Source organism: Arctopsyche grandis, chromosome 8 (assembly GCF_051622035.1).
Source record: "Arctopsyche grandis isolate Sample6627 chromosome 8, ASM5162203v2, whole genome shotgun sequence".
Lineage (NCBI taxonomy): Eukaryota > Metazoa > Arthropoda > Insecta > Trichoptera > Hydropsychidae > Arctopsyche > Arctopsyche grandis.
Genome location: NC_135362.1, coordinates 21,944,249 through 22,016,337, shown reverse-complemented (window position 1 = coordinate 22,016,337; position 72,089 = coordinate 21,944,249). Strand labels below are relative to the sequence as shown.

The 72,089-nt window shown below is 34.5% G+C and overlaps 1 protein-coding gene across 1 annotated transcript; it reads right to left on the bottom strand.

The window, feature by feature from the left end:
• Window positions 1-39,611: 39,611 nt before the first annotated feature.
• On the bottom strand, window positions 39,612-41,072 carry LOC143915877 (deoxycytidylate deaminase-like). The gene is made up of 5 exons (XM_077436697.1): window positions 41,038-41,072; window positions 40,854-40,961; window positions 40,705-40,790; window positions 40,405-40,615; window positions 39,612-39,741 (listed from the first exon to the last, which is right to left on the bottom strand). The coding sequence occupies exons 1-5, from the start codon at window positions 41,070-41,072 to the stop codon at window positions 39,612-39,614; spliced, it is 570 nt and encodes a 189-aa protein (XP_077292823.1).
• Window positions 41,073-72,089: the final 31,017 nt, after the last annotated feature.

Below are 72,089 nucleotides of genomic sequence, written 5' to 3'. Positions count from 1 at the left end.
ATACATACATATATAGAGGTCAGATGGGCTGCTGGCCTGGCAAACACAATTACGAGCCGCCGATACACTCAGGGATTGGAGGAAGTGTCCCCGTTGTCGACAATCCTGTTATGAAGCGATCGCCACCGATAACAAGCCAATATGACGAACAGAATGGGGACTACAGACACGAAAGTGCGATCCAAGTTTTCATTAAATATCGCCCTTATAGCGGCGGCGACCTTAGGAGTCCCTCGTAAGTCCCTCTTGTCATTTCAACCTCCTATTCAATAAGAATATGTTGTTATTGGTACTTGTCGGGACGAATATTTTTTCAACGTCTAAAATAAATAATGAGCCCTAAAGTCTACGTAGCGTCTGAGTTAAACCCAACTTACTTGTACTACATCATACTAGTGAAGTACCCGTTGATTGATACACGAATTAAAATAATGTTATATATATAAATATAATGCCATTATGTCGCACTCTTTTCACTTAATCCTTTCAAATCCAATTCCCTAAAATATGCCAATCTCCAGCGTGTTTATCGTATGTTTAACGGGGAGCTAAATGACGTTGATCTATTCGGTATTTCCTTGCATCAATTCAGGACTGCCGTCAGGAGAGTCTTGATTGATTGATCCCTTTTTTATTTCTATTATATAATCTTTATCCAATATTATATCACTTTATGTTTAGTTATGTACTGTTCTATTTAGTCATGTTTTAGTTTTTATTCATTTCTTTTTCACCTGTTTTTCTCTATGTAGCATTTTATGTATATTTTTCTTTTATGTACATACATATATCCTATTATATAATCTTTATCCAATATTATATCACATTATGTAAAGTTATGTACTGTTCTATTTAGTCATGTTTTAGTTTTTATTCTATTATTTTTTATTTGTTTGTTTTATGTAGCATTATGTAGCGTTTTATGTGATTTGTAAAAATTTATAATTGGGCTCGGATGTTATTTTATTTTGTTACCTTTATTCTTTATTTTTATGCATTTCTACATCTGTTGTCTGTTGACTTTTCAATAAATAAATAAATAATAATGTAAGGTAATTTATAGGCACGCCCACGTGTTAATAGTAAAAAGTAGAGTGCGCGCATTACACGCTCACCGATCCAACCCTTTCACCGTAAGAAATGATGAATGATTGTGTTTGTCTTCGTGGATGTGTTTATGTGTGTTCTCTCCCGCGCAGCGCATCTGAGAGCTGACGTCACTCACTCGGTACTCAATATCAGGAGCACGCGTCAGACGCTCAGGTCCTCACTTCCCCACTACTCCGCTTCCCCGCGTCTCATCGACACAATCGGTCGTCACGCCAGATTGCCATAGCGTATACTCCTGGTATTCTAAAATTTGCTATTTTGAAATCTCCATACTTGTCGACGCATCCGCCACATATGTACATACCCACAAACATACATCGCGTCCGTTTTTATACACATATATTATAGATTTATACCGATTTAAAACTTTAGGACTTGTTCATTGCAAATATTATTTTTGCGGAAGAATTTAAATTATAGAGAAAATTAATTTAAATTTAACATATTTTCAATATAAATAAATTTATACATACAAATATGTGTATGTATGTATATCTATCGATGAAAATCCAAAATTTCGAGTTTTTTACTCCGGCCTAGTACATGAAATGGTGATTTTGATGTACTATTACTTCTGAAAGACTTGTATTCTATTACCGTTACTATCAATGTTTTTTTACTTTATCTATGTACGTAGTAAAAATAGATGAAGTTTTGTGATCATGCGAAAATTCGAACTCGAGATTATTTTTGGTTTGGTCAATGTATTTGATCAGATTATTATTTATTACTTTTTCGAAGAATATGAAGGTCAATTTGTATCTGATTGAAAGCTGAAAGGTTGAGTCTTATTATATTAAAATTAGTTGAGTGTTATTATAAAAGTATCGCAATACAATACAATACATAAAACCGCAAATATATGTAATATGTACAACTATTGTCCATCCGGTGTAAGATGACATTGAAGAATTAAGATTCACTGTAGGATTGTGTTAAAATTTAGAAAGCATATCCACCAAATTGTACGACCTTTAAGGTTTTCCAAGCTAAAAGCTGATTACCATCCTTAATCATTTCGCAGAATCATAATATCGGATTTAAATTCTCGGCATGTTCTCTCGTAAAGAATCACTTCACGCCCTAATGGATTGAAAGCGTTCCCGTCTATTTTCTTTTTGTAATGAAAAAATCTTTGGATTTAAGTAGTCAGCCTATTCATGGTATCTGAAATGAAAAGGAATGGATTCACGAGTTTGGAATTTATTAATATGCAACCGAAACCAAACGAAATGTGACTGGTTGATATTTCGGCAGCCGGTGGCGTGATCAGCTTACGAATGTTTTCGATCCTTTGCAGCCTTTAGTTTCAGCTTCGGAATTTTTTTTTCAAACCCTCCCCTTGTAAACTTTGGGCCCGCAGAAGTCGAACGTAAGGAACCGTGAACGCCGAAAAGGGAGAAACCCGTTAATTATTCAGGATAAGCAATCTCACTATGGAAATTAAGTGAGGATAAGTGGCACGGCACCCCGACATTGGCCCACACTGAAAGCAAAATGAAACATCCGCAAGATCACCCCTCTGGCCCTCTCGCCGAATTACAATATAAAGTCGCGTTACTTACTTCAACCCCTTCTCAACCCTCCTAGCCCAAGAGAAGGAGAAGAAAAAGCGAGTCGAAACAGTTAAAATTTTAAGTCGAACAAGGCACGCCAGGTGAGCCGACTTATTATTTAGGCGACCCGGTATAATTTTTAGTAATTAACCGGACCATGAATAAATTATCTCAATGGAATAGACCTCATCCCAAATTTTTGTTTCGAAACGATTACGCACAAATGTACATACATATGTATCCAATATAAAAAAAATCATAACAACCATTAACAGTGTAATTTGAGAAATACATAAACTCTGATTATACTCTATAAACAAAATTTTATTTATGAGAATTATTGATTCAGAGGAGTTAACGCATAAGTGGAATTCACTTCTTATATTCCTATAAATATGTACATACATATGCATAAGCGAAAATAAGAAATCTTTATATTTCTTTTTGGCTCTATATTTTTGATTTTTGTATTATAATTTTATGTATTAACAAATTTCTTGGGTTCATCGGCTCTGTCGCCTTTCCCAAGTATTCTTAAATAAAAATAAATACTCATAATTACACATCGGATTAACGGCTTACGAAATTTAAAAATCAGTTTTCGAATTTTGAAATTTTTGTGGTTTCTAAAACCTACAAACCCTAGTAAAAGTCTATTGATCAGCAGCCCTACGAAATCGAATAAAATAAAAAAAAAGTTCTGTTTAAAATTTTATTTGATTCTGTTGTTTTGTTTTGCGCGGAATTGTCGTGCGCGGCTTTGTCGGATCACCATATAATACACACATATTCATATGTACATACATATGTATATAATTAACACAAATATATCGAGAAAAAGCAGATATGTTACATACATATTAAGGATATTTAATTTTCCTAAAAAATAATATAAGATATACATTACCTCTCACAATGTGCTTATAAGTTTTCAATTTTAATAGAGAAATTTATTCGAAAACTCTTTAAAAATAAAATTGTAAGGAGCGGCAAAGATTTTATTCACATATTCTAAACGTTATAAAGTGACAATGATTCGATATGTTAAATATCTCGTTAATTTATTATTTATATTAAACTAATACTGCTATAATATCGCTATAATATTTTAACATGATAAACCGATTAAATTAGTTACATCTTTCAAAAAATCAGTTTTGAACCAGTAGCTTGAACAAGTGGTTAGAATATTATGCTTTCGAGCAGAGTGGTCACGGTTCGATTCCCACTAGTGGTTGCTGGCCAGACTATGTTTTGTGACTCCAACTCGATCGTTTCCTATAAGAGTTTGCCAATTTTTTTTGATTTTCATTGAAACGGTTCCTGTAAAATTGGCATCTCCTTTCCTATTTATCTTACAAATCTCAAGTTATTCAGCATCTTGAGGTTCGAAGAAAATTTCTTCGATCGAAAGATTCGAATTGTATAAATGCTTGTATTGATTGTATTGATCGTATTGTATGCTTGAATGCTACTTTGCAATCTTTGACCATAAATGTCTCTGTGGACGATGTTTGTATGAATTCGCACTCTAAAAATGCTTGAATTGATATAATTTTGTATTATATAAAATACTAGTGTTTTTACCCGGCTTCGCCCGGTATTTGTTTGAAATATAAACCGCTTAAACATGGCCAATCTAATAGTAAAAAATTGTTTTAATTTATTTGAATAGTTTTATTTTATTTAAATTTATTTGAATATTCATTTGTTTTTTTATTAAATTGAAAGTCACGGATTCTACGAACCAAACAAACAAACATATGTACATACAAAGTCTCTTTCGAAATTATACATGTATTAGATAATGTTTCTTGATCTGCATATATTAGTACAGTCGTCGTTTTGGAGCGATCTGTAAAGGCGATTGTTCGATTGAATAAAATAAATTTTAATAGTATTAGTACTCAAAACTGAATAAACTCTATATACATGTACATACATATGCATGTAAGTGTGTACATAGCTTTTAATGGCAACAACTTTGAAGAGCTTTTTGATAAACTACAATTTTCGTTTAAACAAACTTACATACATACATACATATGTATATTCTTGAAACACATTCTTAGTTAAGTCTTCACACAATGTATTTGTTTCTTGGATAGCTGCTCATCAACGTGGAAAACGGGGACAATGGCCGTAATCCGTTCATTGCGTAATTTGCTCACAAAGAGCGCGTCTGAGGAACGGGGGACAATTTCCCAAAATCAAGTCAAAAAGGAAGAATCGGGAGGGGCGGAGAGGATGGGAGGGGCGTGTTATTGGAGCGACTCCTGCATAATTCTTGTAATTAGCCGGCCCCATGAATAAATTACGCCTCTTTAATTCTGTCGATGGGCGAAATAGGAGGGAGAGCCGGTTTGAAACGCTAATTAGACAAATAGCACCAAACAAAAGCGACTCTGCTGGTGCAATACGCCCCCGCATCCACTGTGATTAAACAATAACCATCCGCAACAACAAGGACGCCGATACGCTCAATTTTGGATACACGGCGGCGCCTGGTACTTCGAACCACTCGTCGGCTGAATATTCGTGCTAGTAAATACGCATACCCATATACATATCTACAGGTAAGCGTAATTCTTAGTAATAATTCTAACTTTGGTACTGCAGATATGTATGTATATACATTCAAGTCCAATTTTTAGTTCCAAAAGCACTATTCAGTTACTTAATTTAGAAATTGTTATCACTACTTCTAGTGATTTGATATGTCCAGAACCTCGGAAAGGAAATATGTATAAATTTATTATGGGCCAACGGTATTTTTAAATGTTGTTTAACGTTATATTCAATGTTTTGCGAAATATTTCTCGAATTGATGAAAAGTGGACTTATCCCACTTTCAAATATGACAGCTCACATATCATTTGCTTAATCACCTTACTTTATTGTGACAATAGATGAAGTTTTGTGATTTATATATATAAATATATATATATATATTTTTTTTAAATTTTTTTTTTTAACATGAAAATCGACCAAATATCATTCACGATCGACCGGTTGGGTACCCTTGATGTAGTATGTATGTAGATAGTATTTTTGAATATCATATAAGATCGTATAATAATATATATAAAAATGGACGCGATGTATGTTTGTGGGTATGTGCCAGACGCATCGACCAGTATGGAGATTTCAAAAAAACAAATTTTAGAATGCCAGTATATGTTCTGCCTAGAGATATTTAATAAAATAAATACACGCTAACGAGGCGCACAACCAATCAACGTGAAGTGGTCCACTTGGAGTAAAGCGTTTGACTAATTAGAGCAACGACGATACATTTTGACCAATGGGTGCATTTTAAGCATCCGCTATAGGAATTTGGGGTGTGGTGGGAAGCGGTGTAGTGGGGAAGTGAGGAGTGTGGAGAGTCTGAAATGTGCTCCTGATATTGGGCAACTGACTTGAAACGGGTGACGTCAGCGTCAGATTCGCTGCGCGGGAGCGTACACACATACACACATCCTAGAAGATTCGAACGGTTTATTCATTCATCATTTCAAACGGGTGAACGGGTTGAATCGGCGAGCGTGTAATGCGCTCGCTCAACATTTTACTACATATTAATACGTGCGCCTGCCTATAAATTACCTTAAATTATATTTATAAATTTATTTATTTATTTATTTATATATATTTTAGCTATCAAGCTAATTTAAAAATACATCTTAATTATTATACTTAACTCTAAAATTTATAATTAACTTATATGTACTGTCCCTCACAGAGGTGTCTCTTCGCACCTCGCAGGAATGCATCCATGTTTTTAGCAGACCTGACGCACTCAGGGAGGGCATTATACATGAGCACACCCCTGTGAAAAACACCCCCAGCCGTCTTATTCTTTCTTACTCTACTTACAACTAGTTTGTCCTTATTTCTAGTATAAAAACTATGTTTATCTCTATTCCTTATTATATAATCATCAAAATACTTAGGTAATAACTTATGATCTAACTTATAAACAAAAGACAATGTACTAATATTTAGACTAGTTCTAATACTCATCCATCCTAATTCATCTAACATACTTCCAATACTCTTAAATCTACTCACATTCAAAATAGCTCTCATAGCTTTATTCTGTATTTTTTGCATTTTTTCTAAATCTTGGCCACTAAACAAATTAAGCACAGTGGCACAATAAACCACATGTGGCAAGACAATTGAATTAAACACTAAAATTTTACTTTTTTTACTTAAAATATTTCTTAATCTACATAATACACCAACTTTTCTAGCCATTTTTTTTATTATATAGTCAGCGTGCATTTTAAAATTTAGTCCTTAATCTACATATGTATACACCTAAGTATTTTATATTTTCAACTTTTTCAATTAACTTATCATCAATTCTAATTTCATTCAATATATTTTTATTTTTACCATTCAACCACATCATTTTTGTTTTATTCACATTCAACTTTAATTTATTTTCACACAACCAGTCATTCACATAATTTAATTCTATATTTAAAATCTCAGACATTACATCAACATTCTTTCCAATTATATATATCAATGTATCATCTGCAAACAAATGTATTTTACACATCTTAATTACCTTAACAATATCGTTTATATATAATATAAATAATAAGGGTCCCAATTTGGACCCTTGCGGCACTCCATGAGGTGTTATAAATTCAGAGGATAACACCTTATCAATTTTTACTATTTGCCTTCTATTATTTAAGTATGATTGAAGCCACTTTAATACTATATAACAAATAACTTTATTTTAATTCATATATCAATTCCTTTCCGAAACCACCCGTTGAAATCAACGGACACGACACTAGTGTATAATATAAATGAAAGTGTGAAACTAAACAATAAACAATGTCGATAAATTTTGGAAGCAACATTTTCGTCGCCATTAGGTGGAAATATTTTTTCGTTAAAGGCGATCGTAAAAATAATAGAAAAGGGGGTGGTTATTTTTCTTCCCGAATCTCATTGGTATTCTGGTGGTTAATTGCATCTACCCACCCTCCGCTAATGCGGTGCACAATTACCGACTCCCACTCGACGACAAATGACTGCTTTCTTATTGTCACCCAGCCACTAGAGAGCTCCAAATTATCATATCACTTACACCTCACGCATTGTAGTACACTATTCAAGTTAATTAAAAATAAATAAAGAACGAGTACCAAAATTACCACGACCAAAATGGATTCGTCCTCTTTTTAAACAGTTGACTTAATAAAAAGATTCATTTCTTTCAACGCCTTCAACACATTTCTTTTTTTTAAATTTCTATTAGGCAGACTTTAAATGTAAGTAAAAAGTAAAAAAAAAGCCACGTGTCCATTGAAACTGCATTAGTTGATATTACTTGTGAAAAGGTCCATTTATATTATCTAAAACTGTACGTTAACAGCTCGGCACAACACTGTACGGAAAATACTACTTTTATTGGTACTATTATAGCTTAACCAGCAGCAAAGATCAATGTGTAATGCTTTAAATGTAGTGATCACGGGTTCTATCCCTGACTTTGCTGCTGGTCAGATCTGTCACAATACAACGTTACCAAAAATATTAAATTGCGCATGACAGCACTTTCGTTAGTACGGGCGAACTCGCCACTATGATCACATAATGCGTGAATATTCGTCACTCTTCACATCATTCGTGAATATTTCCACAGTGACCAAATAAAACCGGTTATATGTTTCAATGAGATGTACGCTGTATAGTATGAATTGATTGTGTTGGTTACTGCTCTTAAGGTACGCTACATGCGTCTTACGGAACATATGAATGTGTCCATATACATACATAGAATATACTAAATAATATTTTTCGTACTGCTGTTTCCTTGCAGTTGTCGGCTTAAGAGGGCTGGACACCAGCGTCTTGTCCATACAAACGTATTAGACTTCTCCCTTCCTCAATTATAGCACCAGAGAAATTATTTTTTAATATGCTATGGATATCCACCATTGGGTTGTATCTATCGTTTTATTTTTTTGATTAGTTATTTTTTATAGGAGCTAGGAGCCGCCAAACATCTATAAAATCGCATCTTTTTTTACATCCACGAAAAGAGTCCAGTGTGCGTATTTAACGATCGATTTTAATAAAAATACGCGCATAGTTGCACATAAAATATCTTTCTCATACCGATGATGAGAGTTTCGGAGGAGAAAATAGGAGAATACGAAACCTCGATGTTGTCAATTTAAAATACGTTTTATCTGGTCGAAGCGCAACTGTCTCATTCACTCAATATACATATATATTGATATATATTGTCGCATTCACTCAATATATACATATATCGAAGAAAGGAACGGCAACAAAATTAAGGTTTCGGGTGTACAGCCCTCTTAAGCTGTACTGGTATAAACGAACTTTAAACCGACACTCTTTAATTACAGCTTTATATTTCTTCAGTGGCCAAAGAAAACAGATTCTGCTTGATATGTTTCAGTGACAAGTACTACGGTGTAATATGAATAGATCGTGTCAGTTACTACTCTTAAGTTACGCCATAGAATTATAATTACGTCATAGAATAGTTTCGTTATAGAATAATTACGTTATAGAATAATTATGTTATAGAATAATCACGTTACAAATAATTAATTATTACGTTATAGAATTAACTAAATAATGTCTTTCGTACTGCTGTTTATGTGCAGTTGTCGTTATGTGCTGTGCTAGCATAAATTAACCTTTACATTATATGTATATACATATGTATGTTATATATTGAGTAAAATTATGGACACTTCTTTATGGTAGAAATTGTTGTTGCTTTTACTATTTATTGAAAAACGTTAAATATAACGTAAAATTTTGAAAACTTAATGTTTTTTTGTATATAAACTATCTTAAACGGGTTGATTTAGTATAATCACTTAAGGCTTATTAATTTCACATAAAAGGTGCTATTTTTGTTCATTGTGTACAGGTATACATAGGTATGTATAGGTAGGTATACATGTGCGAAAGACATCACCTCACGGTAAAATGAATCGGAAAAGCCGGAAGCGGCCGAACACGGAACACCTACTTGATTTATGTATATGGAGCTATGCGCTGCGGGATCAAGAGTAGGCGAGGAGGGTCTGGATGGGACGGAACACATATTTACATGCTCCCGACCAGAAATAAAAACGTATTCAAATTTCTCATAAGTCGAGCCGTGTGGCTTTCGAAAAATGTGTCGCGAATGAACCTTGAATTCCAAATTGGCGCTATCCATCCGCAGGGGTGTGTCGTTTGGGGTAGTCGGGTGGGCGCAGAGACGGTACGGGGGTGTCCCCTAGCCACCCCCCATCCGACAACCACAATATTTTGCGGCGCTATTATTCGAAAGAGACGAGATGAAAGAGCGTGATCGGTGTGACAAGCAGGGGTGCCATTCCTCACCGCTACACACCACCGTGAGCCTTGAAACTTCTTAATATTATTATCATAATTTCCGTGGGCGAGGATATCTCGCCGATAAGCTGTCGGCTTCACCGCATTCGACGGCTATTAATAATTTTGAAATGGCTTGACTGAAGGAAAATTGCAAATTGCAAAAATAAATTCAGTATGTACAAAAGTAAATATGTAGCAAAAACCTTTGAACTTGGTTTTTCTAATGAAACTAATCTAAATATATGTTTGTGAGTTCATATTTACACATTTAAGGAAAACTCATAATTAACCAGCAGCGTGGACTAGTGATTAGCATATATGCTTTTCATATAATGGTCACGGGTTCGAGCCCCACTGGTTGCTGCTGGCCAAACCTTGGTCTGTGACTCCAGGTCGATCGTTTTCTATCAGAGCTTTCCAATTTATCTAATTTTCATTGAAACGGTTCATAGACATTCATTCATTTGGATGTTGGCAAACGTACCAGATCGGCGAGCGTATAATGAACGCATTCCATCGACTTTTTACTATCAAAGTGAACCACTTTCCATACTTCCTGCTAACGTGGAGTTGCCCGTACGTGCTGTGCTAATATGAATTGGTATTAAACCACTTCATCGCCGCATTTTTTGTAGACATTATCGACATTTTTTTAAATATCATGGAAAAAATAAATTTATTAGTTTTTAAAACTATTCATAGATGTAGTTGTGAAAAAACCAAAATTAATTCATCTTCATTTAAGGTGTAGCGACTATGTGTCCAAGGGCGGTGCATGGCGATTTTAAACCTGTCTCAAGCGCCCACCGGTGGGCGAACGGCGACAAAGTGGTTATTAAGAGACTTGTTTTTTGCTTTTAAGATATTATTTAGAATTATTTTAGCACTGAATGCAGTTCAATTACTATGTGCTATTGGTTACTTATTTTAAAGTTTATTATAATGTACAAAAAATATATTTAGTTTAATTTTATTTGAAAAGCCATCAACAAAAATGCTGTAAATAATTTGATTTTTAATTCAAAAATCTTTATTTTCTTTCAGTGCCCATATTTTTAAATGAGATCTTAAGTAATGAATTTTATTTTTCTGATTAAAAGTTACACGAGACTTTGTAATAATTCAAATTGGAACAGCTCGGACACGTCTGGAGCGAAGAATGCGATGATCCGGGGGTCGGAAAGTCGGAAGGCCTCGGAATCCGGCGACTTCACGAGAATACGATTGGAGGCCCGCGAGGGGTGAGTATCTCCCGCCCCGCTTCGAGGTCGGTGGGTGGTTGGGGGTGGGTGCGAGGAGTGGGCGGTGCGATGGAAAAAAGTTTCTAATTAACGGAAGACGGCGGTCATCAAATTGTCATCAAGATCATATTTCTTTCTTTGCTTATCTAAATGGTAATGGATCCGAGGTTGCCATTTTCCACCCCGCTCTCCAATGAGATAATTTGTAATCAACGAGTGTATTTGCGAAAGGTTGGTGCCGCCCCGGTGTCGGTTTCGATTAACTCCGATACAAATGCTCGGTTTTTTCTCCTTCACCCGACCAACCTTCGTTCGGCTTTTTTTTATCTTTCTTGTTCCCCCTCGCCGTTTTCCAATTTCGCGAATAAATTATCGTTCATTTTTGAATTTGGGATCGTAAAATGTGGTGAAAAATGACGCTCGTTTGACGCCTAACTTGGTTGTTAACGGCGATACGCTCACTTTTCATTACAGTTATTCTAATATGAATTTAATTACACCCATAAACTACCAGGTTTAAGTGCTAGGTTCCACCCAATAAACAGTTTTAAGCCTTTCGGAAATTTGAGCAACACTGTTCAATCGCATAAAGTTACCACACTATCAACCAAAAAAAAAAATACTGTTTCTTTTATCGATCGGGAAATATTTTGATACTATTTTTATTGTTTGACATTGTAATATTAACCCCAACCCTATATAGGTGCCACTACAGGTTGCCCAAGGTGACACCTATGATTAAAATTTTGTACATGTACCAAATACCATCATTAAACATAATGATTATGCAAAAAACATGAGTTGAAAACACTGTGTGACAATCCTTGCCACTCAATTCTTCCACTATGGAAGCAGCTATAGCATCCCATTTGCAGACGTTCCTCTTCCCAATTCATCAAGCAAAACTAAATATTGAATTGCAATGCGCCTCAATATTACTACTGCTTCACTCAATTTAACCAGAAGGCAACTGTTTCGATATTACATATATCGTCATCGACATCTCCAGCCAAATTCCGTCGATGACAGCCAAACTGCACTCACCCTTCTTGCAAAAATGTTGAGATTATTGATGCGAACTAAAATTTTGCTGTTTTATTAAAATAAATATAATTTCTACCAAATAGACTTTTTTACTTTCATAATAATCGGTACATATGTAGGCTCAGGGTGCAAGGGGTTGCAAATGATACACGTGAATTTGGTCAAACGGTGTTTATTTGTACGTCTGAACGTCGGACAAGCCTTACGCAAGTGCTCTCATACACGCTTCGCTCGTTCCTAGACATGCACCCCACACACGCTTCGCACTATGCACATTCGCCAACCACACATTCAGTACGTTCGAAAATCTTTCCTACATGTAAGTACTTCGAAAATAATTTTGAACCTCTATTGGTGAATAAGATGACATAATTATATGTACATTAAAATTCATAAGTCGATTGAGTAATCTATATGTAGGTACATATTGTAGTGTAGAAAATTGTCTATACTTATTAAATTATGCATATTGTCTATACATATTAAAATCAATTAAGTACTATATACATATTGTACTGTAGATTCCCCACAAAAGCATTTTCATTATTATAATTTGTTTACTTGAAACGATAATTCCGGACTATGCATTTGCAAACGCGCAGATATTGTATGTCGTGCGCGGAAATTCTTTCTGAAAACTGTTTGTGCGCCGTTCTTCGTTGTTTGCAAATTCAGACCACCATCCGCAAATTATTCAAAGCATACTAAGCAACAACTATTTCATATGCTTATCATATCTGCTCATCAGACGAGATCCTCGTCCGTGCAGAAGTTTATTGCTTCCCACAGACAACACCGGGCGCCCGCCATTTGCATACAAATGGCATCCGAAGCAACCCCCACTCACTACACGTGGGCAATCGTTCTTATGAAATTTTTAAGTGGAACACTAAGGAAAATTTTGCAAAATTGGAAAGCGGGTTGATGACACGACGCAGGCGCATTTTGACGCTTTAAATTTGTTTGATTTGACAAGTTGAAGGGTTAATTCGAGACCAGTTGAGTATCACGTGTCTGGTGGGTGGAACGGAAAGACTAATTTTCATTTCAAATATTGCGGCAATAGTATATTACTTTGTTGAAGTCAAATACGATATCAAGTTAAACGTGTATGAATTTGCATATATGAATGCCATTAAGCCAATACGAACAAATCAACAAAATCCTTTCAAAGTTCCTTTCTTTTTGAATCCTTTAGTTAAAATTCAAATTAGAAAAATATCAATTTTGAAATATATTTTTATTTAATCATATTAACAACGTTGATTTTATATTTGCAATTTATAAGGTATTTTGGATTTAACGTCATTTAATCGCCACATCTACAGCTATGCATGCTAACATGCAATTTATCCGCATAGCGACAAATCTACAATATGTACATATGTACATATGTACGTTCTTTTGTTCCATTTTTTTTTTAAATTTTTTACATATTAGCCACAGGAATATTACAGAATCCTCTAACGCGTCACTTTGACCAGACACATAAGCATAATAATACACTTTAGAGAGACATCTATGTTATAGATAATACATATTTGAAATCATATTCAAATAGTGGTGACATTGTGAGTAAGGTTCTTGTCAATTTGATGGAGGAACCACTTCAACAATGAATCCTGATAAATTGGCAAATTTTGTTAGGAATCGATCGACTTGGATCACAAATATCCAAGTTTGACCAGCAGCATTAAAGATTATACTCAAAATAAATTATGTATGTACATTACATCTACATTTCTAAAGGTTTTTATCATCACGAAAATAGTACACAAAGTATGTAGATAGTAAATATTAGGAATTGAAATATTTTCATATTTAATCAACGAAATTAGAGTTTTTGAATCATTCTCATTAAAAATGTATTTAGACATCATCTAAAAATATCTGAAATATTTACTTTTCTCATAAAAATGAGCAGCTATGATAATAGTAAACGATGTAGCTTTGAAATAAAATTGACAAATAGCTATTTCATATCACTCCTATTAGAAAGCAAGTCAATTTAATTAATAAAATGGTACACTCTTCATAGGAATACTCTATATTATGATTGCAGTTAATATGCATATAAATCGATCATTTAAACTAATTTTTAATAAACTTTTGACCTTTACATTGCCATATAATATACATACATACATACATACATATGTACATACTACCCACGTGAGTGGAAGCGTGCTCGAGAGGCCTTCACCCGACGGTGGATAGCCAACGATTGCAAATGATGATAATTGACAAACATTTTTTTCCACCAATTACGTTAATTAATCGCTGTTTTTCACATTTTTGACGCAATCTTGCAAACATTTTCTAGAGTTTGGAAATAGATTTAAGATTTTATATTTAATACAATAAAAAATATCTACACATACATACATATTATATTAAATACATACATATTATATTATGTACATATATAATACATACATAATGTATTAGATTTCATCGTGTGTTTTATCAGCCATAGTTTACATATATACGCATCCATAGGACCTTTTTCACAGTTTCTCATACTTCAACTGTATTGTAAATAATTTTCTGGGAATAGATTAGTAATTTTTTAAATCATATTAAATTGGTCCGAGTGAGTAAACAACGTTGCAGTCGACTTTTCATTGGATGAGCGTCAGTTTGCAGGCGGGCAATGCACGTGAGGTGCAGCGCATACTGCACTGCGCCAACAACGACTCGTCAATATGCAATATTGACACGACCCAACTACGAAAAATACAAACCCGGTTCAGATCCGAAAGATTCGAGAATACATCTTGTTAGATATAGTAAGTTCGCGTTTACAATAATTGCTGTAATACGCGATGAAATCGGACGCCGTATCACTAATGAGATTACACTACAGAGCGTCATATCCAAACTGACGCGGTCATCATTAGACTCGGGAGATACAATTTAACGTTTATATCCCGTTTCAGCGGGATTATAAAGGTCACAAAAATGCGCTAGCATATTCATTAAATGTCACTTTTTAAGTTTTAAGTGCGGTTGCGCGGGTTTCGAGCGTTGGCGAATAATAATAATAAAAAAAAATTGCGACGTGGAAAGCAAGAAGCCAATGAGAGGTGAGCAAGAACTTCAATCTCCCTTGTCAGAGGCTTAAATATTTAAAGGTAACTTCACACCTCTCCCGCAGGTTGTAAGTACAAGGATCTCGAGTTTGAAACTCTAGACGGGAAAACTGCCAAAAGTTTTAGCAGTAATTCCTTACACCTTAAAGTTCGATGAAATGGCGAACGAGTACGAAGGAGGAGTGGGAAGAGAAGAGAAAAAAATTAAAACGCTTTTTGTTCTGCCGTTCAGATTTTCTCACTTCGCTCACCGCACAAAAGCGCTGCTTTCGATAAGTAACTAAACTAAAGGCCAACCGTTTAAATATCTATGTAGTATACATGTACACATATACCTATGTACATATTATAACGGTGAACGATAAGATCGGCGATACATACAGAGTCATCACAACACTCCTATTCATAGCTATTATATACATAGTACATAGTATGATACTACAATCATGAACAGATAAGACATGTTAACATGATGATTAGTGTAATACCTGCACATATATAAATTATATTTAATGCATATGTATGTGGTAAGCAATATATTTAAATTTTATTAATGCACATTAGGCTACATTGAAAACAGGGATTATTGGAATATATATTGGCCGGCAGTGCAAATAATTTTTTAAGAATTTTTATAATATTTTTTTTATGGATTCTCCATGATACAGAATATCTTTTCCAACTAGAGGTGTTTCCAAAGTCCGAAATTAGCTGTTTTCGTAGTACTCTAATGTACATACATGCATACATATATATGTACATTCAAAACGGACTTACATACATATACACAAGAACAATTACAGGTATCAATTTAATCAAATTTCCAAAAACAATTTTAGAGATTTAGATTACGAAATACATACATAGTAAAGATTTTTGAATTTTGAACTGAAATAATTCCTGCAGTTAAAAATCGCTATAGATTCCAGAAAAATTGTTAAAACCCTCAGAAATTGTCATTCGATTCAAACGGTAGTTCATGAACGGCGAAAGCCATTTGCTTACTTCATTAATTGGTTGGCCAGTGTACTGTCATTTCGACGTTCCTGTTAATGAATGTTAAATACAAAGATTAAAAATCATTATTAAAATATTTTTATGGTCACATGTAGAGCATGTCATCATATTGTTATTTCAGACATTTTTAGCGACGTAAGTTGAAATAAATATTACTATGTATAGTAAATTTTATTTTTATGTGGTGAAGTGTTATAAAAAAGTTTAGTTTAAAAAAGTCATAGGAGGCGTCTACTTTTCTCATTTTATGAAAAAAAACTAAAAATCCTAGCATGTTTCATGAAATCGATAGATACTTTTGATAGTTTCACAATATTTTAACATTTTCACGAATTATGTACATATAATACGGGTCTACGTGACGAGACAGAATGTTAAATTACAGAAAACGCAAATATCGGAAGGCAAAGATCGAAAATCGAAAGATCTTAAGTCAAAAGATCAAAAAAAATGGTGCATGGTAAACGCTACATACTCACGTACATACGACTTAAGATCTTTCGATTTTCGATCTTTGCCTTCCGATATTTGCGTTTTATGTCATTTAACATTCTGTCTCGTCACGGAGACCGATATAGTACATATGATGTGTATTTACAACACGTATTCTGGGCGAGGATATGGCGTGCGGCGCGGGCTCGTGACGACATTGCGTTTGGATCGGAGGGTCCGAGGTTCGATTCCCGGCGCCCGCGGTGAATGAAATCAATTTTTTTCTCGAATATCGTCAAAATATAAATAATTTAAATTACAATTTTAATTAAATTGAAAATAAATATATAAAAAATGGTTCAAAACCTCGCTAAATGAAGTCATTAAAATTACGTATTTTTATATGGCGAGAAGGAATATTTCAATTAATGTTTAAAAAAAAAAAGGCGAAATGAAGAATTGGATTTGGCGTGATGTCCGTGACCATTAGCTCATTTTAGACCTATAATCAGGCTATTGGGGTGATCGGTTCGAGTCGCGACAAAGTCGTCTCGTCGAAAAATGAATTTATCGATTTTTATCGATTCATTCATTATGTTCGGCGAGAGTTAGGACACACACACACACACACACACACACACACACCCACACACAGATTACCGTCTTTATATATATGATAGGTAGATGTATTTATATGTACATAATACATAATCTGTGAATTTTCACTTTATATATTTTTTAATGATTATCGCACATTAGCTCTTATTCAGACATTTTTAATCGGTTAATGTGATTGATCGGTATGCAATTTCACAAAAAACCATTTGTATGTCATATCAGATCGCGCAGTGACTTATGCTTTTTATATAATAATTAGTTCACTCAGAAGCCTATTATCGGCATCGATCGAAATTCAAAGGACGACACCTGAATTTGGAATGCAATATAAAAACCCATTAGTGGCCATGACACTCGAAAAAAAAAGGGAACTTGGATGGCGATGGGGGGAGGGGGTGAGATGGAGGGAGAGGTGGTCCGAAACAGGATCGTTACCTGCTTTTCCGAAGGAGACGACTATCCGGTGTTGGTGGCGTCGCTTTGCAACGCGGCTCGCCGTACTCCCAATCAGATATTGAATTAACTGTGTGGCGCGTGGACAGCATCCCGATCAGCACGAGGGGGATGTGCAGGCCTCCCGACCGACCCACCCCAGCCAATTCAACCCCCCCCCCTCCGCCCAACGAATGACTAATTTTCGAGACGACTTACTCGAGCTCTGTGAGCCACGTACGTGTGAAGCGTCACGGGAAAACACGTACCGCGTGGTGGGTGGGGAATGATACGCTTTCCCGGAAAATTCTCACTGTCCATTAACGTGTCTTTGGCGCTGCATTTGAGTGGGTGACTTACCGGATGTTTCAACGGCAAAATACATACATACAATGTTGCTGACGACATTGATGTCATCGATTACTCATTTGAAAACATAGGTATTGCGATAACTCTCTTATCTACAAATATGCAAGTATAAACATTGACAATGGCCTTCATTATTATATAGATTTTTATAATTTGCCTATTTTGTTGGTGGAGCTATTTTTTTTTTTAATTTTCATTCATACAGGTTTTAAAGAATCCAATTGCCAAATAATGCAAAATCAACAATTGCAGTACCACGATTCTGCTTTTATAACCAAAGATTCTGCTTTTATGATCAAAGTTAACCACAAATATGTGTATTGTTTAGTGTTTGTTTAAATTGAATACATTTTACAGGTTTGCTTTAATAACGTATAAAAAGCAAATTTTATAAAATATAGAGTGAAAAAAAAAAGTTATAGGCGTTTAAATAATTGAAATTTGACAGCGAGATGGCAGGGCGAAAAGTAATGAAACTACCGATGTGAATGATGAATGTGACAGATAAACGTCACCGTGTAATACGATGCAGTATTTTCAAACGTGTCTAATGCGATATTTTTTCACAATCGTAATTGCGGATGATACCTTAACTTGTATTGATGACCAAAATTACCAAAATGAGCAATATGGCAAAGTATGAAAACGATCGGATAAGAGATAAAGGATATAAAAAATGACCGCTTACACGAAAACCATGTGAAACGTATAAGAGGTTAGTAAAAAGTTGCAAATGTCAAAAAATATGTATGTATGATACATTTACGTACGTCTATAAGTATGTACACACACACACACATTTTTTTACACGTGCAACACTTGTGCCGATTGCTTGATATTTATAATATTTTATTTTGAAAAAAATCTAAATTTTACACAATTTCCAGGTCTGTATGTTACTTTTTATAACTTTCATGACTTTCTTTTTTCAACCAAAAGCATGGACTAGTGGTAAGCATATCTTGCTATGGTCAGTGTGGTTATGATTTCGAGTCACACTGGTTGCTGCTGGCTAGACCTTGGATTGCTACCAGGTCGATCGTTTCCTATCAGAGTGTGCCAATATTTCTGACTTTCATTGAAACGATTCCTGCAAAATTGGCTTTCCCTCCAAATTTCTCTCGCAAAATCTTGAGTTATTATGAGGGTTTCTCTCCATAAATGTCTCTGTGGATGATTGTTGTATAAAAATTCATATTTTTGTATAAATGTTTCTTACGTACACAATGTTTGCAATGCGCTTTGCTATGTTTGACCATACATATATATATATATATATATATATATATATATATATATATATATATATATATATATATATATATATATCATGTATATGTATAATTTCGAATTATATAATAATTTGTATAAATATATAATTTGGTGTGTTTCTTGATCTGTATGTGTAGTACACTCGTCGCATTGGAGCGATATGTAATGACGACTGTACATAGATTGATTGATTGAATAAAAATAAATTTCTTTCTTATTTTGCCAAAACCGCCAATTAAACGTCAACGGTCATACATGGCTACGAATATATTCATAGGTACATATGTAGGTATACCTACATATATACAAACATATATAATATAATATATAGTTAACAAAGAAAACCTTGTACATATGTACAATCTCACGATCCCCCAACGCAGTGGCTGCCTTACTCCATCTAAAAATAAAAGGTCCATATATGTATGTACATATGTACAGGATGCGACGCAAGTGTCGTCGGCTCGATTTGATTTGGCGACGTGCGTCCCGTTCGGAAAATCATCAATCTTGGGCGCGCACGCTGCCGTGAAATACGGACGCCATTTTAATGGTCCGGGCGTCTGTATTACAATAAATTATTATTCAGAGTCATGAATCGGTGGAGGCGAATTGGAATAGGGGCGGCGGGGGCGGCTGGCACACGGATGCGGCCCTGGATATAATTTACATGTCATTCACTTCGGCGACGTTATGAATAGTAATTTGTCATGGTGTCAGCTTTTTGTTTTTCTTATTTCGTCTCACCTCCCCTTACTTCCCTACCTCCTGTCCCTTCGCGCTCGTCCTGGCGGGCCTGTCCCTCTCCTGCCTTTTTCCCTTCCCTGCCACCCGCCCATCTGTCGCACGCCCCTGCGCTTAAAGCTTCACCTTTTTTCGGGTCTCGTTCTCGGCGTGATTTTTGGGACACGCTCTGAGGTGACGCTTACACCCCCCGCGGGACTGGAAATAATGAAATCACGGAATATAATCAAACTTTACTTGCCATGTATGTACGTATGTATGTATGTGTGTGCTAGGGTGATAATATAATATACAGCCATAGCATTGCTCAGTCACTAGAGCATTCTGCTCCTGATCGATAGGTCTAAGATTCCAATTTTGGCCGTAATCGAAAAAAAAACTTAAACATTTCTGATGGTTTCAAAAATTCTATAGCTGTTGACGACACATGGAAGTGCCGTTCAAGTTTTACCCATCAAAGTTTCATCATCATCATCAAATTAAAAAAAAATCCTATAACTTTCATTCACATTGCTCTACGCGTTTTTCTTAGTGTAATGGACAAGAATGGCTAATAACGAGTAAGTAATTAGTCACCTTACATTTGGTTACAATGTAAACGATAATACGGAAAGATAATGTGTTATTTTGAATAGATGTAGCTGTAGCTATATTCAAAATAACACATTATCGTAGCTGTTATTCAAAACAACACTTCTATTGTCAAACTTTCAATGTTTCATTATATCACAACCACAATTTAACCAGTCATAACTGAACATTAATCTTATCTTAAAACCATAGCAATATAATAATGGTAGAAAATATATGTATTATAGCATGTTAACGAGTAAACCACTAGTAATTTATTTATTTATTTATTTATTTATTTAATAGTTTTGGACCATTGTGGCATTACAGGAAGAACCTAATGCGCCACAATGGCCTACATTTGAAAAATATATAAAAACATGATATAAAAACAAGTAAACTGTAAATAAAGGAAAAAAGCAAAAGCAGAAAACATGGTAAAATAATAGTAATAATTGTAATAATTGTCTCATTGGTATTCCGTATTGTAATATTAATAATAATTGTAATATTAATCGTAATAGTAATAATTGTCTCATTGGTATTCCGTATTGAATTTCAATCATTCGAGGGGAGGCTTTGTACACCGACGACGGCGGACTGTTTTCATTGAAATGAATCGGAAAGTTTTCCGTAGAAAAGAGAAAAGGGAAAAAGTTTTTCGAAATAGAATTAATTTCCATTGTGAAAAAACTTATCGCGCGTTGATGAATAAGATAATTTTCCAAACACCTGTTTTGATGTTTAGCGAAAGGGTAATTTTAAAATAAGCTTAAGCGGTTAATATATGTACATACACATGTATCTATGTGAATAGTTATTTGGATTTACATACATATACATATAAAATCAACATTTCAAAGTTTTTTTTTAAATTAAAACTATCATTGCGATCTGTTCGTTAAAAAGAGACGACGCACGTCCGTCCGCATTGCTGGATAGACGCAAGGAAAAGACAGATAGAGAGAGGGAGAAAAAGAAGGATTTAGAGATGAGGCGGGAGGAGAATCGGTGTCAACGAGACGATATTATTAATCATAATTTGAAAAGTGAGCTGAGATGGATTTTCGGTTTGGTATTCGCGTGTGCCGCTGAATACCAAGTAGCCAAATAGCTCGCACATTCTCGTTAGGGTCGGGAAAAACTTGTTATCTTCGCGCCGAGCGGGATTTCGCAATGCGTTACGCGAAACACTAAATAAAAAGAAGGGACTTTAGGATGAAATAAGGTTTTTGCGTCCCATCAGATTCTCACAATTTCGGGATATTCCCGTAGAGGTCGCTCCGATACACCAAAATAAATATACCTACCCCGAACCCCGCCATTGACAGAATATTATATTACGTACGACCAAATTCAATTTTTTACATTATCTATGTTTTAAATTCTGCTGCGGCATATTTTTTGCTTATTTTTGTGATAAAATTCCGAAGATTAATTAATTAAATTCGACAGACATTTGCGATGAAGATGGAGCGATCGCGGCTCGTCTCCGCGTCTCTATCTCTATATAAGCTCACTTGTTGCTCGGTAATCGCAGACTGTTGTTTGCTGAATAGATTAAACTCGAAGGTAGAGAATGGCAGATTTCACTTCTTCCTTCCGCTCTGGATCGTCCATGTTGTAAGCTTTTAAGGAAGACAATTACTCATTCAACCTATCGCAGAGACTCCCGTCATTCATTATTACAAACTCAAACACCGATATGCGAATATAATTGAATTTCAACTTAATAGAATGGAAATATTGAAAAGAAAAACAAACGGGAACCAACTTCTAGTATACGTGAGATTAGACTTTAATTCCCTAGATGCTATTGTGCATATATTCTTAGTAAAAGCAGCTATCATATTCATCAATATCTATATATGTACATATATAGGTAAAAAATTCTAGGTAAACAGATATTGATATTAAACTTTTAGAATTCTTGCGATTGAAATTATGATTTATTGAAAATATCTTTGGTATATGAATTCAGGCATGAGTAAAGTAATATAATAAAACTCAGTCTTAATTAGAGACCATAGAAAATTAATTGCACATGCTTAAAAAGTGATTGGTTTTCTTCCAATAAAAACGAAAAGCAGTGAATAAATCATATTCGAAGATATAGCGTGACAGTCCCCAGACATTGCAGACACAAAATAAATTGTGACACCATCAAATATAACTTTATCAGCCGGAAACGGATGAAAACGCGCACCGATAAATACAATATCAATCCGACGGCTACATATGTATATATATATATATATATATATATATATATATATATATATATATATATATATATATATATATATATATATATATATATATATATATATATAATATTTAGCGAGTCTTCATAGAAGTAAGTAGATACTAGAAATAAAAGAAAAATGGAATTAACAGGCCGATAACATAAAATATTGTTTACTTTTTTACGCAACGTTTCTTATATCCCAACATATGTATGTACATACATCTATATATACATATATGTGTAAGTCTTCATATTTTTTTAGAATGTACTTAGTTCTTGATATCTCCTAGAGAATTATCGGCCGACCCTTCGGAGGTTGTCACGATCCTTTTCAGGATAAAGCGAGTGAAATACCGGACGAAAGCGGATCGCAATATATCTTTCCACCCTTTTCTCAATTTAATTTTATAAATTTATACATGTACGCCGTTGGAAACTCGGTGTAAACGTGTAGATATCGACACGGTTAACGAACACGATATCTGCAGATACATACAATATTATCAAATCGCACACGTATGTATGAATGTACATACATATATATGTAAAGTGTACGAGTAAACGTAGGACACTAGACGACGAAAGTGAAGGAAGGAAAAAAAACTAGAAAAAGTTACTCACTATGAATGTGGAGGGCATCCGTGTGCGCTATTGCCTCGAGTGTTGAGGGTTGTTCGGAGGAAAAACTTGAAAAACGATCTGAACTGCTATCGAATGTACAATTATCGGTTGGAAGGAGTTTGTATGGTACAGTGTGGTACCAACAAGGACTCCATGCCGAAGTGTGCGCCAGACAACGCTCCCGGTATTTCCTTCATTTCGGACGAGTCTCGCACTTCACCAGTGCAGTCTGAAAAAATAATGCAAAACACTATTTAAAACGCCTGAAAATGAGATTAAAATATTTAAATCGGCAGTACTGTGCGTTCTACAATTAAATCATTTAAATCATGCAGCTTGTACGCTATTAAAAAAAATGTTTTCTAACCTATGTATGTATACTAACTAGCACACATGTAATTCATACATGAATTGAAATAAAATTTGAAAATAAAAGAATTAATATATATGTTTATGCCTTTGGGTTATTTATATAAACGAACCTCGGTCTTACAGATGTTATTTATTTATTTAAAATACTTCTGAGAATACTTCGGAACTACGGACTTGTTTCTAGATGATGTACATACAATACATATATATTTTTCATGTAGTAATTCATAATAAAATGAACTTCATAAGTGAATAAATGCAATATTAAACCGCAATATAATATTATATTTATGTTTCCAGAAACTCGACCATACGTACTGATATTTATGTTTATAATATTTACGTTGCAATGCCACAATAACAAATGCAATTCCCGTTCCTGTTCCTATGATTCTTTTCCCGTTCCTGTTCCTGTTCCCATTTGTCGGAAAAACGCAGGCGGTGAACACATTCGAGTTTATTCAATTTTTTGTTTATTTTACCCTAACAATCCAGGTAGCGACGCGAAAACATTTGAAATTATTGCGTTGCAATGCCACTCATTCCCGTTTTTCCCGTTCTCGTTCCCGCTTTTGGGCGATTTTTTTTACAGAAACCATTGCGGACATACATACAATAACTTCTGTAAGTTTATACACACAATAACTCCATCGCAATCGGTTTAATGTTATAAGAACGGATACGTGACAGAGAAACATTGATTTTTATTATATATGTATACATATATACTAGCTAAACCGGCATGCGTTGCAATTCCAGAATAAGGCATGCAATTCCCGTTCCTGTTCCCGTTCCAGTTGGGTTCCCGTTCCCTTTCCCGTTTGAAGTGATAGTTGGAGCTAACTAACTCAACTAACGTCTCTTCAACGCCATGTCGTCATAAGCCAACTGGTAACGTGGTTCATATGTACATATGTATGTATATGTTTTGATTATAATAAATGGCGATTCAGCTGAAAGCTTCATTGTAAATGGTCGACCAGTTCGCTTTCTAAATTCTATCAGAAATCGTCAATGAGAATTTCATATAAAAATTTAAGCAAATATTCATGCACACTTATGTAGTTTAAATTTTGTAAATTTCAATGATAAATCACGATATTTATTCAATTTCGAGTTTTATATTTTCCCTCAGCTACGTTAATAAGATGAAAACTGTTGTAAATCAACGTTGGCAGGTCAAAGTTTTTGCAATCAATATTTCAGAAGTTAACATTCAAAGGTAGAACCTTTGAAATAAACAATTAACTCGAACAATTATACAATCGAATTAATCAATTATACTGTTCATGCGAAGGAAACTGATCATACAGGGTTTCCAACATCGGTTAGGCCAAAACCGATAAACCCATTAAACAACCCTTTTTAGCATAAACGAAAATCTGAGAAATTCAGCTGGTTAATTAAAATGTATATATTATATATAAGTATATTTAAATTACAGTTGAATTAAATGTGATGTGATGTGTTTTTTCGTAACTACATACGTACATTCATATGTACATATGTATATTTCTGAAAACAATAATCTAAGCCTTTCAGAATCAACAGCCATCTGAAAATATTTATTTAAAAAAGAAAGATGAAAATGGTATCGAGTGATTTACAATGCGAGTCACACGTGCAAGTGTCATAAATGGCATCTGGCATTAGTTTTTCTGAAAAAAAACTGAATTGTAAGTAAATGGACATATTTGGTATTGATAGTCAATTTATTTTACGAATGAAGGTCTATTTTCAGCTACAAATAACATTTGAACAAAAATAAGAAACATGATGAAAAACTCATTAACCTTTGAAGGTCGAGTAAGACCCCAGTATTTTTTAATTAAAATACAGCTTTTCTCAATACAAATGAGTTCAATATATATCTTATTAATCATCAATACAAAAAAGTTTAAGTCATACATCAATATAAAAATTTTTAAGTCCTATAGCATGTTTCTGACTATTTTTGTATTAAAAAATTACGACAAGCATCATCACGCAAATGCGCATAGGTAAGGCCAACAGGTGACTGCACGACTCAATAGCTATGAGCTGAAAGCGACGAAAATATAGCTGTTTTTTTCTCTCGCATTGATTCATCGATCAACAAGAATATGCAAGCGAACAGTCAAAAACATGACTCTTCCTATCATACTTTTGAACGTATGATGAAATCATACTTTGGAACGTAGAAATGTAAAAATGTATTTTTTTTCGATGTACCCCTTTTCTAAATCATACAAAATCTATTAAAATAAATTTCTTGTAGTTTACTTCTATACAACAAATATAGGGTGTATAGCTTTGAAAACCACATAGTTATTACGAAAAACGTAAAAATTGGGGCACTTGCATACCCCACTTCGGCGAGAGAGGGTTAAACGGATGAGTTCCTAAATTTGTGTCTCTATGTTTATATTATTACATATATACTTATGTAATATGTAGAAATTAAAGTTAACCGCCAATTTGATCTAAATTATGGCGCATTCAAATTAAGAAGAACAAAAACCATGCGTTCGAACTAAGGATGAGATAATACAGTTTAACAGTAGAATTAAGTTTAATCCAAAAGGGGACCAACTTTTATTTAATTTTATGTGAATCTACATATATATGCTTATTTGATATTGAAGTATTATACGAAAAGTCAACACACGCCGTCCCTGACGAACATTTCCATTTCCTGGCACGGGAGGTCGCTCGGCTCCTTGGCGCGTTGTCCTTTCTCTTATTCAATCTGCGCTTTTTTGGTTTTTAATTTCATGGTGAGTGGTCACAGAGGGCCTCTCCCGTACTCACACTCCGCGATCGCGAATACCCGAGACACCGCACAGTACGACTGAAATACACATCGAAAACAAAATAAGGAAAATTCATTTTCAATTCACCTACGATTACACGAAAGATTACTGTTTGATTTGAAATTCCAAATTTAATTTAACGTTGCTCCCCTTTTTACAAAAAATAAACAAATAAAAAATTAAATATCTGCTCAAACTGAATATTTTTAGAATTGAAATGCACTCATTTTAATATTTTGGAAAGATGGCGACTTTGATTTTTCTTCATATATGTATTTATTTATTTATTGAAAAATCAACAGACAACAGATGTGGAAATGTATGAAAAAAAAGAATAAATGTAACAAAATAGCATCTGAACCCAACTAGAGATATTTACAAATTACATAAAATGCTACATAGAGGTAAATAGATGAAAAAGAAATGAATAAAAACTAAAACATGACTAAATAGAACGGTGCATAACTAGACCAAGTGAATATTTCATGAAAATTATAAATGGATCAATCAATCAAAACTCTCCCGATGCGAATAGATCAACCTCATTCAGTTCCCCGTTAAACACAAGATAAACATGCTGTGTAGATAGGAATATTTTAGGGAATTAGTTTTGAAAGGGTTAAATGAAAAGAGTGTAGCGTGTCTATTATATCTAACTGGGATCCTGAAATCAACCATACTCAGTAAATCGGGACAATCAATGAAACCATTTAGGAGCTTAAAAAGTAATGTATCATATTCATCAGTGAGTTGTCGCCTGACAGAAAGATTGTCAAAGGATAGAAGTTTTGAAATATCGGGAACAGTAGTATGGGTTTAGATAATATATCATATTTTATTTTATTTTATTTTATTTTATTGTTACAATCAATATACACTCGTCATTACAGATCGCTCCAATGCGACGAGTGTACGATAACGGTCAGAAATACAATAATACATATACAATCAGAATACATAGCATATAACAATTAATCAGTACAGAAATAATAATAGATACATCTATGGATTATTTATTTTTAGATTTTTGTCTACAATTATTATTACAATTTTTATACATATAATAAACACGAAATTATAGAGATGTCTATAGATTTTCAGATTACTGTGCATAACTTTTATAAATTATACACACAGATTTTGTGACAACAGGAAATGAACTAATACCAATTTTCAGGAACCGTTTCAACAATGATCAGATAAAATTGGCAAACTCTGATAGAGAAACGATCGATTTGGAGTCACAAAACCCCCAAACCTAACCAGCAGTTTGACGAGGACTCGAACCTTCGACCTCAGTGGTGCTAAATACATACGCTACCATTAAGCCAAACTGCTGGCTTATATGAATGATGTTCATTTACTACAAACGCACGTCACAAGCTAACCTTATAGAACAAAGTTCAACTTCGAGTCCTTTTGAGTTTATTTGGTTTCTCTGATTTTGTTTAATTCTGATTGATATGGACTTTGATTCTGATTCATATGTTTGAAAATAACATATTTTCACGTAACTATGTATGTATGTATGAAAGTACATACATAAAATGCCTAAACTAGTGAATAACACTTAAAACTTTAAATAAAAGATTCCGAAAAAAGAAAAAAGAACACGATATATTTTTCATTTAAAAAAAAGAAAAACAGTTACGTAGTCCTCTTTTTTTTCGGATTATATTCCAGTGAATCGATCTACAGCAGATTCGCTCTGAAATAAATTGAAATGGAGTTTTTATTATTTTTTTTAGACAATACTATACGAGTATGCTTACGATACTAGAAACAACATTCAACAATTTTGTTTATTGGTCAATTTATTTCCATTAATATCCTTGAAGTGGTGGATGTATTTGATATTTTTTTGTAAAGATAATGCAACAATGTGCATAGTTATGAATTGAGAGACGGCAAGAACTTTATTTCATATATACGAAACACTTCACAATGTTCCAATAGTTTTGTGCCCGCACTTTGGATATGCGGGAAGAGATGGGCACGGTCACGTTTACCGGCAAAAACACACGTCGCATTTTCCAAAGAGGCTATTGTTCCGAAATGCATTTCCAACTTTGTTATTTTCAGCGCATTTAAATTGCACCCCTCCCTCCATTCTTTTTTTGCCATTTCTTCCTCCCATTCCACCAATTTCAGCGGAGATGGCGCGAAAAATGGAATCGTAATAAACTTTATTATTCACACAACATCACAATTATTATCTAAGTTCACGAAGAAAATTTGAAAGGTTTCTGTCAGAGGAACTATTGTTCTATTAGCAGACAGTGAACATGTGCGCCAGTGAGATTTCAATGTATATATGTATTTATGGTGTTATCGGAGCTGGAAAACCTCACGATGACATATGGGGTAATTAATACTGTAAATTTTTGGGAAATTACTGTAAATGGAGAGTACCGGGAAAGCTGGGTGTATACAACTCAATAATTTTTGAATTTTTTAGGTTACTGCATTAAGATTATTTATGTTACGTTTTTAATAAATATTATATTATTATATTAGAAAGGAAGCAATTTTTTTTATGTTACTGAAGATATTTGCAATATCTTAAAGCACTTTGGGTACACATTTGAACAGAGAGGCTTGGTAAAGGAAAAGGACAGGGATACCAAAAATGGAAATGAAAAAATCAGAATAGGTTGGTATGTTAAATATAATTGGCAATTGAAAATTGAGATCTATGTAGCTTTAGACATATTTATGGACAAATTTGCAGCATTTTTATACGAATCAGCGAAATTCGAGATGCTGAAAACTCAAAAATTGTGAGAAATAGTAACGGTTGCCGATTTGTTGGAAACTTTTCAATGAAAATCAGATAACACTGGCAAACTGTGACTCGATCTGGAGTCACAAATCGAGTTCTGGCCAGCAGCAACTAGTGGGAATCGAACCCGTGACCATTTTATTCAATAGCGTTATATGTTGACCACTAGTCCATGCTGCTGGTTAAATATTAATAATTTAATATTTTTATACGTACGTATTGGCCAATTATAAACAAATTATAGATCAATTTTATAGAGCGTCATAGAGACATTTATTTACAAATTTAACAATAATTTTGGATTGTGTATTTATATTTATCGAGATGCTGAAAAAATTATATTTTGGAAGAAACAGGACAAGGTTGCCAAATTTGTTGTAAATCAGATAAATTGTCAAATTGTGATTGGAAACGATCGACCTAGAGTCACATATACAAGGCCAGGCTAGCAGCACTGGGCCAGGGATTGAACCCACGACCACTCAGTAGAAAGCATTACACGCTCACCACTATGCTGCTGTTTACATATACATATGTGAATGAGTAATATTTTAAACTCGAATAAATTGCACTACTGTCTCACATAAAATTTCATTTCAAAAATCTTCCGAGTAAGCTATGTATTGTGTGTTAATTGACACAATTTGTTCCAGATAGATAAATAGCATCTGGTATATAAAGCACCGTCTTGAATTGATTGCACTGATCAAAATTTGCTTAACCGCCATTAGATATTCTGACGAAGAGCGGCTCTAACCCCTGTAGTCCGCGCCGGTTCGTTCACCGTGCATTATGCATTCACGTGCAAGTCGGGGTAATGTGGTTCTAGGAACCTGCAGTTGTAGGCGTCCGTCAGCCTGCCGCCCCTGGGGGAGAGAGAGACCCCCCTAGACCCGTTGAAGAGGCCTATTCACCACCCACTTTTCAACCACCCACCCCCCACTGCCGCCTTCCCTCCCACCATCGCGTCTGCTTTGCGCCACCGCCATTGTGCATTCATAAAGCGTAAGCGGTTTGCCTATAAACCAAGCTTGGACAAACGAGCAACGCATATCTCGTTAGTCGACGAGAATTGTATGCAGTTTCAATTGCATAAAGATTTTGACACAGTCACTTATCGCACATGCGGTGCATAATATTATACGCACGTGTGTATCATATTGCTTACTTGATATTGTCAAGTTGAATATAGCAAGGTTAATTAACCGAATAAAAAAGTGTGGCTATCTGTGCGAGCGTGTGTATGGAAGTCTACACGCTCGGTGAAAAAAAAAAATGCTTTATATTCGAATCAAACTCGTTCTAAGTTGGCTTAAGCAAACTCGCGTCCGGGCAATATTGAGTTTTTTTTTCAGTTAATATCCACAAACACATATATGGACACACTTAAAGCATTTATACAAATCAGGGAAAATCGAGATGCTGAATAGTCCGAATTTTTGCGAGACAGATGGAACAGGGATGCCAATTTGTTGGAGCCGTTTCTATGACATAAGATAAATTAGCAAACTTTGGTAGAAAAAGAAAGACCTTGGAGTCACATATCCACGTTCTTGTCAGCAGTATCCTGACTTTTGCGCGACAGACAAAAGCGACCCAACACTACCACCCGGTGACAAAGCCACGAGAGACATAACCGCGCGGCGACAAAACATATATTCTGGCGCGGTTTTGTCTCCGAGCGTTTTTTGTTGGGGCGGTTTTGTCGCCACGTACCTCTTGCGGTCTTATCGCCGCGCGGTAATGTCGGGGCCCTTATGTACCGACCGATTTTGACTGGACAATATAGCCAGCAGTACACATCAGGAATATAATCCGTTACCACACCATCAATGGTCAGCATATGAAAGCATCGGGTCTACGTAACGAGCCAGAATGTTAAATTACAGAAAACACAAATATTGGAAGGCAAAGATCGAAAATCAAAAGATCTTAAGTCGAAAGATAAAAAAAAGGGTGCATGGTAAACGGTACATACTCACGTACATACTCACTTAATTTGCGCGAGCAGGGTACAACAGGAACAAGAGGAACAGGCTTTTCCAACCGTATTCTGCGCGCGAACATTAATACGGGAGGAAAAGCCTGTTCCTCTTGTTCCTGTTGTATCCTGCTCACGCAAATTAAGTAAGTATGTACCGTTTACCATGCACCCTTTTTTTATCTTTCGACTTAAGATCTTTCGATTTTCGATCTTTGCCTTCCGATATTTGCGTTTTCTGTAATTTAACATTTTGGCTCGTCACGGAGACCGGAAAGCATCATATGCTGACCATTGATCTATGCTGCTGGTTTTGAAAAGGATGAGTCAACAAGCATATTGGTTCTGGTCAGAATTGGCAGAAAAAGAGTTCTGGCGTGAAATTCTGTCAGCGTCTCAGTTGGCCTCATCCAAAGTTTGAGGCCAACTGGCACCTCTGTAATGGAGAGTTGATGAGTCACTACGCTTTTTAAATTCGCTCTGAAGTTGACGGTGTGGCGAATATCAGATTCGTTGACGTTTTTATGTGAATACTTGGCTATGTTCTGAAGCTTTGAAGTGGACCTCTCGCTGAAGTCTTTTCGTTCGTTCGCCGAGCGTGTAGATGGCCGAGTGAGATTCGTCTATGCAACCGCGCAGATGGCAATTGCCACTATCTATCTATAAATTTCAAGTTTGGGTAGTTCGCTGCGATTGGAGTTGTAGCATTTGAATTCTACATTGTAAAGTAAGAGTTGACTAGAAAACTGGTCATGAATAAGTGGATGTGAAGTGTGCCAGTTGCTAACGAAGGCGAATCGTCGAGAGTGCGCCGCCGGGGCGCCATTAGGTTTTGCTCATAAACAGCGTCCGTTACGATCGTAAGTTACGCTCGCCACACTAATGCCGCACTAAACGAGACCACGACTCAAACCATCAAATTTTCAACGTCCCAACGCCACTTTGCGACCACCCTGTGCACTACGCTCGACGCCCTTGTCCTTAGAATTAAACGTTTTAAAAACCAATTTAAATATGCGATGCGGACAATATAAATTACCCCACTATAGAGTGGCTCATAATTGACGTTGAAAAAATTTGGCATTCAATTTTTACTTTGTTTCTGCGAAGAACAAGGTAAAAATTAAGTAAATTTGCAAAAAAGTAAGTAAAACTGCACATTTTTTTTAAACGTAATATTTTTAAACTCAATATCTTCATCAAGAGCGATCCTACCAAAATTATTGTCATACTCGAATTAAGTGGGTCACACTTAGTAAAGATTAATTAAACTCCGCTACATTTTGACTAAATATATACATTGATTTATTTGTACATTCGGCTTTACAGATCGCTCCAAACCGACGAGCTTACTAACACATATACAATACGTCCAATGCAATTAATACAAGCATTTATACAATGCGGATTCATATTATATAAACATCATCCACAGTGACATCTATGGAGACATTTTGCAAATTGGCGAACCTCGAGACGCCGAATGAATAGCAAGAGAATGGATTGGAAAGGAGATGTCAATTTTACAGGTACCGTTTCACTGAAATTCAGAAAAATTGACAAACTCTGATAGGAAACGATCGACTTGGAGTCATAAACCAAGGTCTGGCCAGCAGCAGCTAGTGGGAATCAAAACGTGGCTACTCTAATCGGAAGCATAATATACTAACCACTGGTCCACGCTGCTTGTTATTACATTTATTAAATTTATTGATCCGCAGTATTTTTGCCTACTGGATCTCACATATCTGAAATGTTTTGATACAGGAGATTTAATGAAAGCAGATGAGAACTTATGTATTATCTCGTTTTTTTGTTGTACGAAAAAAGATTCACAATGTATGTACGTGTCTAAGAATTACAGATGTGAGTTAATTCCGTAAGGCATAATTACATATGAGCCGTTATAAATTATATTGTGCTATGTATGTACATTGTTGGTGAGCATTTTTAAATAAAAAAAAATAACTAGCAGCGTGATCTAGTGGTGAGTGTTGTATTCTTTTGTGCAAGGTGTCACGAGCTCGATTCCCACTAGAGTCTTGTTGTTGGCTAGACCTAGGTTTGTCGAGTTCAATCTGATCATAGATGTCAGGTATTGTTTCGATTTAAATGTGTATGTTTGTAATAATTATGTATTTAATATATGTATGTATATAATTTCTCGAGTCTTTATCTGTTTAGCACACTCGCCGCTTTAGAGCAATCTGTTAGTCGAGTGTTCATGATTAATTGAAAAATAAAAAAATAAAATAATTGAAAGTGGCATAAGTCCATTTTTCTTCATTTCGAGAAATATCTCGCAAAACATTAAATTTTATGTTTAAAAATATTTACTGGTGGTCTGTAATACGTTTATTCTGCTTTTCTATGATTCTGGACATATCAAATTGAAAAAAGTGATAACAATTTGTGAATTAAGTCAAACAGAAATAGTGATAGGAACTGAAAATTGGACTTCCACCACATTCAAATATAACATGTCAAACTGAATAATTTTTACTTTATTGTGTATTAAACTTATTCATAAAGGAAGCTTGAAAATAGCTTGTATAATACGTAAAAATTACATTTTCTCAACAGAAATAGATAAAAGCAGTCTATAACGAACAAAACGTGAATAGTTTTAAAGTAAGATTAGTACATATCAGTCGGATTCATATCTTCAAGGAGAGTTTTAAATATTCTCACACTTTATTCTATGTATGTATGTAATTCTTTGTGAGAGGGGGTTTGGATATGGTAAAATTCTCAGTCCGAACTACACAATCACTTGTCGGATTTCCAGACACATAACTCAGGGTGGCTACAGATAAACCTAAGCAGAAAATAAAGCTTCAAATAGTGTTCGACCTTCTCGATATGAGGTTGTTCGAAAGTGCACAACAGTGTAATTTATGTAAATGTGACTGAATTGGAATAAAATTGAGCCGAGGGTCACTTTGTTATTTAAAATACTTGAAACCTACTTATTTTATTACCATTGAATATACGTTTCAAAGAATACGAGAACAAAAATTTACAACTAGTCGAATATAATTAGTTTATACATACATACATACATACATATCTGTATATGGGAACTAAATGTATTTTATTTTGGCGTAAAAGTATATTCAATAATAATATAAGAAAAAAATTTCAATTCGTTTATTGCAAAAAAATCTGATTTTTTTAATTCAAAAATGTTATAAGAAATCCAGAAGTGATTTATTCATTTGTGCAATGAAAAAAATGTGTAAGAATATCCCGTCTGATGCATTGGTATTACATTTATGTCTATGATTTTTTCGGGAGTTTACGACACCTGTCATCATTCTAGCCAAAGAAAAACAAGATTAATGTTATAAACTTACTAAAGCGAACCCCTGTACTAGACATGTTATGATGTAGGATAGTATGTATGTCTACAAAGAAAAAATAAATAAAATTGAGAACCTTCCAACATTTACGACGAATTTATTCTTTCAGTTTCAATGTGTAGTTGTCGTCGCAGTAGCATTTGGAATTTTCGATTTCAATTTTGAATATCCGTTATATGTACATTTAAATGTGTACGGGTTAAAATACTGAGTCGTACGATATGAATACAATTCTCTTGAGCCACAATCTTACGACATATTGTTCCTCAAGTGTACTCTCTTGTCGTCCACGTGAGATATTATCGGGGATGCTCACTTGCTTTTGTTCTACGACTTGCTCGCTATACGTTAAGGAGATTGCTCTTGAATATATGAGTGTGTTTACCGTTGAAAAAGTTTTATGCAAACGTTTCGTAAAATTGATGTATCCCAAAACGGATTACCGGAATATTTATGAGGCGTGATTCGTCTGGGAAATTTGTTGTAAATTTTCATTCTAATAATAGCGTAGGCGATACCACGTAAATCAATTCAATTAGGATCCCGTCGTTGAAAAAGCACGAAATGTTAGCAAAAGGTGGAGAAAACTATGTAATCTTAAAAGAAGTGGAAATAAAAAAGGGGGATGATCTCAGCTATTGAGGGAAACGCACGCGCTACCTCGGCTCTATATAACAAAGAATGAAAACTTTTCCTACACAACGTTTCCATTTTCATTAGTTGGATATATGTATATGTATATGGTTGAAAACTTGTAAACAAATAAAAATAAAATAAAATCTAAGTAGTAAAATTCGTGGATCGTCATCTGGTGGAAAATAGAAATCGAATCGCTCTGATAAATTTGTATCGCGCAAAGACGTCATATTAAGCTCCTATCCTCCTTCGTAAATAATATCAGCCAAATTGTGAAACATGTCATAGCAATATTTTGAAACACGAATCTTCCATGTTTTTAGTTTTCGTTTCAACCCATCTGTATTGTCTGCCATTGTGAAAAAAGTTGATATTCTTCCTTGCATGGATAAGTTGAGGTCATTCTAAATGCAAAAAATATCTGTCAAATAAGCTAGCTTGGTTATCCGTCTATATTTTGAAATAGTTCTGACATAAGTTATTGTTTTTTTTTACGTCTTTCTCCACGCCATCGCCAGTCCACGGACCAGTAATGGGCCGCGGACCATAGTTTGAGTAGCACTGCCCTAGAGACAGGCGACGAAACCATCAAATTGGTATGCGCCCCAGGAGAAGAGAATGATCTGCGGCATCTGATGTGCCTGAATTGACCGGGAACATCAATTCAGGTACATCAGATTCCTGATGTACCTGATTCAGGCTCAATTCTGCAAGAATTTGAAGATTGCTCATCAAACCAACCAGCAATATATAGAAATGTTTCCCAAAATATACTCGAAATATACGTCGTGACTCGAGGGAATTAAAACCGTGTGCTCCCGGCAGGTAAGCATTATGGTAGAGCCGAGGATAGCGACCGTAAGCTATCATGCAGGTATACCTGAGAAGTTTTCTCTGTACTCTTTCTATTCTCAAGCAATGGAGCGTATCACTAGGGCTCCATACAATAGGAGAAAACTCAAGCATGCTTCGGGCTAGCGAATCATATAGGATATGGATTACTAATCTACTCTGAATATATTTACATACTTGCACGCAGTATGAAACCTAACATTTTTGTACCTCTTGAGAAAATATCATCAATACGGTACGTCCAAAACCGAAATTCACGCAGAATAAGATTCCCAGATCACTGAAACTCACAATCGAATTTAGATTAATACCATTTAAATGGTAGCAGTTATTAAGTTTGTTTTGGAATTTGGTGAAGCTTCAAAAGTAGCACATTCTCAAATGCTAAACGGTAACATGTTTACAGCTGACCAATTAAAAATAGCATCCAAAGCAAATTAAAGGTCAACCGAATCATAAAGGACATAAATAGATTTGAATAATTTGAGATCGTCAGCAACCAATAGGAACTCAGGAGATTTTGAGGGACAAATTAACTTTGAGGGCTTTTAACATGTGATCAATTCTTAAATTATTTAAAAATGTGACTTGAATAGGAAAGTTCTCCAGGGAAAAAAATCAAGGTTGGTAGGGAGTAAAAGGAAAATGATAAGTTGAATCGACAAGAATTCTTATTATGTTGATAACTTTAATGCTTCTGATTCCAGAGATGATACTTGTAAAGTCATCGTCGGCGTATTCACATTCAAGATCCTTAAAAAAAATTCTTTGAATTCCATCCGTTGAAATTGTAGTCATAATTTATATTGAAGACCCTACGTACATATAATTTTAAGGTATGTCGCTCAAGCGGCGCGGCGCCCTCATAAGCCGAGGAAAAATTAATATAAGAGAAAATCTAAGCCCTCTTCGCGATGAGGGAGGGGGTGGGAGGTTCTTTTTTAAAGGCAATTCCGTGGTAAATTTGATACAACTTGTTGACTTTCCTCTCGAAAAGAAAAATACGAACACGCCCGCTACTTTATTAGGAACTACTACTTCGGAGGAGAGGGCCTTAACACGGAAAACCGTTTACCATCCCTCTCCCGATTATCCCCCACCGTTCTCCTGTAGCCCGTTTTCCCCACGTGCTTTATAGCACACCCATATTCTTACCCAAGTATCTAAATAAGGGAAAAACTGTGACTTTCTCCAAATACGGAAAATTTGAAACCACGTACCGTATAAGAGGCGACATATTTGTATACATGCACGAGTGTTTTCGTTATTGCTTTTACACTCAAAAACTCCTGAAATTTTTAAACTATAAAACATTATGTTTGAATAATACTAAGCCAAAACATCAGGCTCAAATTATGTAAGATTTACTTGTTGGATCTATTCAATTTTACATATAAAGTACGTGAACCGGTTAAACACTAGCGAGGCTTACTCCAGTATATCCATGCGATAACTCCATAATGATCCTATTCAAATGAGCTATTTTACATGGGGGCGGTGAGTAGGTGCAAGGGGAGTTAGATTGTGCTCATTTTATATGCACGTGTGCTACGATCGTCATCTTCAAAATGGGAAACATAAAAATTGCAACAGTGTATTCACTAATGTATATTGAAAACGATAATGCATCAAACTAATTCATAGTAAAAGGTAAGTAGAATTAAGTTGAGTGTATTATAAATATTTGTGTGAATATTTAGCTTAAATTAAATTTGCGTTTGGCTAGGGAGAGGAGAATGTGGAAAGTGTTTAACGGCTCACATCAAACCGCGACGAGATTGGACGAAATTGGTCCGGAGAGCTGACCCTAAAAGGCAAAAGATGTAAAAATTGCCATGTTCGTCAGTAATGGTCACCCTAAATTAATGTGTGCGTCTCGTTTTCGCATTCGTCTCACGTGCTGTGTCTATCTCACTCTCTCGCTACTCCTCGTCCCGCATGACTTATGTATTTAAGAGGCATTTTTCGAGAGTGCCACCGTCGCTGAATAAACTGGACCAAAGGCGTCTTGTGAAAAATTAATATCTAGCCAACGTAAAAGTTTGCGAAAGTTGAGCAATCTGCACAGTTGATGGCTTCGTCCGAATTCTCTTTCAAGATTTTCTTCATATTTTTGCGCACACGGCATAGTAGATTATCGCCTATGCCCTACAGCTATACATTTATTATATAAGTATGTAACAAAATAAATATCTTCAATAAATACAATCCAGCGAAGGGTTCAAAAAATATGCGTGGAAAAATTATCACCGAAATTTGAGATATTTTCATTTGGTTGTGAGGATTTTATATAAATCAAATGGATCAAATAAAAAAAAAAACAAAGTTTTATATATGTACTATGTACTTATGTACTATGTACTATGTACGTACTATGTATCTATGTATATATATTATAAAAAAAATTACATTAAATTGAATATATGCTATACAAAAGAAAAAGTTAGTTTAAACAGCCCTGTAAATTTTACTCAAAATTTTAGATGGAAAATCCACCCGGTGTATGATAAATGATCCTTTTTTGGGTATAATCTAACAGTATTACCGTTTTAGTAACATATGCTCATGCTCATGCTCATACCATGCTAAAAAATTGACAAGCGGTGCTCTATTTGATATATTGTGCATATAAGAGTTGGAAAAACATATTGCATAGAGTTGTTGTTACTTACAATAAATTGGTAGATGAAATTAAAAATATAATATAAGTAATAATGATAAATATCTGGTAGCTATAAGTGTATGTATATGCATGCATATGTATTAATATAATATTATTTGTATGATTAAATATAATAAGTTATACCTTACAATAAATAAATATTGTATGTCGTTTTATGGAGGAATTATGGAGTATTGATTAAACTCATCTTCGCCATCTAAGACTTTTTAAAGAAAGTACTTTTTTGTTGTTGTAAATAAATAAAATTCCGGTTGAGTAATATCAAAATTGTGATGGACGTATTTTTCGTGTCACGTTCCACCACCACTGCAAAGTAATCCAAGTAACCTTGGCTCTCGTAAGTCGTAAACTTGTCCGAAGTGTGTTGCCTCATCCTCGTCCCTCACCTGTTCATCTACCGCACCTGTCTTTCGCCCAACCCTCTATCCACTGCGATTCCGAGACTTCAAAGTAACCGGAAGGGGGATGAGAGGAATGGGTACAGATGAGGGGGTGCAGACTTCGTCCGGGTGGGATACGTCTTAAAGAAATACATTTGACGCCATAGTTTTATCATTTCATTTTTGACGTGCACGTTTTCAGCAGTTTTCGTCTGAGAGAAAATAAAATTTCAGCGGAGTCGAGTTGAAGATGGGGAAGATTCGCGGAAAATTCGCACGTGATCTCGTCTTCGCTGTTGCACAATCCGATTTTTCACTTTGTCAATGTAACTTATGTATATTGTCAAAAAGAGGATATATTATGTGTAGGAATGGTCAAAAGTTTCATCTTATTTTTCAATATAATATTAATATATTTTCAATATAATATTAATACGTACATATGCACATGTTTATAAAATTGAATTATTGTATATTTTTGAAACAAAAATATGTTATATTAAATAAATATATGATATAAAGATATGATATAAAGATATGATATAAGATATCTTACTTATGTATATGATAATTTTCTTTCATACGAAATCATTCTTAATTAACTTTAAATAATTTAATTCTGTTTATTTAATACAATGAAGCAATGTAAATAACATTATTATTCTGCTGTGCCATTTGGTCTCCTAAAATAAAATTATTGAAGATAAAAATAATAGTTGTACATCTATTATCAATACTATTTATAACTTAAATTTGAAGAATAATTTTAATGAAGTGTTATTAATATAAACATAATAATTTACCGTACAATTACTCCTATTACTTTAAACATATGCCTGGATGCTATAAATTCATCTTTAGAGGAATATTTATCTTCATCATATATAATTTCCTTGATGCCATATTGGATTATCAATTTCGCACATTGATTACAAGGGAAAAGCGTGGTGTATATGGAGCAATCCTTAAGAACAGTTGAAGCATTGACGATGGCATTTAATTCAGCATGACACACTGAAACATAAAAATAAATAATTAAGGTAATATTGAAGTAAAACCACATTAGACAGTAATTTTATTTTTAAATTTATGACACAACCAACCGAATGAATGTTTATTGAACCACATTTTATTTTTTTCCCACGTAAAATCGCTGCTGTCATCTTTGTACATAGGCATAGCATTGTAACTAAAATAATGATTTAGTAAAAAATTTTATGTCGAAAAATTATTTGTTTTGATGATGATTTACCCTAGTCCGTCTTTTACAATACAGGCGCCGACTTTTGTATTGTTATCCTTACTTTTATTTGACTCTTGTTTAGCAGATTCCATAAAATAGTCATCATTATATAAAGGGCTGCATAAAATTGTAATATAATAATAATAATATTACTTAAAAAACACATAAAAATTAATACAAATTTTTAGCTTACGGGTTTTCTGAGGGGTTATTTTCTACGTTTGTCATTTTTAATTTTTCGAAACCGTTAATATATAGACAGCCGTACCTCACGTCTTAATCGCAACTGATTGACTTGCGATAATTGATAGCACTTATATGTAATTTCATACATATATTTATATGTACATGTATGCATATACTCACATTGATGTACATACATACATATGTATATATATATATATATATATATATATATATATATATATATATATATATATTTTTTTTTACATATATACCAGGAAGGCCTTATAGGTAAATCCCAATGCGCCTTCCTGGCCAATTACAAATACAAATGCAGCATTTTTATTATAAGTCGTTGAATTGCGAGACACTGAAAAAACTCGCAAATTAACGAGACATCTATGAATTGTACATAAATTTTTATTGTACATCAATCAAATTTCAAATAGTGGTGACATAGTAGGTAGGAAGGATTTTTAGCCAATTTTTTTTTCCAGGAACCGTTTCAACAATGAAATCAGAGAAAATTGGCAAACTCTGATAGGAAACGATCAACCTGGAGTCACAAATCCAGGTCTGATCAACAGCATACTAATTTTCATTCAGGGATTGAACCCGGCACCTTCTTGACGGTAAGCAGAAGCTTAACGTCCGAGCTATGCTGCTGGCTAATACATATGTATGTACATAATTGAGAATAATTGAATATGAATATGCATTTAAATATGTATATACTTAGATCAGCCACCAGCTAATCAAAGTTCAAAATCGTTAAAAACATTAATTTTCGTTGGTTTTTTATGTTCCTGGTCTATCGATTTAAATGGAAAAATTGGAAAATAAATTCAGACCACTTACTAAATAACATATGTATGCACATACATATGTATATGTATGTATGTGCATCCGAATGCTTATAAATTTAAATCATATCAATGAAACGTACACACATTTTCAAATATTTATTTACTTTTTGATTTTTACAACAATGAACTATATTTAGATAAATAAATATTAAAATAAAATAAACGAAACAAAAGTAAAATAAAATAAGTTTGAATTAATTAACCTATTATATGTACATATGCATCCATGTACCAATAGTATAGATCGGTGTTTGCGTTAATGCTAACCAACGAAAGCTTTCCGGGTTTAAGACCTGGGTTGACCTCGATTGAAAAGAATTTATTCGGAAGTATTTCCATAGTGCTGCTGGTTCGATTTGGATATTTTTGTTATTCCAAGTCGATCATTTCCTATCAAAATTTGCCAATTTATCTGATTTCATTGTTGGAGCGGTTCCTTATCAAAATTGGTAAAAACATCATACCACTATTTGAATATGATTTCAAATATATAATCTATAAATTTATATATCTATAAGTTTAATACCATAGGTGTCGCTCAGGGGCAACCCGAAGTGTACATATGTAGATTATACATACATACTAAATAAGATTTAAGTAGAAGTTGCTCTATTTCCGAAAGCTCGCCATCACTTAACGAAAAAGCAGACTTCGCTTCAAAGTCATGTACTTATTGTTTTTGTTGCACTTCTTTTCCATCTAGTGAGGGTGGGCATTTATGAAATGAACGACTTCTAAGATGAGTTTATAGGGATTGAGTAAAAGCGAGTTAAATTTTATCTAGGAGAGTTGAGAAATATTTTGGAAAACGCGCTGATTTTTGGATCTGGTATGTTGGGGTCCTTTTATTTTTTTAGCAATTCAACCGTATGAAGTATGCAAAGGGTTCACCATTGGTCCCGGTCTCCGAGGGTCCTCGGTGTCAATTTTCAGACGTCGACCCTTAACTTCGCCCTCGCGTCGGGCGATTTATGACGAATGAAAAACGCGCTATAGTCCCGGGACGCGTTCGCTAATAATTGATGGGGTTTTTACGGATCAAGGGATGGGAGAACGAGTGGAATGGGGGTGTGGGCCATGGAGTATGGGGTATGGAGAGGGTGTCGAACTCACTCTTGCCAACCATCACCAACGCTGGAAAGCAATTCGCTTAAAAGGCTCGCTTAAGTATCCTCGTATGGGATGGCGTTTCGATTCGGTGCCCGGGGTGACATTATCGAATCTCATTATTAATTTACGGTAACCACACTTAGCTACCGCTGACCGCTCTAAAAGCGAAGCAAAACGACGCCGAAATAGAAACTCCAAAAGTGTCTGCGCAGAAGACTCCGAAATGCTTCAATTCAGACTAGAAATTAACAAGATTTTGCATTTTTTATTACATATTGGAAAGAATTTTTATTTTATTTATTTAGGTAAAAACAGTCATATAAAATTATTTAATAAAACACATATAAACTTCTTCTTCTTGTTAATGCCTTGTCCGCATCCGGACGTTGGCGACCACCTCGTCGATTATTTGAATATATCCGCATCGGTCTTCAGCGGCTCGGAATAGCTCTTCGGCGCTCATATCGGTCCACATGCGCATGTTTCGAAGCCAAGATAACTTTTTCCTGCCAATCCATTTTTTTCCTTCTATTTTCCCCATGGTTATCAAACGGAGAAATTCGTATTTTGGACCCCGTATCATGTGTCCGAGGTACTCCATCTTTTTCCGCTTGATGACAGAAACAAGTTCCCTGCCTCTCCCCATCATGCCGAGGACAGCTTCGTTTGATATCTTTTTGGTCCACGGAATCTTCAGCATACGCCTATAGACCCACATCTCAAAAGCTTCAATGAGGCTGATCATCTTGGTTTTCAGAGTCCACGTCTCACATCCGTGTAGTAATACTGTCCAGACGTAGCTCTTTGCGAATCTCAACCGCGTATGAAGATTGAGATGCTTGTTTGTAAGCGCCGCCTTCATTTTTACAAATGCTGTTCTAGCCATCTCGATGCGGATTCTTAGATCTTCATCTGGGTCCATCTCTTCAGTCAGCCAGGTACCCATGTATTTGAATCTTTTTACTCTTTCTATCACCTCTCCATCCAAGGTTAGATTCCCGGTGTCTGTTTGCATTCTATCTACTATCATAAATTTTGTCTTCTTTAGATTTATGCGCAGACCTCTTCGATTGCTTTCTTGATGTACACGGTCTAGAGATCTTTGCAGGTCTGCTAAATTTTCAGCGACTAGTGCCGTGTCATCAGCATATCTTATATTGGTGATCGTCTCGCCGCCCACCTTGATGCCCTCCGCTTCTTGGAGAGCATCGTGGAAGATGGATTCGGTGTAGGTGTTAAAAAGAGTAGGTGATAGGATGCATCCTTGCCTGACGCCCCGTTCTATAGGAATCTCATCAGTGAATTGATCATCGACACGTACTACTGCAGTCTGATTCCAATAAATATTTCGTAGCAATCTGACATCTCTGTCATCCAGGCCAATATTTTTTAATGTTTCAATCAGGCGAGCGTGTTGGACACGGTCAAAGGCCTTTTCAAAGTCTATAAAGCAGATGTACACAGGTTTACGGACTTCTCGGCATCTTTGGAGTAGTGTTTTCATACAGAAAAGGGCCTCTCGGGTACCCAAGCCTTGTCTGAACCCAAACTGCTCTCTGCTAATCGCCTCTTCACACCGTGAGTAAATTCTGCCCTGTATTGTCCTTAGTAGGATCTTCAATGTGTGACTCATTAGGCTAATTATTCTGAAGTCGCTACACGTCCTCGCGTTACTCTTTTTTGACAACGGGATAAATATGGATTGTAACCAATCGCTAGGTAGTTCGCCTGATAAATATATTTTATTGAAGAGTTTTGTGAGATTTTCTATGTTATCGTCGTCCAATAACTTGAGTAATTCGGCAGGAATCAGATCCGGTTCAGTAGCTTTCCGACTCTTTGCTAGTTTTATAGCATGTTCCACTTCGGATTTAAATATATATGGTCCCGTTTCTGGATCTTTAATATGCCCTCCGGTTTCCCTATTGTCTTTAAAGAGCAATTCTGTGTACTCGGTCCATTCTGATTTCTTCTCATCCATATTTAAAATGATTTTTCCATTTTTATGAAATCTTTTTTTCTGAATGATCCTGTTGCTTCTTTTAGTTTTTTATGTAAAAAAAAATATAAACAAACAGACCTAAATTACCATTAAAAAAAAAAAATTACCATTAATTTTTAACAAACTTATGAATAAAAATGGCTGTTGAAATTAAACAATATATAATATGTACTTAATAACTATGAAATAATAACAATATACTCAATAACTATGAAATAATATACTTAATAACTATGAAACAATACAATATACATATGTACTTAATAACTATAAAATAATAACAATATACTTATGATTAGATAACAATATACTTACAATTAAGGCTTCCAATCCCGAGATCCCGGTGTTTTCTGGTACCGTGAATCCCGGTGCTGAAACTAGTCTGAATACCGGGATTACGGTGCTGGCAAAATTTTCTTTAAAAATATTATTTTTAAAAAATAATATAAAAAAAACATAAAACATTATATAATTGGTTAATGAAATTTTTATCGATACACGATTTTAAAATTCTTAAGTTGGTACTTCCTCTTAAAGGTGTCATGTTTCTTTTTAATTTTTTGAATTAAATTATCTCTCAAACCACTCATCAAATCAGACTGAAATTTCTTACTTGTAATAAAAATTATTAATATTATACCCCAATATTTTTTTCTAAGCCGAAAGTAGTACTTTTAATTTAGAAAATCAAGGTTTTTTATGTTTTTCTAAGAAATCCTTTAATTTATTGAACTGAAATTTTACCAAGTTATGTATAAAAGTTGGTAAGCATCTGTCAACCAGAAGTACTTTATTTAATTACATTTTCATATGTGTTTTATTTAATCTTTGAAATTTAGACTGATTGATGTTTTAAAGTTTTTTGATGCTTAAAAGTGATCCTTAAACTTTATTATCTATACATTATATGAACCGTTATATGTATTTGAAAGTGGCAAAAGTCCACTTTTTTTCTTTTCGAGAAATATTTCGCAAAACAATAAATATAATATTTAAACTGGTGGCCTGTAATAAGCTTATTCTTCTTTTCTGTGATTCGAACTTATCGAATTAAAATAAGTGATAACAATTTGTGAATTAAGTCAAACGGAATCGTGTTTTTGGAACTGAAAATTGATCTTCCGCCACTTTCAAATATACATATATGGTGAAAAATTATACAAATACGTACAAGTATGTATTTTGAGAAACATCTTGAAAAAATAATATAATTGTATTATATAATTAAATAAGCCAATCCAAAATTTAATAAATATATGGGATTTACTATAGTAGATATATCAGCATTTAATCTCATTATCTTAAAAAATAACGATAACGCAACGGTTAGAAAATATAATAGGTAATGAATAGTTTAATGAATCATCTACATTCATATGACGTATAAGTATTGTTCTAAGTTGAAATTCTAGTCAAAAATTCTATTCAAAAACAAGCGAAAGAACAGACTGAAAACGTGCGATCCTAATGAGACTGTTTTTGAAAAAAACAAAATGAAAACAACAACGACACGATTGCGTGAAATTTACCATCCTTTTGAGGCATCACGTAAATTCCTGAAAACTAAATTACACCTCGCCGTGCGGCAGACAAGTGGAACTTGGAATAAAGTGAGTTAACCGACGGGTTGAAGTGTAAATAAATATATCTGTACAGTGGCGGCGAAAAAATACACACTCAGAACAAAGTGACGTGTACGGGAAATGAACGCGGCAGGGAAAAGACGGTACAGAGTGAGGTGAGAGAGGGGTGGAAAGAGAAAAGAAGAAGAAAAAACCAGTGTAAATAATAAGAATGTAACGGGGAAGGAAGCATACGCCCAAAGGTAATTCGTTTTTATATTCGCTTACAAAGTTACAAAGCGCGTCGGGGACAACAAAGTTATCCTGTAACACAATCTGTGGGTGCGTGCTTTGAGCCTTGCACACCTACTTTGGCTGATAAATATAATATGTGCGGCTTATCTGGCCGCCCTTTGTCGATCCCTTGTCAAACAAAACACACCATTTCTTGCAGGAGCTCTACGATGCCACCGCTTATTTAATTGAGACCACTCTCTCTTCAGAAAAAACGAGCAATAATCGCATTGTTGTCGCTTTTTGTTTGTAATTTTGTATGAGTAAATACACAACCTTGATGTTGATACAAACGCAAGCTGAAGGTTCCAGAAGCATCATTTCAATACTTACAAGAATATATATATATATATATATACGTATGTATATACATACATAGATATGTGTATGTACATATGTATAATATAAATAAGATGAAATTGAATCAGTGAATTTGGAGAGAGAAGGAATTATTTGTTAAATCTGAATGTTTAATCTAAATCTGAAGTCAAAAAACGACATGGAAAAAGAAAATAGCAGCTCAATCGGGAATGCCGATTGATTGAAGTCGGATTAACGCAAAACCCCACCTTCAATTTTAAAAGTACTGATATTGATTCGTCTTCCTAAGTCGTACACAATTTCATTTTGATATAATACACATTGAAAGATTCTTTTGATGAGTACTTTTATAGATGGTTTACTGCGCTACTGAATATAATTAAAAATTGATCTGGTGTGCAAGTTGAACATTTGGTGACTTCAATTTAGAATGAAACTGTTTCAATAATAATATACAAATGTATCTATTTAACTATCTACAAAGAATATGTACCTACTACAAAAGTCATTGATGAATTGCGGCTCGTTCGTTTTCAATGTACATACATATACATATGTATAAGTTGAAACTTTTAGCCTGATTTATCGATGATTCTGAAACGTGATACTTTTGGGTGCAGCAGACTGTATGTACATATGTATGTACATATCTACGTATACAAATTTAGTCGATATGAAATTTTTAATACGCTGCGATTCCATTCTAATGTAGGAATTTTTAAAAGGTTCATGGACGTGTTAATATTTCAAAGAACATCTTATCATTAAAAAAAAATATTTTTACCATGTTGACATTCAGGTTGTCCCAAAGCGACACATATAGTTTTAAACTTGTACATATATAAATTAATAGATTATAAAATTTAAATTATATTCAGATAGTGGTGAAAAAAAGTACGTAGGTTGTTTATCAATTTGGTGATGAACCATTTCAACAATGTAACCAGATAAATTGGCAAACTCTGATAAGAAATAATTGATTTGGAGTCGCAAATATCCAAGTTTGACCAATGCAAGCACTGCAGAAATATCCGAATAAAATCTTTTCAATCAAGGTCAAACCAAGCCCGGGACCTCACGATGGTTAGCATCAATGCAACCAGTGAGTTCTGTATTCTAATATTATACATACATATATACAGATTTTCTGATTTTATATCATACCCATGAAGGGAAATTTTAAAAATATAAGTGCAATTTTATAAAAAAGGAAAATATAATGTTGATCAGTGGCCTATTGATTGATTTGGATCATACTCTTGACTTAATCGGCATTGAAAGTGAATTACATGTTGAAATGCGAAATAGTTTATATCGAATAATATAAATAAAAATACAGCACAATCGGAAATAGGATACCGGTCGTACATCAAAAGTGTGAAAGTCGAGTAAAACGACGTCGAAACGAAGGAGTGGTTGTGTAGGAAGCAGCGCCGGCTGTACCAGAAATTAATTTTGAAAAAGCGTCGCGGAACAGGCGCCACCGGACGCTGCCAGCATCGCAAATGAACATTTTCCCTCGCACAAATTAAAAACCGATGTCGAACCGAATGAAAAATGCCCCTAGAGCTTTTCGGCGAGCGCGTGACTCTATGCCAGTCGACAGCTTCGAAAGTCCCTGCCTGAATTTTTACTCGTTGTATTTATAGCACACCGTCGTCGATCAAAAACGCATTGCCGCTAACAGGAAAATATTTTTAGTATCCATTAGTACGAAAAAACAACTAAAAAATTTAACTTATTGGAGAATCAGAAATTTTCCAAAAAAAAAAGGAAAACGTTGAAGCTTTTTCGACACACTCATATTTTTGCAGGATGTATCAAATACGTATGAAGTGATTGTTTCATTCAAAGATAAAAAAATTGGCAAAACATCCGTCATCTACATAGCTATCAAAATTTGATAATTATAATTTGAGCCGCCATATGTGATGTATGAGTGGAATCTTAATCTACTCTCTTCCATTTGGGCCTCGCTGTGATTTTATTTTTTATTCATATTTTGTTTTATTTATTTTACTTTTTCTTTCTCCTTTGTACATTTTTATGTACTATTTTAATTTTGTTCAATGTAAACAAAGAATGGGGATTTATGGATTTTATTTGATTTTTACACTTTGTTCATTTTTTTTTCTTCTGATTATTTTATTATTATTTTATTTTACCATGTTTTCTGCTTTTTACTAATTTTACTTGTTTTTATATCTTTATTAAATGTAGGCCATCGTGGCGCATTAGGTTCTTCCTGTAATGCCACAATGGTCCAAAACTAATAATAAATAAATAAATAAATATTTGAAAGTGGCAAAACTTAATTTTTCTCCATTTTGAGAAATATTTCGTAATGTTTTATGTTTCACAATATTTAAAAGGTTGTGGCTATTTGCAGGTACTATATCTGCGAATTATTGGCTATTTGCAGGTACCATATCTGCAACAGGCGCACAGCCTTCAGCGAACGACCGGTACGCCCCGTCCCTTTAGACCTTTTTCGGTCAAATTGTATGGTTTTATTTATGCGTACTACATACTGCATACCACGCTGTGTGATTTCGCCCTTAGCATAGTTATGGAGACGTACTGCGTAATATTGAAACAATGTACATATTTATTCGTAAAGGCGTTTCTATTAATATAACATTTCTCTGACTTTGACACTGACCATTGTTCAAACAGTGTATCAACAATGCGCATGCGCACTTTGTCAACTAACACCACACTGTACAGACGTTACAACTAGAGGTTGTGATCGAGAACTCTCGAGAAATTTTGATTCTCGTTTCTCGAGAATATTTTATTGTGAAATTTCGAGATTCCCATTTCTCGAGAATATTTTATTATGAAAGTTTGAGATTCTCGTATCTCGAGAAATCGTCCATTAGAATCTCGACAATATCGAGAATATTTTAAATTTATCACTACAGGTTTTTGTTCAATAAACTGACTGATTTGTATACTTGTTAACTCGTAAATAATTTAGTGAAGTATTGTAATATGTATAGATGGTCAGTATTTTTATTACTTGTCCGGTAAGTTATTATTCGGTCATCATATGAGTACATATACACATGTTACAACGAAATCGCACCATTTTTAAGTTACATATACATATGTGCATGTATGTAGGTACTATTCACTAGTGGGAAAGTATTCGGTTATGATATCACTAAACCGCTAGTGAAAATATATTTTCACTGACAATATGACCCCACTGTAACACTCATAAAACAAAGATTTTTGATTTACTATTTATTTATACGTGTATCTGTTCCTTATATATTAATCAATTTATAATCAGTATTTTAATATGCATAGATGATCAGTATTTTTATTATTTGTCCAGTCACAAAAACACGGGCAAAGCCGGGTAGCAACACTGGGAATTTTATAAAATTATTGTTTTTTTTACTATTTTAAATTACTTTTGTATATTTTTATTTTCTTTTCATGCCTTCTTATATAATATTTTTTTTTTATATAATTTAACTTTTTTTTCTATTCAGTGTTCTATTGTATATCTCTATATTTTTCTTTCATCATGTCTTTAATAAAGTTATAAACCCCTGATATAATATACATATGTAGTGTTTGTGTCCTTTAGATTTTTGTATGTTGTCGATTTTATATGCTAAAAAAAATCAATTCACTATATTAAAAAAAAAATATACTTTCTCGAGAATCTCGAGAAACAAAAAAGAAAATCTCGAATTCTCAAATCTCGAGATTCAAATATTCCGAGAAAATGAGATTCTCGAATCTCGAGATTCAAAAAAAGTCGAGAAATCACAACCTCTAGTCACAACGACAAAGCGCATGTGCAGTCTTACAGATCAGTTATTTAAATAGTGCTTTACAAGATGGTCACTAGTTATCATATAATATGTACAATACCTATTTATAAAAGAAACATCTTGCGAAAATATAATTTCCTTCTTTTTGCAAAATGTCCGCAAATTGTCACAACGATGCGAAGGAACGAACAAATGTTTCTACGTGTGAGTCCCCACACAATAAAGCGAGAATTCAACAGGTGATTCGTTGTCCGTCCGGTTGTCGCTCGCAAAACCCGAACGTCTCGTTGTCGGCATTGTTTATTTTTCATTAGCGCTGCTCGGCTCGACGCTGCACTCTCGCTCCAAAGTTGCAATAAACGTATCAAGCTGCCGCTGCGCAGATATTAGGCTGCTGCGTGGAAATAAACTTTCGCCATTAATTATCGCGAGCTTTTGAATCCGCACGGGGTCGGAGGTGGGTCGGCTCAACCCCCCCCCCTCCTCCCCAAAACCCACCCCTCATCCGCTCGACGCGACGGGGTGGCGGCGAACAGACGCGCCCTTAATGAAACGCCACGCGGATATTTTAATAAAACATATTATTGCGCACTTGTTACGCGACTCGGCGAACTCTCCATTCGAATTCGTACATTCTTCATACAAAAAAAAAATTAGCACTTAACCCATTCGGGAATTTCCCAAGAAAATATATTGAATACTTTTTCAATCTATCTTCCCGTGCAATACATTCACGAACGCACATATGTAAGTGTACGTGTGTACATTTTCTATAACTTCGACAATCTTTCATAAATTTCGTTGGTTTTTTTTTGACTCAACTACTTCAATTTTATTTATTTATTTTATTTTAACATATTAGCCACAGTGGCATTACAGAGAGCTCCAACGCGTCACTGTGGCCAGTCATTAAATTATAACAATAAAATAATATATTATAACATAACATAACATCATCATAATAATAATATTACGTGGGCGACTAAGAGAAATCAATTTTCTAATCGACACTCACTATAAATTATCAGTTCTTTTCTAAAACCCTTTATTGATGTAACGGGACAACACTAGTCAGAATATAATGGAAGTCTTGAAAAAACTAAGAATTAAATAATTAAATCTATGAATACTGTACATATGTATGTATGTATTATATTACATAGAGTGTTCTTCACTGCAAATCAGATTTCTTCACATTGATAGTTTTGTTTCCTTCAATCTATGTAGGAGGAAAATTCATGATTTATGTTTTTTGTTTATGATTTTGAATTATATATTTGATATTCCTTATTTATTAAGTAAGTTCCTATTCCAATGTCCAATCATATCCCTCCATAATGCATAATTATTTCACATTACTCCCTGTCCTACCAACTATTCCTGTAATTCCTTTTTATAGATCTTGTTCTTCTTTTAAAAATATGCTCCCTCATATTGATCTTTTTTGTTGTTCATTTTCTTGCTTTTTATTTCTATTATTTAATCATTTTTCAATGTAAAACATATGTACATAGATATATCCCATATCTAACGTTATTCAATGCTTTTTTCTTTATTTTTATTTTAATTTTTTTCATTGTTGTTATTAATGTTATACTAAAAAACACTGACACTGTCTTCTCCAAGATATTCAACGACAGGTTTTCTTTAATTTCCCGACAAGTTTTCGCCGGTTCTTGCTTTACTTTCTTAAAAATCAGACGATCATCCCGTTGATTGATTCATTTTTTTCTTCCTCTTCCCGGTAAACTCTCAACAGTGTCATGGTTTTTGAATGTATTCCAAATCTTTTCGGCAGCACTTTGAAATACAATATTTACTCGCGATATCACGAAAACTCACATCAATTTTATGATCTTCTACCACAAATTTTCGAACTTAAGCATGAATTTTAGATGTTTTTCGACATTTTATTTTTACGACACAACACGGGAACAAAATTAACGAAAAACCACTCCTACCAATTCAAAGGATAGAATGACAAAACACAAAAAAAATTGAAGAAATCGTATCAGTTATAACTGAAATACAGGATCCCAAACACACTCGTTCAGCATGAACGCACGACCCAATTTTTGAATTGTGACGAATGCGGCAATGTCAACGAAATAGCTATAAGGTATAAGAAACGAAATGTCTAAATTAAGATCATAAAATAGCACCCTTTTAATTTTTAAAACTATAAAGCTCTATGTTAAATACTTTTTAAAAAAACCGCGTTCTTGTGTTCACATAAATAGTGTCCACTTAATTCATATGTAGTTAACGAAATACATAATTCATTTGACTCGTTTCAATAAAGGAACTATTCGCAAATGGTAAAAATATTTGTCAGTGGTTATGTTGTTGTATAACAAAATATAATTAATAATACTGTTTGTTCCTTTGACCACGGAGACTTATCAATATTTAAATAGGCAAACAGCACAAGTATACGTACGCCCAAAAGTGAAGGGCATTCCGACTCCCGACCCCCTCTAGTTCGCTTAGACAAAATCGATCTATAGTAAAATTTTTATGTCGCCATAATTTCTCGAAGCTATGGCCATGGGTTATTTGTATGCGTTTACTCGTGTTTTAACTTCAATTTCGGCAAATAAAACGCGCAACGGGGCGGCCGATAAAGTGGCCGGCAGTTTTCGCCGGCACACCCTGTAAATAAATAAGAGTTAATACGTTCCGTATGATTTACGGCTCTCGCGTTAAGCATGAAGCACGAGTGGGTAGTTTTTGCCGTTTCCCACCACCAGGATTGTGGTTCCAGTCTTCGCCCGGGGTGAGAAACAGGGGTAAAACGGGACGAACGAGGGGGTGAAAGCGACGGGTTTGGATAGGAAGGGGGGGGGGGGGAGAAGACGAAAAATCCAGACGGGGATGGGGCGTCGGCGCAAAGAGCAAAGGCTTTCACCAACGTGGAAGTAAACTTAATTTATTGAAAGAAGAGCGTGGCTCTTTGAGACACTGTTGAGTATACAGCGCCGACGTCAAATGATTAATGATGTATGACTTTTAACAATTTTCCCGATATTTTTTCCACTTTTCGGCTGAAAACTCTCCACTCCGAGGCGTTCTTTTTTTGTGCGTATTCGCCGCCCTCCTCGCGAATTTTCCAATTTGACAGGATTTAGTGCAAGCGCGATGAGACCTGTCACTCAAATTCATATTGCGCCGTTGATTCGACGAAATAAAAATATTTTTCATCACCGATATTTATATTTAATTTCGTATGGGGAAAAACCGCAATAATTCATCCGAGCGAACGTTCGCAAAATGAAATCGAAACCACTCCAGGAAAATATTGAATTTTACCTGCAGTATTCAAAAGCTTTTCAAGTCAGAATTGGAAAAAAATATTTTCTTTCTAATATAATAAAACTACCGTAATTATTTTGTAATTCAAAATAGTCCATTAAATTGAATAAAACCATTAAATTGTTTCAAAATAAGTTTTATCCAGCAGCATTGACTAGTAGTTAGCATATATTCTTTCGAACATAGTGGTCACGGGTTCGAGTCCTACTGGTTGCTGCTGGCCAGACTACGGTTTGTGACTCCGGGTCGATCGTTTCCTATCAGAATCTGCCAATTCAGCTGATTGGCAAAAACCGTTCCAACAGATTGGCAACAACCGTTACTATTTCTCTCAATTTTCTAGTTTTCAGCATCTCGAATGTCGCTGATTCGTACAAAAATGCTGCAAATTTGTCCATAAATGTCTCGAAAATTTCTTAGCATCTCAAAATTTGACGATTTATATAAAAAAATGCTCCGAAAATGTAATTTTATCAAAAATTTGTCAAAATTTATCAATAGATATCTCTATGATGCTTTGTTAAAATTATTCTAAAAATTGTATATCGATGTTTGTAATTGGTCAGGAAGGCGAATTTTCGTTTACCTGTTAGGCTTTCCTGGTATAGTATATGTATGTATATAAAAATAAAATAAAAAATACTGTATTTTATTAATGTAAATCATATATAAGCATTTTGGCATTCTATCAATATATGTATAAGCATTTCGGAAACTTCATTATTTATTAATATTTTCATTACAACTGGTGAGTTTCAACAAAACTTTTCCTATTATTTTACCGTCTCTAAAATAATATTAAAAACATGTATTGTTAAATGAACATTTATTACTAGAATCATAACTATTAGGTTATTATTATAAGGAATCAATATAATCTATTACTGCTTTGAAACTCTCTAAGATAGATATGTATATATTAATTAAATATTTACATAGTATTTTCATTGAAATAACAGTGCATAAGTATGTATGAATTTTTTGATTATTTATTTAATATAATTCACAAGGAGATAATTGAATGAAACAGGCTTACTCCTCCAGTCTATTTTGTATAATTACATATATTATTTTTATACATGCAAAGTTAATTATTTTTTTAACAAAAGTTTATTTTACACATAAATGTCTACCATAGGTGCCATGACAGGTTGCCTTATCTATGGTCAAATCTTTGTATATAAGTACTTAATAGTTCTAATAGATATATGTACAATATAAATTTGTGAGAGACACCTTCTACATAAAATGTAAGTAAACATATTTTATTAAATATAAACATGTTCAAAATTTGACGAATTTGTGACGAAACTGAAGGGGGAGGGGGAAGGTTGTATTAATACCAAACACATCCTGTTCAGGAGAGCTCACAGTTCATTGTTGTATTATATTATATATATTTTTATAATTTACACGTAGTTTAAGATGTATGAAAAAATGGAAAAAATCCGCAGTATAGCATTTAAGCGATGATACAGTGAAAACTTAGCATCGTCCGGCGCATAAATTTTCCGAGCGTATTGTAACCCCCACGGCGTTAGACGTTGTTATGTTAACCAATTTATGTGTGCATTACGGGGCAAGCTTTTCTGCAAAGTTCAACGGGGGTGGTCCACGGTCTGGAGCTGATAATTTTTGTTGGTAGCCGGTTTAGTGTCCTTGTTAAGTGCAGCCAGGGTGGGGGGAGGGGTTGGTGGATGTAGGGAGACCTCTGCACCCTGGTGTGAGGCCTCTAACCCGACCGACGGCTAATAAATTGGGCCACAGAGGCAGGGGGCGGAAGACACTGGGACTTGAATAAGGAATGAACATAGTAGACGGGAGAGAGGCGCTGTAATGTGCGCTCAGCGCGAAATAAAATTTTCATACGATTAATGAAATGGCGGACGACGTTGACGAGGGCGAAAAATTGTTCTAAAATTATTTTTTACAAGTATATATGTACTTTGCACTTCATGATTTGTTTCTGAAGTATGTATATTATGGAATGAAAAATAAAGAACACTCTTTTGCTTCACAGTAAAATAATTAGTACTTGAAGGAACTGAGGTATGTATATGAGGTATATTTGAAAAGCTGCTTAACTGCTCGTGTTTGGTATATTGTATACAAGTTGATTGTTTTATACATATGTACACTAGCTTTATTAACCGGCTTCGCTCGGTATTTGTAATACAAACCGCTTAAACATGACTAATCTAATAGTAAACATTTTATTAAATTTATTTGAATAGTTTTATTTTATATAAATTTATTTGAATACTCTTTTGTTTTTTTTTTATTAAATTGACTGTCACGAACAAACAAACATATATAGTAAGTCTCTTATAAAAAAATACATGTACAACCCCAGAGTCTGCGCCCCCTAGGGCTCCACCCTCGGCGTCTGCGCCCTCGGCGCCTACGCCCCGGGAACTTTGAATCCTTTGAATCGGAAAAAAGCGAATTATTTGTTAGATGACGTCAGAACAATAGACTGTTGACGAAAAATACGTAGGTACATAAATACATAAATACATACATATACGAACAAACTTTAGTGTTTTATATAGTAGATACACACATATAGCCAGCAGTATGGCCCAATGGTAACGTGTATGTTTAGCACCAAGTGATTATTGGGTTCGAGCCTGCTATACTGCTGGTTAGATTTGGGTGTTTGTGATTCCAAGTCGATCGTTTCTTATCAGAGTTTGCCAATTTTATCTGATCATTGTTGAAACGGTTCCATAAAATTGGCAAAAAACCATCCTTTCTACCTGCTGTTACAAATTTTCTGTATTATGTATGTACAATTTGTAAAAAATTATGTACAAGTCTTAAACCCATAGATGTATCAATGTATTAATTCTTTAATTAATTTAATTAATTTTTAATTTCGTGTTCTTTAGTTTCTCGAAATACATTGATTTATGTAATAAAAATGCGTCATTGTTTGTAATTAATTGTCCAGAAAGGCGCATTGGGGTCTTCCTGTCAAGCCTTCCTGGTATAATATACCAGGAAGGCTTAACTTGAAGGCTTATATATATATATATATATATATATATATATATATATATATATATATATATATATATATATATATATATATATATATATATTATATCTATGTAAAATAAAAAATTAAAATATATGTACATACATATATTTATGTGACATTATAATAAACCTGATAGCGAAATGTTGCAAACTATGAAAACCCTTTGACAAATCGTACAAATCGATTTGAATACTAAATACTACATATGTACATATGTATATACATATATATAATATGTTAAGCCAATAGTATAGCTCGGTAGTTGTGTTAATGCTAACCACTGAGAAATCCCGGGTTCGAGTCCTGGTTTAGCCTTGATTGGATATAAATTAATAGGAGTATTTCTGCAGTGCTGCTGGTCAGATATTCGTCACTCCAAGTCGGTCATACCAGTGTTATATTGACAATTTTTCTTTAATAAATAAGATTGCAAAAATTAGCTTTGAACTTAAGGGGCGGTAGAAAGCCACGTTTAGATAGTTAGTTGTCATTGATTCAATCTGACACATGATTCCGATATATTATTTAATTAAATCTGTTAGTGATTAAACTCCTCTAGCTTTATGTCGGAGATATTAGCTTACTTCAATGTTAGCTAAACATTGAAGTAAGTGGGGGGTATTTTTAAACAATTATATCCGGAATTATATTTATACCATATGATGTAAGAATTATTCAATACCTCAATTTTTCAAATGGAGTAAGAGCATGTTGTTACTTTAGAAAACATTATCATACCATAATATGCAGTAAGCTTTACTTTGGGGATGGTTTTGGAGATGGTTTTGAAGTTGTATGATCCGAGCCCTTGTTTTAATTGTTAATATTATATATGTATGTATATATTTGAAGTACGATCTGAATCCTACTATTCATTTGACGGAAGTATTAATGGATAAACAATATTAAATTCTTTACAAAATTGTAACCGACGCCACGTTTCCGTTGAAAATTATCTATTAGAAAATACATTTTAGCGAGGTGAGTATACTTTACCCCCCTTTAGAGTGATTTAGCAATAACCGGTAAGTATTCTCGAGGAGAGGTTTATAGCCATCTCAAGAGCCTATAATGATATTTTAAAATTCATAATGGTGCCATGATTGCAGATAGGATTTTTCGCATGGTGCTTTAAAATATGTTGATGCCTACATTTAACGTGAGACCTAAAATCAACATATTTAGAAAGTTAAGCAAATTTTTATAGATTCGATATATTGTATGAAAACTTAGACTTTTTCCGCTATTTATCGTATGTATGAATTTTTGAGAAAAATAAATATAAAAAATTTAATGAATTAAATTGAATAGTCGTTTATGTCAAAGAATTTATCTAGCTTAAAAATATAATATAAACCCAATAATATGAATTTAAATTTAATTCTGATTCCGGAATAGGTATTTATTAATACTCCATTGAAATAAAATTATTACATTCGAATTTTAATCCAAGGAGAGCTGGATATTTTATAATATCACCAAGGAAATACAATTTTGGATGAGAGCATTTATATGTGACAACCGTACACGCTCAGGGCCGCACTCACTTTCTCCGATGATTCGTCAGACTTGGTTCATTTTTTATTCATTCGACTGAGCCCCCCCCCTCCCTCTCCCGTGGCCCGCCACTTGCACGAGACTCGTTCAACATAAAATGATCATTTCAATACAAATAAAGTAAACATTATTTTTTACGAACGAGTGGTGCTCTGGGGGCTGAAGGGGCCGCGGTTTTACGGCGTCATTACACCCCCGCACAACCCCTAGCCCCTCGCCCTTTTTATGTATTGCCTTTCTCTTCCTGTCCGTGTTTTTCTCTTCTTTTTATTTTACGTTTTCTTCGGAGCTCGCACTTACCCTCCTCCCATGCTCCGCCCCGCGGTTTTTAATAAAATTGTTGGCACTAAAATGTCTAACCTTATCCGCAAGCTTAACCACACACAAAATACAAAATACATACCCATATACATATGAATATACAGTACCTTTTATAAAACAGTAGAATAGATTTGGAAAATTCAAATAAATGTTTATTTTATTTAAAAAATATAGAATCAATGATAAAAACAATAATGATTCATATTTTTTTCCATTTAATATAAGTCCACTTTTCTTCATTTCGAGAAATATTTCGCTTAACAATAATTATAATGTTTTGCGTTGAACAATATTTAAAAACACCGGTGTTCTGTAATACGTTTATCCTGCTTTTCCGAGATTCTGGACACACTGAATTAAAATAAGTCATAACAATTTGTGAATTAAGTCAAACAGAAAGTGTTTTTATATTTTACAAGGTTATTCTTAGTTAGAACTTAAAATTGGACTTCTGCCACTTTCAAGTATAACGGCTTATATACATATATGTATGTATGTATAGTTCATCAATCCTTAAATGAAAACTGATTTTATATTATACTAGTTGTTTTACCCGGCTTCTCTCAGTATTTGTAATGGAAACAGCTTAAACATGGCGAATTTAATAGTAAATATTCCATTGTTTTTTTGTTAAATTTATTTGAATCGAAAAAAATATATATTCAACCAATCGAATCGTCGTCATAGAAACTGACTTGTTTTCGACTCTCAACCAAAAATACGTATAAAGTCTCTTTCAAAATTATATATTACTAGTTGTTTTACCCAGCTTCGCTCAGTATTTGCAATATATAAGCATGGCGAATCTAATAGTGAATATTCATTAGCCAGCAGTATAGCTCGGTCGTTAAGCTTCTGCTTAACACCGAGAAGCGCCGGGTTCGATCCCATGAGCTGACCTCTATTGAAAATAATTTTTCTGAGTACATCTGTAGTGCGGCTGGTCAGACTTGGATATTTGTGCTCCAGGTCGATCGTTTCCTATTAGAGTTTGCCAATTTTATCTGATGTAATTGTTGAAACGGTTCCCGTTTAAAAATTGGCTAAAAATTCTTCCTACCTACTATGTCACCACTATTTGAGTATGATTAATATACAATAAAATTTTTGTACAATTCATAAATGTCTCGTTAAATTTGCGAGTTTTTCAGTGTCTCGTAATTCAACGACTTGTAATAAAAATGCTGCATTTTAATTGTAATTTATAATTGGCCAGGAAGGTACATTACGATTTTACTTGTAAGGCCTTCCTGGTATATATGTAAATAAATAAATAAATAAATATATTTGTTTTCTTATTAAATTTATTTGAATCGAAAAAAATATAATATTCAACCAGTTGAATTATCGTCATAGAATTATTGTTTTGTTTATGAAGTTCCCAACCAACATTACATATTTTCTTACATACTTTTTATTTATTTTTTATTTTACATACATACATATTTTTTTATACATACATATATACAAAAATATACCAGGAAGGCGTAACAGGTAAATCCCAAATGCGCCTTCCTGGTTCACATATTGATTAATACATGTAAATCTGAACAATATCTGACATCTATGGTCAGATATTACAAACATCGTACGATAAATAACAATGAATAACTTATTCACGTAAAAATACTCAATAATCATCCATAGAGACATCTATGGAGAAAATCTGGCGAAACCTAAGAGATAATAATATTAACTTTAGGTTTTTCGCAACAGAAAATTGGATAATAATGCCAATTTCACAGGAATCGTTTCAAATCAGAAAAATTGACAAATTCTGATGTGAAACAACCGACCTCGTCAAACCAAGGTCTGGCCAGCAATGAGACTCCAGAGGGAAGCTAACTCGTAACCTATAGCACGATAGAATACAACACTTACCACTAGACCACACTGCTGGTTAAAGTGTGTTCTAGTGGTAAAAACTTACAAAGTCTCTTTCGAAATTATATATTAGATTTATGTATGTATGTATGTATTACAAACAATTTTCGCAGAGAATTTTCTCGATTTTACCTAACTTTATTCCGAGCGATCTCGATTCAATATTGATCCACATAATTGAATATACTTTCCTCTGCAAAAATACAACAAGCTAATATAGGGGGGATATACGTACTTATGTATGTACATTGTACATATACACACACATATGTGTGTGTCGTAAGGGCGTCACTAAGTGCGTAACCCCATGGGGGGGCGTCCATTAGCCATCGTCCACGGCCTCATTGCCACGCGTATCATTAACCGTATCGGCGACCACTATTGAGACAGACCCACACCCTTAAAACGGTTAATAGCGTTTGTACAACCGCTAATGGCTAGTTAAACCTAGCCGACATTAATGCCGTCCTTTAGAAATGCACAAATTTTGCAAAATTTTCCAATATGACCCAATATGTAATTTTCCCATTATTATCTGATTATGTTTACATACATATACTACATATAGACAATTGAATAAGATCACTGGTGGAAACTTATTGTGAGTCAAGCTTAGACATCTAAAATATTTTAGAGCGCAGAAAGAAGAAATAATGTAGTGATTTTTCAAATATAGCAAACTAATTAAGCCGTTATATATTTGAAAGTGGCATAATTCAACTTTTGTTAATTTCGAGAAATATTTCGCAAAACATTAAATATAATGTTTTTCATTTAATAATACTGTTGCGTAGGGGTGGGTGGAGGATCCAATTAAAAGACCAACAGTCGTTTCACAGCATTTATTGATGATTAAGGAGATACACGCACTGGCAGTGCTCAGTCCAGAATGAATTGATATCGCCTAAGTATCACCTTATAAGGGATATATCTCACATCTTCGACGTCTAATTTGTTTACCTATTGTTATGGTCACGTACGGATATGTCTTCCCACGACATTCGCTCCCACGGTACAGGTCAGTTCTGAGAAAGGACCAATACCAGCCAACTCGGTCGCCTATTGTTTAGCCTACATGCACTTAGCCTGTCGCTAATTCTTGAAACCACTTATACCGGTCACACGGTCTCTCAGGATGCTACCCGGCCTAATCCGATCGCAATTACTCGGCGGCTCTTTTCAGTATACGTAACAATACTTAACCATTCTGGTGGCTTATAATACGCTTATTCTGCTTTTCCAAGAATCTGGACATATTGAATTAAAATAAGTGATACAAATTTGTGAAAAATAGTGTTTTTGGAACATAAAATGTATAATTTCGTTATACCATCTGTGTGTCTGAGATAACGCTCGCCGTACTATAATAGTCGTTTCGATTCGACATGTATTGTACACTGTACGTAAGCTAGACCGCTTCCAACAAAACGACGTACGATTGTAATACGAATAATAACAAAAGAAAAAAAGTTCTATATCTACTGTTCGATGCGAATGTTTCCGCTAGTAAATAGACCGAAATAATTTAGAAATAATATGCCGCCATCTATTGAAAATTTATTTAATTAATTATTTTTTCTATCGGTGTTTATATGTAGGTTGTTTTTACCATTTTTTTCATGTTAAACTATTAGATATATTTAAAAGGTATTTGAAAAAAATTGGACCGCGTGGGGGATTGAACTCATGACCGATGACACATTTCTTTTAATTTTTTATTTATTTAATAACTTACTATGCCAACACCCATGCGATGATATGTCATCGAGTACAACACTAGTTATTAAATAACTACATATGTACATGTCAAGATAGCACACAATGTAGGTGTAGTAAGCCTTCCAATATTCAATGTACATTTGATTCAATAAATTTCTGAGAATCATCAGCAATGTACATATGTCGATTTTTATTGATGATTTATCTGAGGTTGATAAGATGGCACCAGAAGAAAACTACCCTATCTATATACTTTATATGTTGTAAAGAAGACGAAACTTGAGATTGTAAAGAAGACGAAACATTATAAAGCGAATTTTGATAGTGTGAGTATTTAAAAAAAACAAATACAATACCCTGGACCTTTTAGTCAACATGCAAAAGTAAGCATTCTCCTGAATGAGTCATGTGTTGCCGTGGCTTACTATTATATCTAATATACGTAATAATATATTATACGAGCCGTCATTGTTGATGGTGCAAGTGGTTGGCGTTGTACAGTGAATATTTACCTGCAAATAGTGTGCCGGAGCAATATCCATTTCTCAGGGGGTAGTATATCATAAACTGTAGAGTGGCCACTCTGTTGGTAGGGGTAACCAACTTGCACATTACGGTAATTTAATGGAGAGCAAGTGGCGTTTCTATAGTGGACTTAAACGTAAGACAGCCTCGTTAAATGCGCCCGCCACTGATGAAGTATTTAATTGGAAACGAAATCACAAAACAAAAAAGGGGAATAAACTAAATAGTAGTATCTGAGCTGGAAAACTCGGTAATTTTCCCGCTGGAAAAATAGTGCCGCTGGGGACAATTTTATAGGTGTCATCGGAAATTTTATGACCGATTTAAAAGTCGTAAATGTTTAATGACGAAACAAGGAGCGACAAGGCTCTACTCATTGAAGTTTTTTTTATACAAAAAGTAAAGTGATACTTAATGTTGTTCACTCAATTGACATGATAAACGTCATTTGAAATTATGATATAAATACTTTACAATATAATATTTTACAATTGGATTCTTCTTGTTGAAGCGTGTGGAATCTAAATATGTATGGTTGATTTGGATATCACTTTTGATCCTCAAACTCACCTTTCTCAACCACATTAAGACTAAGCTGATGTTTCCTTTCGTCGACTCGGATTTGTCTTGAGATATGCAAGTTTATTCTCGAACTCTTTATTTTCTCGCTTGCTTTTCAACTAACTTGTGAGGAGCTACTTAGAATACTCCCTAGTCATTGAGAAAGTGTGAAAATAATTTTTCACACTTTCTCTTCATTTCCTATATAGGAAAGAGTATGGGTATTACCCATATCTCTACTCTACTCTTTTTCTTTTGGGCATGCTTGGGTATTAAATCCTTCAAATTCAGAGAATTTTTTCATTAACTCGTTTTGTTCTCCAGCTTCTACGTCGTAATACATCAGGATTGTCGTTTCTGGAACAGTTGGGATGTTATGTCATTAGATGCGTTGTACAGTCGGATGGCTCCAATTTAAAGAGCTTTCTGACTTCTCAATGAAATCGTTGTTGCTGTGCCTGAATGTAAAATTTTCCACCTCAGTGAGCGTAGGTTATCGGAGATTATTTTAGCATATTAGTCTGGTAGCCTGCGCTCATTATTATTTTCATAATTCTAAGTGATGTATGAGTGGAATTTTGGTCTTCTCTTTTCCATTTGGGATTTACAGCTGGTTCTTATATGTACATATGTATGTATGTATATATGTATACATACATATGTGCAGGACATCCCCTAATATGTATGTATATTGTTATTTGATATTTTTGCTTTATGTGCTATTATTATAATGCTATTGTTTTTTTATGATTATGTGTAAAACTATTTTTGTCTGTATGTATGTATGTATACATATTTTATTCATTTCTCTGCTATTTTTTCAACCATTGTGGCGCATTAGGAACTCCCGCTATGCCAAAATTGTCTCAACTTAAATCAATAAATAATTTAATCATTCATAATATGGATTTAATTTCGAGTAACTATTGCTATGAAATAATTTTGTATTCCGTGAATATTTTGAAGGTATAAAAGTTACCTCAACATGGTGTGGCTCAAATAAAGTAGGCCAAAAAATTTTCTACTTTATTTGAGCCTTCAAGCCTTCCATTCATAATGATGAGCATATGCTACCAAATCGAAAACATTTTACAACCAAACTTATTGTGGTAAAAAAACTAAATATGTGGAGTAGTATGTACATATGTTCGTATTCATTAAATCAATTTGAGTAAACAGTTATTTCGTTCATATTTTTTTAACTTGATCATTTTTATTGTAGGGTTTGAAAATAGTCCCCGAATATGAATTTTAATTGGCGGTGATTTATATTATTTGTTTTTGGGGAGGTAGAGATGTGGTTGTGAAAGTCTGCGCTTAACCGTGTGCTTCCGGTGTCCACCTCACCCACCCTCTCACCCTTCTGCGCGAGCTAACAGCCTCCGGTCGGATGTGGCAAGCAGACCCCAACGGAGTTTTTGCGACACTCAACCGGTTGCGATTAAATTAACCCATCATTTTAACGGAAATGGAGAACGAGACAGGGCACAATCACAACGAGTGGATAATCCGAGAGCCCTTTCGTCCGCAATAAATTTTATTACCGCTTTCAATTAATAAAATCGGCTCTGTTCTCTGGCGCCCGTCGCGAGAGTGTTAGTTAGTTGGAGACCCCTCCCCAACCGTGTGTCACTCTTCGCCGGATTAGCTGGTCTCATGGATAATTGGACCGGTGTTCGACTATAAAATATTACGATCGCCGCAGATAATTCGCCGATTACGGCGATAAAGTGTTAAGTGAGCCGATTTTCCATTAGCGCGATGAAAAATTTAACGTCCCCTCCTTTATTAAGCTTGAATTTCCCTGCGACGATATAAATAACGGATTAGTTATATCGTTACAATATACACACATACGCACAAACATAATATGATACATACACAGGGGGCATGAAAACATTCGGTACTTAATTTTATAAGGGTCTTTTATTTATTTTATAATTTTTTAATAAAAATAATGACATTGATCAATGAAATATTTAGCGTCAAATTATGTATGTTAAATATATGTCAAAATATCTATGTACTTATGTCATTTGGACTTTTTGATCATTTGAATCTTTGGAAGCTTTACAGAGATCCAAAAGTCGTGAAAAGTGAATAAAAATACAGAAAACTATTATCATAAATATTTAATAAAAAGTTGAAAAGAATGGAAGATAGCTTATTGTTTCCAGCATCCTAAGTGATGTTAATATGTACATAGATCGAACGGTCCTCTCACTTTGCTAAAAATTAAAACTTTTTGATATTCTGATAAGTATAAGTTATATCTCTTGGTAACAGTCTCAAAATAACAGTATTGCTCATTGATTTCGTTAACACTTACCTTACTGTGCTAAAAATAATCCACTAGCCACTGTGCTGGACTCCAAGTGTTCAATGATAAATTTGTATTTTAAGTTAAAATAATGGATATTCTGCAAGGTTTTGTGATGTATTAAACGTAGAATAATATAAAACAAGTGCAAGAAATGAAAACAAAATGTCATTCTCTCTCGTATCTGTGAGGCACGTGTACAAGGTGTTTCCCGCGAAAATAATTATTTTTATTGATATTAATCAACGTTTTAATTTCGTAATTGGCACAATTCGAATCATAGAGGTTTTGATGAGGAATAAATAAAATATGAAGACCCTGCATTCAGTATATTTGGAGATATAAATAAAATATAAGCGCTGGTCACTCACTATCCATCTCAATGCGGCAAGTGCCAATTATCGAGAAGGTACTAAGATCTGGCTTGACCTCGATTGAGGATAATTTATTCGGAGTATTTCTACAGTCCTGTTGGTCAGACTTAGGTATTTGTGACAAGTTTACTGTTTCCTTTGAGAGTTTGACAATTTATCTGATTTAATTTTGATATGGTTCCTCATCAAATTGGAAAAACTAGCCTACCTACTATTTGTTACCACTATTTGAATATGATTTCAAATTTATAATCGTTACAATAATGTGTCACTCAAGGGTAAAATCCGAAATGGCATCACGCTAAAATTTAAATTAAAAAAAAACCTTTTTACGATGTAGGTGCACCCCATTCAAACAGATTTTTACTTTATCTATGTACGTAGTAACAATAGATGAAGTTTTGTGATCATGCGAAAATTCGAACTCGAGATTTTTTTATGAAGGAACTATAGAAAGGTAAATCCAGTACTACCAAAACAATTTCTTTGAACTGCCATTGGTCTCAAAATATGCATACAGAAATTATTAAGTATTTCAGTAAGTTAAATTTCTATCCTAAAATTCCAAACATAGCGGTGATTGTACTTCGACTTCAGCTGAGCCATGGGGAAAGTTGAGGTATTCTTTCAATGGCAGAAACCCACCTCACGCCGGTCACTTGGCACGTTATCGTCCTTACGGAAACTGACCACGAGCATCACTTTCCGGAAGTGGGTATGCTTCTCCCGTCAGCCTGCCGTTTCCCGGGATTGCCGGGAGACTTTATATACTTGGAAATGCGCGATGCATTTGCGAAATGTCCATTAACTTAGTGACGCTGCCTTGCTACAGAAACAATGTTTTCTATTAACGTTACTATATTGGTTGCCGGTGAGCTCGTTCGCTTAATACGAAATTAAAGCCGGCTCCAGCTCGCTTTATGTGACACCGGAAGGCGCCCGCTTGTTCTGCTGGCACTTCCATATGGCGGAACACACCCTAAATTATTTTGCCCATATTAAATTTTCTACCGAGAAGTCGCATTCCATAAATTGAAAAGGGAAAACAAACGAATCGCCTTCGAAACGGTCGCTTTTGGTAAAATCACACACCTCGCAAAATGAAACAGTTGTGATAGTCAAAATTTGTACTGGGTGAAGTCTAATCAAAGTTTTAAAAAACCAACCACATATGAGTTGATCATAAAAAGTACTTGTCACATATTAAAGTGATTTTCTTTGAGTTGCGCGCTCACATATGGATGCTGTATCGAATGCTTTGAGAATTGCATTAGACACGTAACGCGTTGTCACGGTGACACGAGCGCCCAATGGAATAATAATATTGCTCAGAACGAGCTCGGTATATTTTACCAGGGTAAGTTTGTCCCGGCTTGCGCGTGTATTATGTTCACATCATAATCCGAGCTAATTGCAGCTCGAGTTACCCGCTAGCTCTCACCCAACCCCTTATATCCCATGGTGTCTTACCTTCCACCATCTCCCTTTCACCCCTGCTCTAAGCTGCAACCCTCACTGAGATCGTTCCGAGGCACTGATTTCTCTAAAACACTTCGACTTTTATTATATGTGTATAATAAAATGTGGAAAGCGTTAATGGTGCTGCTTTTGTATGCGACGATAGCTCGCGGCTTCGGGCGAAAGCTCTCTCCTCGCAAGCATGATAAAGTGGTCAGATTTATGCACAATCTTGAAGAATGTTTCTAGCTAATAGAGAATGGAGTTATTGGTTGTTGCCTTAGAAGTTCAACGACTCAACACCAAAGTTGATTTTGTATTCAAACTATGCCGCTTTAAACATTCATTCACTTCGGTAAGCTAAAGTGGTTCGACAAATTATTACATACATGCTTACTGTAGATAAAATGTCCTTCGGTAGCCAATCCAATAAAAATATATCGATATAGAGTGAAATATGACGATGTAATACTATAGAAAATATATCTGCAGTGCAACAGAGTGCATGGTATACATATATGTATGAAAATACGTATGCTTCCATTGTATTAGAAGTGCAAATTTGTAGTACCAAATCATAGCTCGGACGTTAAGCTTCTGCTTACCGTCAAGAAGGTGCCGGGTTCTATCCCTGAATGAAAATGAATTTTTCAGAGTATGCTGTTGGTCAGACCTGGATTTGTGACTCCAGGTTGATCGTTTCCTATCAGAGTTTGCCAATTTTCTCTGATTTCATTGTTGAAACGGTTCCCGGAAAAAAAAAATTGGCTAAAAATCCTTCCTACCTACTATGTCACCACTATTTGAAATTTGATGGATGTACAATAAAAATTTATGTACAATTCATAGATGTCTCGTTAATTTGCGAGTTTTTTCAGTGTCTCGCAATTCAACGACTTATAATAAAAAAAATGCTGCATTTGTATTTGTAATTGGCCAGGAAGGCGCATTGGGATTTACCTGTAAGGCCTTCCTGGTATATATGTAAAAATAAAAAAAAAAATAAAAAATAAAAAAAAAAAAAAAAAAAAAAAAAAATTGCTTTATCCGGAGCCATATAATTTTTTTTCATGTGCTTTTGCTGCATTTTGATAGTTGTTGAAGACAAAAGAATACTGACTCGAATGAAAGAGTCAAGTATATGTTTGCTATCGACGATATGCCTCACAACAACAAAAAAACGAATAAAATAGGTGGAAAAGTAAAATATTCTGCAAAAAAAAACGATAAATAATTTTGAATTTATCACATTTTTTAAATACAATTTCGCGTTTCTTTGCCGTTTCCTATTATAGCGGAGCCAAAATATATTATGCAATCGAACAATACTTTCAGGAGTTATAATGAGAGTACTTTAAGTCGTCCCGTGAATGGGTTGCTTCGGCACGTCCGTTCTCCTCTTTAAGTTATTGTTTTGTTAGAATCCTCGAGTGCGGCCATTAATTAAGGACTAACTCTTGCTGACCCTCACCCGGTTAAGGGCTCTACAGTGATTAATTATGCACGAGTGCGTAGCATTCATACACACACACACACATACACGAACAAACACAGTTTCACCGTAGGAATTCAACTTTCTTCCTCTGACAAAATGATTACCAATGTACCTGGGTATGTGTGTATGTGTATAGTAGTGGGTAATGCGATCAGTGCAGGTGGATCGTTTCAGCCGCGAACCAGGGGGTTTCTGTTCGGTCGTGGTCCCAGCTTGGTCGTTATGCGTCCACATTCAGGGCTCTCCTGTAACTTAAGTCCTCGTACAAGTTGACTCGGCTACATGGGGGCGTGTTCCCCATAAAGACGCGGGACGTCTGCAGTACCAATATATTATGCATTACCGCGTCGAGACTCACTCGAAAGTTGAACTTGCAAAAAGTGGACTTCTTGGTATATTTTTCAAACGATAAAAAAGTCAAGATTTTAATGTTGAATTACGTGAGAAAATTGCATATTATATATTTCAGAATTAATAATATAATATAATAATATGATTCAATTCATCGACTTTGATTCATCAGCAAGAGAAACGATTTCACTCGCAAACAGCATCGTTGATTTCTATATGATATTGTTGCGTAGGGGTGGGTGGAGGATCCAAGTAAAAGGCCAAAGTCGTGTCACAGCATTTATTGGTGATTAAGGAGATACACGCACTGGCAGTGCACCGTCCAGAATGTCTTGATACCGCCTAAGTACCGCCTTATAACGGATAGGTCTCTCAGGGCATCTTCGACGTCCGGTTTGTTTACCTATTGTTATGGTCACGTACTAAATGTGCCACGGAAGTCAGTCCCACGCTACCGCTGTAGGTTCTGAGAACTCTACCAGAATGCGACCGAGTTACCGCTACCCCCGCTAAGTGCATTCGGGGTATCTCATTGTTAGCCGACTTGTACTTAAGCCTGGAGGTAATCCTCGAAACCAATTATAACGGTCACACAGTCTCTGGGATGCTACTCGGCCTAATCCGATTGCACTTACTCGGCGATGTACGTAACATCGCCTCCCTCTTAGGACAAATCGTCCCGATTGACCGACAAATCCTAACTGATAAATCTACAGTGGTAGTTACATTTATCTGCGATATCAGTCACAGTTACATTTACAATGACAGCCGCTATCTTTAAAGAGAATAAATTAACGCGCCGTTACGATGGAAACAATTACATTTAAATTCTATTACAGTTACATTAACGTCATCTTTACAATTTAAATTCTGTTACAGTTACATTAACGTCACCTTTACAACGGAAACAATTATATTAAACTTTCGTTACACTTCAATTTACGTCACCTTTACAATGGAAACAGTTACATTTCTAATCGCCTAAAATTAGTCATCCGATGTTCTACATTTGGAAATCGTCATTTGATATCATAAAAATTTCTCACGTGTAATTTTATTTTTAATGTTAGATGTAAATAAATAAAATTTTATTCGTAAAATACGCACTTTTTATATTATTCTACAATGTAAGTCCTTGATCTTTAATTATAATAGTGCATTACTTATTATCAGATAATGTGCAACTATTGTTACATACTTGAATTATGAACAATGTATATATAGTGATGTGAATTAAATTTATAAACTGTTTTTACAGCAATAAAATGTGATATCATTCAAGTTAATGGATTATGACAACGCTATTCACTTTATCACATATAATATACTCACTTAACCACTCATAGTCCACACAAGTATGTATGTACACATGTACTGATTTTAACAGTTTGTTTATACCATAATTAGTGCTTCCAATCCCGGAAGGTTACTTCAGCACCGGGATTGCGGTTCTGGGAATTTCCGGGATTTCAAATGTATAAGAAAAAAAGTTCGATTGCATGTTTTCATATTTCAAAAACGTTCAATTGCATTTTGCAAACTCTCCCGATGTTTCACGCAAAAAATACTCCCATATTGGCGTACTAAATTTGAGAGTTAGGCTACATTCTTTAAATTTCGGTTCGCATCCATAAATTTCTAAGATTAAATAAAACATATCCGAAAATGTAATTAAATAAAGTAGAAAACATCCCTTTGATTCATTGATTCGTTTTTTACAAATAGTTCGTACCGTCTAGTAATTATTCATCGAAACAATCCACCTAATATAAAAAAAAAACTCCAATTACATTTACTTTATGTAAAAAATTCGGATGTGACCAACCTATGACTTTATCTATGTATTTGAGGAATATAAGAAGGATAAAAAACAAAATTCGATAATCGAACATATGTATGTCCATACACGCTCACATAGCCAGCAGCATAGCTTGGTCGTTAAGCTTCTGCTTAGCGTCGTGAGGTGCCGGGTTCGATCCCAGGGCCGGGCCTTGAGTGAAAATGAATGAGTATGCTGTTGATCAGACCTGGATTTGTGACTCCAGGTTGATCAATTCCTATTAGAATTTGCCAATTTTCTCTGATGTCATTGTTGAAATGGTTCCCGGTAAAAATTGGCTAAAATCCTTCCCATATACATACATTGTATTTTAGAAAAAAAAATAAGGGGTATGAGCATTTTCAATACAAATTGAA

Coding starts and splice junctions, on each gene's coding strand:
- LOC143915877 (XM_077436697.1), bottom strand. CDS start 41,072: ATGACAAACGTAGAAAATAACCCCTCAGAAAACCC. Junction 40,962..41,037: donor AATAACCCCTCAGAAAACCC/GTAAGCTAAAAA, acceptor AATTTTATGCAG/CCCTTTATATAATGATGACT. Junction 40,616..40,704: donor GTTCAATAAACATTCATTCG/GTTGGTTGTGTC, acceptor TTTATGTTTCAG/TGTGTCATGCTGAATTAAAT.